Here is a 72,089-nt window from a genome sequence, read left to right on the forward strand (position 1 = left end):
CAACAACAAAAAATCGGCGTGGATTTTGTCCCAACCACTTCTACCCGGTATTAGACCTTCCCAGGAATGCGCCAAGACCCGCCAACCCACCCGCCAAAAAGCATAACACCCCCAAACAGGCCAAAAGCAACATCTCCTACTTACAATATTTCTCGGCCTTCGGTCCAAACGCGCTGTGTAGCTTGGCCATAAGTCCGGTTTGTCACAACGGATTTCCTGAAAAGCAAATGCAATCAAGATTAGAGTGTCCCAGCAGTGCTCACCGACCCCGAAACTCACCCACAAACAGACGGACCCCCCCCCTAAGAGCACCTCAAAGGCAAGCAAGTCAGCAAAAACACACAAAAAATTCCGCCTCGGATTTGGTCCAAACCACTTTTATCCGGTATTAGAGCTTCCCAGCAATGGCCCCAGAGCCGTCAACCCAGGAGAAAACGAGTAGAAGACCCCCAAACAGTCAAAGAGCAAAAGTACAAAAATGGGGACTTAGTCATTTTTTTCCAATTTCCCAAATCACTCCGCGCGCGCTCTGCAGCTAGTCCCTAACTCCCCTCTGCCACCATGGATTTGCTTCAAACCTCTTGCAAAGTAAAGTATCCATAGCCAGCAGTGCTCCCAGACCCCGAAACCCACCAACAAACACCAGGAAGCCCCCCAAACAGGCCCCCAAAAACGCTACATTGAGCAAAATGTCAGAAATAGCAACAAAAAAATCGGCGTGGATTTTGTCCCAACCACTTCTACCCGGTATTAGACCTTCCCAGGAATGCCCCAAGACCCGCCAACCCACCTGCCAAAAAGCATAACACCCCCAAACAGGCCAAAAGCAACATCTCCTACTTACAATATTTCTCGGCCTTCGGTCCAAACGCGCTGTGTAGCTAGGCCATAAGTCCGGTTTGCCACCACGGATTTCCTGAAAAGCAAATGCAATCAAGATTAGAGTGTCCCAGCAGTGCTCACAGACCCCGAAACTCACCCACAAACAGAGAGAACCCCCCTAAGAGCACCTCAAAGGCAAGCAAGTCAGCAAAAACACAAAAAAAATTCCGCCTCGGATTTGGTCCAAACCACTTTTATCCGTTATTAGAGCTTCCCAGCAATGGCCCCAGAGCCGTCAACCCAGGGGAAAACGAGTAGAAGACCCCCAAACAGCCAAAGAGCAAAAGTACAAAAACGGGAACTTAGTCATTTTTTTCCAAATTTCCCAAATCACTCCGCTCGCGCTCTGCAGCTAGGCCCTAACTCCCCTCTGCCACCATGAATTTGCTTCAAACCTCTTGCAAAGTAAAGTATCTGTAGTCATCAGTGCTCCCAGACCCCGAAACCCACCCACAAACACCAGGAAGCCCCCCAAACAGGCCCCCGAAAACGCTACATTGAGCAAAATGTCAGAAATAGCAACAACAAAAAATCGGCGTGGATTTTGTCCCAACCACTTCTACCCGGTATAAGACCTTCCCAGGAATGCGCCAAGACCCGCCAACCCACCCGCCAAAAAGCATAACACCCCCAAACAGGCCAAAAGCAACATCTCCTACTTACAATATTTCTCGGCCTTCGGTCCAAACGCGCTGTGTAGCTTGGCCATAAGTCCGGTTTGTCACAACGGATTTCCTGAAAAGCAAATGCAATCAAGATTAGAGTGTCCCAGCAGTGCTCACCGACCCCGAAACTCACCCACAAACAGACGGACCCCCCCCTAAGAGCACCTCAAAGGCAAGCAAGTCAGCAAAAACACACAAAAAATTCCGCCTCGGATTTGGTCCAAACCACTTTTATCCGATATTAGAGCTTCCCAGCAATGGCCCCAGAGCCGTCAACCCAGGAGAAAACGAGTAGAAGACCCCCAAACAGCCAAAGAGCAAAAGTACAAAAATGGGGACTTAGTCATTTTTTTCCAATTTCCCAAATCACTCCGCGCACGCTCTGCAGCTAATCCCTAACTCCCCTCTGCCACCATGGATTTGCTTCAAACCTCTTGCAAAGTAAAGTATCCATAGCCAGCAGTGCTCCCAGACCCCGAAACCCACCAACAAACACCAGGAAGCCCCCCAAACAGGCCCCCAAAAATGCTACATTGAGCAAAATGTCAGAAATAGCAACAAAAAAATCGGCGTGGATTTTGTCCCAACCACTTCTACCCGGTATTAGACCTTCCCAGGAATGCCCCAAGACCCGCCAACCCACCTGCCAAAAAGCATAACACCCCCAAACAGGCCAAAAGCAACATCTCCTACTTACAATATTTCTCGGCCTTCGGTCCAAACGCGCTGTGTAGCTAGGCCATAAGTCCGGTTTGCCACCACGGATTTCCTGAAAAGCAAATGCAATCAAGATTAGAGTGTCCCAGCAGTGCTCACAGACCCCGAAACTCACCCACAAACAGACAGAACCCCCCCTAAGAGCACCTCAAAGGCAAGCAAGTCAGCAAAAACACAAAAAAAATTCCGCCTCGGATTTGGTCCAAACCACTTTTATCCGGTATTAGAGCTTCCCAGCAATGGCCCCAGAGCCGTCAACCCAGGAGAAAACGAGTAGAAGACCCCCAAACAGCCAAAGAGCAAAAGTACAAAAATGGGGACTTAGTCAATTTTTTTCCAAATTTCCCAAATCACTCCGCGCGCGCTCTGCAGCTAGGCCCTAACTCCCCTCCGCCACCATGGATTTGCTTCAAACCTCTTGCAAAGTAAAGTATCCATAGCCAGCAGTGCTCCCAGACCCCAAAACCCACCCACAAACACCAGGAAGCCCCCCAAACAGGCCCCCGAAAACGCTACATTGAGCAAAATGTCAGAAATAGCAACAAAAAAAATCGGCGTTGATTTTGTCCCAACCAACTTCTACCCGGTATTAGACCTTCCCAGGAATGCCCCAAGACCCGCCAACCCAGCCGCCAAAAAGCATAACACCCCCAAACAGGCCAAAAGCAACATCTCCTACTTACAATATTTCTCGGCCTTCGGTCCAAACGCGCTGTGTAGCTAGGCCATAAGTCCGGTTTGCCACCACGGATTTCCTGAAAAGCAAATGCAATCAAGATTAGAGTGTCCCAGCAGTGCTCACAGACCCCGAAACTCACCCACAAACAGAGAGAACCCCCCCTAAGAGCACCTCAAAGGCAAGCAAGTCAGCAAAAACACAAAAAAAATTCCGCCTCGGATTTGGTCCAAACCACTTTTATCCGGTATTAGAGCTTCCCAGCAATGGCCCCAGAGCCGTCAACCCAGGGGAAAACGAGTAGAAGACCCCCAAACAGCCAAAGAGCAAAAGTACAAAAACGGGGACTTAGTCATTTTTTTCCAAATTTCCCAAATCACTCCGCTTGCGCTCTACAGCTGGGCCCTAACTCCCCTCTGCCACCATGAATTTGCTTCAAACCTCTTGCAAAGTAAAGTATCCATAGTCATCAGTGCTCCCAGACCCCGAAACCCACCCACAAACACCAGGAAGCCCCCCAAACAGGCCCCCGAAAACACTACATTGAGCAAAATGTCAGAAATAGCAACAACAAAAAATCGGCGTGGATTTTGTCCCAACCACTTCTACCCGGTATTAGACCTTCCCAGGAATGCGCCAAGACCTGCCAACCCACCCGCCAAAAAGCATAACACCCCCAAACAGGCCAAAAGCAACATCTCCTACCTACAATATTTCTCGGCCTTCGGTCCAAACGCGCTGTGTAGCTTGGCCATAAGTCTGGTTTGTCACAACGGATTTCCTGAAAAGCAAATGCAATCAAGATTAGAGTGTCCCAGCAGTGCTCACCGACCCCGAAACTCACCCACAAACAGACGGACCCCCCCTAAGAGCACCTCAAAGGCAAGCAAGTCAGCAAAAGCACAAAACAAATTCCGCCTCGGATTTGGTCCAAACCACTTTTATCCGGTATCAGAGCTTCCCAGCAATGGCCCCAGAGCCGTCAACCCAGGAGAAAACGAGTAGAAGACCCCCAAACAGCCAAAGAGCAAAAGTACAAAAATGGGGACTTAGTCATTTTTTCCCAAATTTCCCAAATCACTCCGCGCGCGCTCTGCAGCTAGGCCCTAACTCCCCTCTGCCACCATGGATTTGTTTCAAACCTCTTGCAAAGTAAAGTATCCATAGCCAGCAGTGCTCCCAGACCCCGAAACCCACCAACAAACACCAGGAAGCCCCCCAAACAGGCCCCCGAAAACGCTACATTGAGCAAAATGTCAGAAATAGCAACAAAAAAAATCTGCGTGGATTTTGTCCCAACCACTTCTACCCGGTATTAGACCTTCCCAGGAATGCCCCAAGACCCGCCAACCCACCTGCCAAAAAGCATAACACCCCCAAACAGGCCAAAAGCAACATCCCCTACTTACAATATTTCTCGGCCTTCGGTCCAAACGCGCTCTGTAGCTAGGCCATAAGTCCGGTTTGCCACCACAGATTTCCTGAAAAGCAAATGCAATCAAGATTAGAGTGTCCCAGCAGGGCTCACAGACCCCGAAACTCACCCACAAACAGACGGAACCCCCCCTAAGAGCACCTCAAAGGCAAGCAAGTCAGCAAAAACACACAAAAAATTCCGCCTCGGATTTGGTCCAAACCACTTTTATCCCGTATTAGAGCTTCCCAGCAATGGCCCCAGAGCCGTCAACCCAGGAGAAAACGAGTAGAAGACCCCCAAACAGCCAAAGAGCAAAAGTACAAAAATGGGGACTTTGTCATTTTTTTCCAAATTTCCCAAATCACTCCGCGCGCGCTCTGCAGCTAGGCCCTAACTCCCCTCTGCCACCATGGATTTGCTTCAAACCTCTTGCAAAGTAAAGTATACATAGCCAGCAGTGCTCCCAGACCCCGAAACCCACCCACAAACACCAGGAAGCCCCCCAAACAGGCCCCCGAAAATGCTACATTGAGCAAAATGTCAGAAATAGCAACAAAAAAATCGGCGTGGATTTTGTCCCAACCAACTTCTACCCGGTATTAGACCTTCCCAGGAATGCCCCAAGACCCGCCAACCCACCCGCCAAAAAGCATAACACCCCCAAACAGGCCAAAAGCAACATCTCCTACTTACAATATTTCTCAGCCTTCGGTCCAAACACGCTGTGTAGCTAGGCCATAAGTCCGGTTTGCCACCACGGATTTCCTGAAAAGCAAATGCAATCAAGATTAGAGTGTCCCAGCAGTGCTCACAGACCCCGAAACTCACCCACAAACAGACGGAACCCCCCCTAAGAGCTCCTCAAAGGCAAGCAAGTCAGCAAAAACACACAAAAATTCCGCCTCGGATTTGGTCCAAACCACTTTTATCCGGTATTAGAGCTTCCCAGCAATGGCCCCGGAGCCGTCAAACCAGGAGAAAACGAGTAGAAGACCCCCAAACAGCCAAAGAGCAAAAGTACAAAAATGGGGACTTAGTCATTTTTTTCCAAATTTACCAAATCACTCCACGCGCGCTCTGCAGCTAGGCCCTAACTCCCCTCTGCCACCATGGATTTGCTTCAAACCTCTTGCAAAGTAAAGTATCCATAGCCAGCAGTGCTCCCAGACCCCAAAACCCACCCACAAACACCAGGAAGCTCCCCAAACAGGCCCCCGAAAACGCTACATTGAGCAAAATGTCAGAAATAGCAAAAAAAAACGGCGTGGATTTTGTCCCAACCACTTCTACCCGGTATTAGACCTTCCCAGGAATGCCCCAAGACCGCCAACCCACCCGCCAAAAAGCATAACACCCCCAAACAGGCCAAAAGCCACATCTCCTACTTACAATATTTCTCGGCCTTCAGTCCAAACGCGCTGTGTAGCTAAGCCATAAGTCCGGTTTGCCACCACGGATTTCCTGAAAAGCAAATGCAATCAAGATTAGAGTGTCCCAGCAGTGCTCACAGACCCTGAAACTCACCCACAAACAGACGGAACCCCCCCTAAGAGCACCTCAAAGGCAAGCAAGTTAGCAAAAACACAAAAGCAATTCCGCCTCGGATTTGGTCCAAACCACTTTTATCCGGTATTAGAGCTTCCCAGCAATGGCCCCAGAGCCGTCAACCCAGGAGAAAACGAGTAGAAGACCCCCAAACAGCCAAAGAGCAAAAGTACAAAAATGGGGACGTAGTCAATTTTTTTCCAAATTTCCCAAATCACTCCGCGCGCGCTCTGCAGCTAGGCCCTAACTCCCCTCTGCCACCATGGATTTGCTTCAAACCTCTTGCAAAGTAAAGTATCCATAGCCAGCAGTGCTCCCAGACCCCAAAACCCACCCACAAACACCAGGATGCCCCCCAAACAGGCCCCCGAAAACGCTACATTGAGCAAAATGTCAGAAGTAGCAAAAAAAAAAATCGGCGTGGATTTTGTCCCAACCAACTTCTACCCGGTATTAGACCTTCCCAGGAATGCCCCAAGACCCGCCAACCCAGCCGCCAAAAAGCATAGCACCCCCAAACAGGCCAAAAGCAACATCTCCTACGTACAATATTTCTCGGCCTTCGGTCCAAACGCGCTGTGTAGCTAGGCCATAAGTCCGGTTTGCCACCACGGATTTCCTGAAAAGCAAATGCAATCAAGATTAGAGTGTCCCAGCAGTGCTCACAGACCCCGAAACTCACCCACAAACAGAGAGAACCCCCCCTAAGAGCACCTCAAAGGCAAGCAAGTCAGCAAAAACACAAAAAAAATTCTTCCTCGGATTTGGTCCAAACCACTTTTATCCGGTACTAGAGCTTCCCAGCAATGGCCCCAGAGCCGTCAACCCAGGGGAAAACGAGTAGAAGACCCCCAAACAGCCAAAGAGCAAAAGTACAAAAACGGGGACTTAGTCATTTTTTTCCAAATTTCCCAAATCACTCCGCTCGCGCTCTGCAGCTAGGCCCTAACTCCCCTCTGCCACCATGAATTTGCTTCAAACCTCTTGCAAAGTAAAGTATCCGTAGTCATCAGTGCTCCCAGACCCCGAAACCCACCCACAAACACCAGGAAGCCACCCAAACAGGCCCCCGAAAACGCTACATTGAGCAAAATGTCGGAAATAGCAACAACAAAAAATCGGCGTGGATTTTGTCCCAACCACTTCTACCCGGTATTAGACCTTCCCAGGAATGCGCCAAGACCCGCCAACCCACCCGCCAAAAAGCATAACACCCCCAAACAGGCCAAAAGCAACATCTCCTACTTACAATATTTCTCGGCCTTAGGTCCAAACGCGCTGTGTAGCTTGGCCATAAGCCCGGTTTGTCACAACGGATTTCCTGAAAAGCAAATGCAATCAAGATTAGAGTGTCCCAGCAGTGCTCACCGACCCCGAAACTCACCCACAAACAGACGGACCCCCCCCTAAGAGCACCTCAAAGGCAAGCAAGTCAGCAAAAACACACAAAAAATTCCGCCTCGGATTTGGTCCAAACCACTTTTATCCGGTATTAGAGCTTCCCAGCAATGGCCCCAGAGCCGTCAACCCAGGAGAAAACGAGTAGAAGACCCCCAAACAGCCAAAGAGCAAAAGTACAAAAATGGGGACTTAGTCATTTTTTTCCAATTTCCCAAATCACTCCGCGCGCGCTCTGCAGCTAGGCCCTAACTCCCCTCTGCCACCATGGATTTGCTTCAAACCTCTTGCAAAGTAAAGTATTCATAGCCAGCAGTGCTCCCAGACCCCGAAACCCACCAACAAACACCAGGAAGCCCCCCAAACAGGCCCCCGAAAACGCTACATTGAGCAAAATGTCAGAAATAGCAACAAAAAAATCGGCGTGGATTTTGTCCCAACCACTTCTACCCGGTATTAGACCTTCCCAGGAATGCCCCAAGACCCGCCAACCCACCTGCCAAAAAGCATAACACCCCCAAACAGGCCAAAAGCAACATCTCCTACTTACAATATTTCTCGGCCTTCGGTCCAAACGCGCTGTGTAGCTAGGCCATAAGTCCGGTTTGCCACCACGGATTTCCTGAAAAGCAAATGCAATCAAGATTAGAGTGTCCCAGCAGTGCTCACAGACCCCGAAACTCACCCACAAACAGACGGAACCCCCCCTAAGAGCACCTCAAATGCAAGCAAGTCAGCAAAAACACAAAAAAATTCCGCCTCGGATTTGGTCCAAACCACTTTTATCCGGTATTAGAGCTTCCCAGCAATGGCCCCAGAGCCGTCAACCCAGGAGAAAACGAGTAGAAGACCCCCAAACAGCCAAAGAGCAAAAGTACAAAAATGGGGACTTAGTCATTTTTTTCCAAATTTCCCAAATCACTCCGTGCGCGCTCTGCAGCTAGGCCCTAACTCCCCTCTGCCACCATGGATTTGCTTCAGACCTCTTGCAAAGTAAAGTATCCGTAGTCATCAGTGCTCCCAGACCCCGAAACCCACCCACAAACACCAGGAAGCCCCCCCAAACAGGCCCCCGAAAACGCTACATTGAGCAAAATGTCGGAAATAGCAACAAAAAAAATCGGCGTGGATTTTGTCCCAACCACTTCTACCCGGTATTAGACCTTCCCAGGAATGCGCCAAGACCCGCCAACCCAGCCACCACAAAGCATGACACCCCCAAACAGGCCAAAAGCAACATCTCCTACTTACAATATTTCTCGGCCTTCGGTCCAAACGCGCTGTGTAGCTAGGCCATAAGTCCGGTTTGCCACCACAGATTTCCTGAAAAGCAAATGCAATCAAGATTAGAGTGTCCCAGCAGTGCTCACAGACCCCGAAACTCACCCACAAACAGACGGAACCCCCCCTAAGAGCACCTCAAAGGCAAGCAAGTCAGCAAAAACACACAAAAAATTCCGCCTCGGATTTGGTCCAAACCACTTTTATCCGGTATTAGAGCTTCCCAGCAATGGCCCCAGAGCCGTCAACCCAGGAGAAAACGAGTAGAAGACCCCCAAACAGCCAAAGAGCAAAAGTACAAAAACGGGGACTTAGTCATTTTTTTCCAAATTTCCCAAATCACTCCGCGCGCGCTCTGCAGCTAGGCCCTATCTCCCCTCTGCCACCATGGATTTGCTTCAAACCTCTTGCAAAGTAAAGTATCCGTAGTCATCAGTGCTCCCAGACCCCGAAACCCACCCACAAACACCAGGAAGCCCCCCAAACAGGCCCCCGAAAACGCTACATTGAGCAAAATGTCAGAAATAGCAACAAAAAAAATCGGCGTGGATTTTGTCCCAACCACTTCTACCCGGTATTAGACCTTCCCAGGAATGCGCCAAGACCCGCCAACCCACCCGCCAAAAAGCATAACACCCCCAAACAGGCCAAAAGCAACATCTCCTACTTACAATATTTCTCGGCCTTCGGTCCAAACGCGCTGTGTAGCTTGGCCATAAGTCCGGTTTGTCACAACGGATTTCCTGAAAAGCAAATGCAATCAAGATTAGAGTGTCCCAGCAGTGCTCACCGACCCCGAAACTCACCCACAAACAGACGGACCCCCCCTAAGAGCACCTCAAAGGCAAGCAAGTCAGCAAAAGCACAAAAAAAATTCCGCCTCGGATTTGGTCCAAACCACTTTTATCCCGTATTAGAGCTTCCCAGCAATGGCCCCAGAGCCGTCAACCCAGGAGAAAACGAGTAGAAGACCCCCAAACAGCCAAAGAGCAAAAGTACAAAAATGGGGACTTAGTCATTTTTTTCAAAATTTCCCAAATCACTCCGCGCGCGCTCTGCAGCTTGGCCCTAACTCCCCTCTGCCACCATGGATTTGCTTCAAACCTCTTGCAAAGTAAAGTATACATAGCCAGCAGTGCTCCCAGACCCCGAAACCAACCCACAAACACCAGGAAGCCCCCCAAACAGGCCCCCGAAAACGCTACATTGAGCAAAATGTCAGAAATAGCAACAAAAAAATCGGCGTGGATTTTGTCCCAACCAACTTCTACCCGGTATTAGACCTTCCCAGGAATGCCCCAAGACCCGCCAACCCACCCGCCAAAAAGCATAACACCCCCAAACAGGCCAAAAGCAACATCTCCTACTTACAATATTTCTCAGCCTTCGGTCCAAACGCGCTGTGTAGCTAGGCCATAAGTCCGGTTTGCCACCACGGATTTCCTGAAAAGCAAATGCAATCAAGATTAGAGTGTCCCAGCAGTGCTCACAGACCCCGAAACTCACCCACAAACAGACGGAACCCCCCCTAAGAGCACCTCAAATGCAAGCAAGTCAGCAAAAACACAAAAAAATTCCGCCTCGGATTTGGTCCAAACCACTTTTATCCGGTATTAGAGCTTCCCAGCAATGGCCCCAGAGCCGTCAAACCAGGAGAAAACGAGTAGAAGACCCCCAAACAGCCAAAGAGCAAAAGTACAAAAATGGGGACTTAGTCATTTTTTTCCAAATTTACCAAATCACTCCGCGCGCGCTCTGCAGCTAGGCCCTAACTCCCCTCTGCCACCATGGATTTGCTTCAAACCTCTTGCAAAGTAAAGTATCCATAGCCAGCAGTGCTCCCAGACCCCAAAACCCACCCACAAACACCAGGAAGCTCCCCAAACAGGCCCCCGAAAACGCTACATTGAGCAAAATGTCAGAAATAGCAAAAAAAAACGGCGTAAATTTTGTCCCAACCACTTCTACCCGGTATTAGACCTTCCCAGGAATGCCCCAAGACCGCCAACCCACCCGCCAAAAAGCATAACACCCCCAAACAGGCCAAAAGCAACATCTCCTACTTACAATATTTCTCGGCCTTCGGTCCAAACGCGCTGTGTAGCTAAGCCATAAGTCCGGTTTGCCACCACGGATTTCCTGAAAAGCAAATGCAATCAAGATTAGAGTGTCCCAGCAGTGCTCACAGACCCTGAAACTCACCCACAAACAGACGGAACCCCCCCTAAGAGTACCTCAAAGGCAAGCAAGTTAGCAAAAACACAAAAAAAATTCCGCCTCGGATTTGGTCCAAACCACTTTTATCCGGTATTAGAGCTTCCCAGCAATGGCCCCAGAGCCGTCAACCCAGGAGAAAACGAGTAGAAGACCCCCAAACAGCCAAAGAGCAAAAGTACAAAAATGGGGACTTAGTCAATTTTTTTCCAAATTTCCCAAATCACTCCGCGCGCGCTCTGCAGCTAGGCCCTAACTCCCCTCTGCCACCATGGATTTGCTTCAAACCTCTTGCAAAGTAAAGTATCCATAGCCAGCAGTGCTCCCAGACCCCAAAACCCACCCACAAACACCAGGAAGCCCCCCAAACAGGCCCCCGAAAACGCTACATTGAGCAAAATGTCAGAGATAGCAACAAAAAAAATCGGCGTTGATTTTGTCCCAACCAACTTCTACCCGGTATTAGACCTTCCCATGAATGCCCCAAGACCCGCCAACCCAGCCGCCAAAAAGCATAACACCCCCAAACAGGCCAAAAGCAACATCTCCTACTTACAATATTTCTCGGCCTTCGGTCCAAACGCGCTGTGTAGCTAGGCCATAAGTCCGGTTTGCCACCACGGATTTCCTGAAAAGCAAATGCAATCAAGATTAGAGTGTCCCAGCAGTGCTCACAGACCCCGAAACTCACCCACAAACAGAGAGAACCCCCCCTAAGAGCACCTCAAAGGCAAGCAAGTCAGCAAAAACACAAAAAAAATTCCGCCTCGGATTTGGTCCAAACCACTTTTATCCGGTATTAGAGCTTCCCAGCAATGGCCCCAGAGCCGTCAACCCAGGGGAAAACGAGTAGAAGACCCCCAAACAGCCAAAGAGCAAAAGTACAAAAACGGGGACTTAGTCATTTTTTTCCAAATTTCCCAAATCACTCCGCTTGCACTCTACAGCTAGGCCCTAACTCCCCTCTGCCACCATGAATTTGCTTCAAACCTCTTGCAAAGTAAAGTATCCGTAGTCATCAGTGCTCCCAGACCCCGAAACCCACCCACAAACACCAGGAAGCCCCCCAAACAGGCCCCCGAAAACGCTACATTGAGCAAAATGTCAGAAATAGCAACAAAAAAAATCGGCGTGGATTTTGTCCCAACCACTTCTACCCGGTATTAGACCTTCCCAGGAATGCGCCAAGAACCGCCAACCCACCCGCCAAAAAGCATAACACCCCCAAACAGGCCAAAAGCAACATCTCCTACTTACAATATTTCTCGGCCTTCGGTCCAAACACGCTGTGTAGCTTGGCCATAAGTCCGGTTTGTCACAACGGATTTCCTGAAAAGCAAATGCAATCAAGATTAGAGTGTCCCAGCAGTGCTCACCGACCCCGAAACTCACCCACAAACAGACGGACCCCCCCTAAGAGCACCTCAAAGGCAAGCAAGTCAGCAAAAACACAAAAAAAATTCCGCCTCGGATTTGGTCCAAACCACTTTTATCCGGTATTAGAGCTTCCCAGCAATGGCCCCAGAGCCGTCAACCCAGGAGAAAACGAGTAGAAGACCCCCAAACAGCCAAAGAGCAAAAGTACAAAAATGGGGACTTAGTCATTTTTTTCAAATTTCCCAAATCACTCCGCGCGCGCTCTGCAGCTAGGCCCTAACTCCCCTCTGCCACCATGGATTTGCTTCAAACCTCTTGCAAAGTAAAGTATCCATAGCCAGCAGTGCTCCCAGACCCCGAAACCCACCAACAAACATCAGGAAGCCCCCCAAACAGGCCCCCGAAAACGCTACATTGAGCAAAATGTCAGAAATAGCAACAAAAAAATCTGCGTGGATTTTGTCCCAACCACTTCTACCCGGTATTAGACCTTCCCAGGAATGCCCCAAGACCCGCCAACCCACCTGCCAAAAAGCATAACACCCCCAAACAGGCCAAAAGCAACATCTCCTACTTACAAAATTTCTCAGCCTTCGGTCCAAACGCGCTGTGTAGCTAGGCCATAAGTCCGGTTTGCCACCACGGATTTCCTGAAAAGCAAATGCAATCAAGATTAGAGTATCCCAGCAGTGCTCACAGACCCCGAAACTCACCCACAAACAGACCGAACCCCCCCTAAGAGCACCTCAAAAGCAAGCAAGTCAGCAAAAACACAAAAAAAATTCCACCTAGGATTTGGTCCAAACCACTTTTATCCGGTATTAGAGCTTCCCAGCAATGGCCCCAGAGCCGTCAACCCAGGAGAAAACGAGTAGAAGACCCCCAAACAGCCAAAGAGCAAAAGTACAAAAATGGGGACTTAGTCATTTTTTTCCAAATTTCCCAAATCACTCCGTGCGCGCTCTGCAGCTAGGCCCTAACTCTCCTCTGCCACCATGGATTTGCTTCAAACCTCTTGCAAAGTAAAGTATCCATAGCCAGCAGTGCTCCAAGACCCCGAAACCCACCCACAAACACCAGGAAGCCCCCCAAACAGGCCCCCGAAAACACTACATTGAGCAAAATGTCAGAAATAGCAGCAAAAAAATCGGCGTGGATTTTGTCCCAACCAACTTCTACCCGGTATTAGACCTTCCCAGGAATGCCCCAAGACCCGCCAACCCACCCGCCAAAAAGCATAACACCCCCAAACAGGCCAAAAGCAACATCTCCTACTTACAATATTTCTCAGCCTTCGGTCCAAACGCGCTGTGTAGCTAGGCCATAAGTCCGGTTTGCCACCACGGATTTCCTGAAAAGCAAATGCAATCAAGATTAGAGTGTCCCAGCAGTGCTCACAGACCCCGAAACTCACCCACAAACAGACGGAACCCCCCCTAAGAGCACCTCAAAGGCAAGCAATTCAGCAAAAACACACAAAAATTCCGCCTCGGATTTGGTCCAAACCACTTTTATCCGGTATTAGAGCTTCCCAGCAATGGCCCCAGAGCCGTCAAACCAGGAGAAAACGAGTAGAAGACCCCCAAACAGCCAAAGAGCAAAAGTACAAAAATGGGGACTTAGTCATTTTTTTCCAAATTTACCAAATCACTCCGCGGGCGCTCTGCAGCTAGGCCCTAACTCCCCTCTGCCACCATGGATTTGCTTCAAACCTCTTGCAAAGTAAAGTATCCATAGCCAGCAGTGCTCCCAGACCCCAAAACCCACCCACAAACACCAGGAAGCTCCCCAAACAGGCCCCCGAAAACGCTACATTGAGCAAAATGTCAGAAATAGCAAAAAAAACGGCGTAAATTTTGTCCCAACCACTTCTACCCGGTATTAGACCTTCCCAGGAATGCCCCAAGACCGCCAACCCACCCGCCAAAAAGCATAACACCCCCAAACAGGCCAAAAGCAACATCTCCTACTTACAATATTTCTCGGCCTTCGGTCCAAACGCGCTGTGTAGCTAAGCCATAAGTCCGGTTTGCCACAACGGATTTCCTGAAAAGCAAATGCAATCAAGATTAGAGTGTCCCAGCAGTGCTCACAGACCCTGAAACTCACCCACAAACAGACGGAACCCCCCCTAAGAGCACCTCAAAGGCAAGCAAGTTAGCAAAAACACAAAAAAAATTCCGCCTCGGATTTGGTCCAAACCACTTTTATCCGGTATTAGAGCTTCCCAGCAATGGCCCCAGAGCCGTCAACCCAGGAGAAAACGAGTAGAAGACCCCCAAACAGCCAAAGAGCAAAAGTACAAAAATGGGGACTTAGTCAATTTTTTTCCAAATTTCCCAAATCACTCCGCGCGCGCTCTGCAGCTAGGCCCTAACTCCCCTCTGCCACCATGGATTTGCTTCAAACCTCTTGCAAAGTAAAGTATCCATAGCCAGCAGTGCTCCCAGACCCCAAAACCCACCCACAAACACCAGGAAGCCCCCCAAACAGGCCCCCGAAAACGCTACATTGAGCAAAATGTCAGAAATAGCAACAAAAAAAATCGGCGTTGATTTTGTCCCAACCAACTTCTACCCGGTATTAGACCTTCCCAGGAATGCCCCAAGACCCGCCAACCCAGCCGCCAAAAAGCATAACACCCCCAAACAGGCCAAAAGCAACATCTCCTACTTACAATATTTCTCGGCCTTCGGTCCAAACGCGCTGTGTAGCTTGGCCATAAGTCCGGTTTGTCACAACGGATTTCCTGAAAAGCAAATGCAATCAAGATTAGAGTGTCCCAGCAGTGCTCACCAACCCCGAAACTCACCCACAAACAGACGGACCCCCCCTAAGAGCACCTCAAAGGCAAGCAAGTCAGCAAAAACACAAAAAGAATTCCGCCTCGGATTTGGTCCAAACCACTTTTATCCGGTATTAGAGCTTCCCGGCAATGGCCCCAGAGCCGTCAACCCAGGAGAAAACGAGTAGAAGACCCCCAAACAGCCAAAGAGCAAAAGTACAAAAATGGGGACTTAGTCATTTTTTTACAATTTCCCAAATCACTCCGCGCGCGCTCTGCAGCTAGGCCCTAACTCCCCTCTGCCACCATGGATTTGCTTCAAACCTCTTGCAAAGTAAAGTATCCATAGCCAGCAGTGCTCCCAGACCCCGAAACCCACCAACAAACACCAGGAAGCCCCCCAAACAGGCCCCCGAAAACGCTACATTGAGCAAAATGTCAGAAATAGCAACAAAAAAATCTGCGTGGATTTTGTCCCAACCACTTCTACCCGGTATTAGACCTTCCCAGGAATGCCCCAAGACCCGCCAACCCACCTGCCAAAAAGCATAACACCCCCAAACAGGCCAAAAGCAACATCTCCTACTTACAATATTTCTCAGCCTTCGGTCCAAACGCGCTGTGTAGCTAGGCCATAAGTCCGGTTTGCCACCACGGATTTCCTGAAAAGCAAATGCAATCAAGATTAGAGTGTCCCAGCAGTGCTCACAGACCCCGAAACTCACCCACAAACAGACCGAACCCCCCCTAAGAGCACCTCAAAAGCAAGCAAGTCAGCAAAAACACAAAAAAAATTCCGCCTCGGATTTGGTCCAAACCACTTTTATCCGGTATTAGAGCTTCCCAGCAATGGCCCCAGAGCCGTCAACCCAGGAGAAAACGAGTAGAAGACCCCCAAACAGCCAAAGAGCAAAAGTACAAAAATGGGGACTTAGTCATTTTTTTCCAAATTTCCCAAATCACTCCGTGCGCGCTCTGCAGCTAGGCCCTAACTCCCCTCTGCCACCATGGATTTGCTTCAAACCTCTTGCAAAGTAAAGTATCCATAGCCAGCAGTGCTCCAAGACCCCGAAACCCACCCACAAACACCAGGAAGCCCCCCAAACAGGCCCCCGAAAACGCTACATTGAGCAAAATGTCAGAAATAGCAACAAAAAAAATCGCCGTGGATTTTGTCCCAACCAACTTCTACCCGGTATTAGACCTTCCCAGGAATGCCCCAAGACCCGCCAACCCAGCCGCCACAAAGCATGACACCCCCAAACAGGCCAAAAGCAACATCTCCTACTTACAATATTTCTCGGCCTTCGGTCCAAACGCGCTGTGTAGCTAGGCCATAAGTCCGGTTTGCCACCACGGATTTCCTGAAAAGCAAATGCAATCAAGATTAGAGTGTCCCAGCAGTGCTCACAGACCCCGAAACTCACCCACAAACAGAGAGAACCCCCCCTAAGAGCACCTCAAAGGCAAGCAAGTCAGCAAAAACACAAAAAAAATTCCGCCTCGGATTTGGTCCAAACCACTTTTATCCGGTATTAGAGCTTCCCAGCAATGGCCCCAGAGCCGTCAACCCAGGGGAAAACGAGTAGAAGACCCCCAAACAGCCAAAGAGCAAAAGTACAAAAACGGGGACTTAGTCATTTTTTTCCAAATTTCCCAAATCACTCCGCTTGCACTCTACAGCTAGGCCCTAACTCCCCTCTGCCACCATGAATTTGCTTCAAACCTCTTGCAAAGTAAAGTATCCGTAGTCATCAGTGCTCCCAGACCCCGAAACCCACCCACAAACACCAGGAAGCCCCCCAAACAGGCCCCCGAAAACGCTACATTGAGCAAAATGTCAGAAATAGCAACAAAAAAAATCGGCGTGGATTTTGTCCCAACCACTTCTACCCGGTATTAGACCTTCCCAGGAATGCGCCAAGAACCGCCAACCCACCCGCCAAAAAGCATAACACCCCCAAACAGGCCAAAAGCAACATCTCCTACTTACAATATTTCTCGGCCTTCGGTCCAAACACGCTGTGTAGCTTGGCCATAAGTCCGGTTTGTCACAACGGATTTCCTGAAAAGCAAATGCAATCAAGATTAGAGTGTCCCAGCAGTGCTCACCGACCCCGAAACTCACCCACAAACAGACGGACCCCCCCTAAGAGCACCTCAAAGGCAAGCAAGTCAGCAAAAACACAAAAAAAATTCCGCCTCGGATTTGGTCCAAACCACTTTTATCCGGTATTAGAGCTTCCCAGCAATGGCCCCAGAGCCGTCAACCCAGGAGAAAACGAGTAGAAGACCCCCAAACAGCCAAAGAGCAAAAGTACAAAAATGGGGACTTAGTCATTTTTTTCCAATTTCCCAAATCACTCCGCGCGCGCTCTGCAGCTAGGCCCTAACTCCCCTCTGCCACCATGGATTTGCTTCAAACCTCTTGCAAAGTAAAGTATCCATAGCCAGCAGTGCTCCCAGACCCCGAAACCCACCAACAAACATCAGGAAGCCCCCCAAACAGGCCCCCGAAAACGCTACATTGAGCAAAATGTCAGAAATAGCAACAAAAAAATCTGCGTGGATTTTGTCCCAACCACTTCTACCCGGTATTAGACCTTCCCAGGAATGCCCCAAGACCCGCCAACCCACCTGCCAAAAAGCATAACACCCCCAAACAGGCCAAAAGCAACATCTCCTACTTACAAAATTTCTCAGCCTTCGGTCCAAACGCGCTGTGTAGCTAGGCCATAAGTCCGGTTTGCCACCACGGATTTCCTGAAAAGCAAATGCAATCAAGATTAGAGTATCCCAGCAGTGCTCACAGACCCCGAAACTCACCCACAAACAGACCGAACCCCCCCTAAGAGCACCTCAAAAGCAAGCAAGTCAGCAAAAACACAAAAAAAATTCCACCTAGGATTTGGTCCAAACCACTTTTATCCGGTATTAGAGCTTCCCAGCAATGGCCCCAGAGCCGTCAACCCAGGAGAAAACGAGTAGAAGACCCCCAAACAGCCAAAGAGCAAAAGTACAAAAATGGGGACTTAGTCATTTTTTTCCAAATTTCCCAAATCACTCCGTGCGCGCTCTGCAGCTAGGCCCTAACTCTCCTCTGCCACCATGGATTTGCTTCAAACCTCTTGCAAAGTAAAGTATCCATAGCCAGCAGTGCTCCAAGACCCCGAAACCCACCCACAAACACCAGGAAGCCCCCCAAACAGGCCCCCGAAAACACTACATTGAGCAAAATGTCAGAAATAGCAGCAAAAAAATCGGCGTGGATTTTGTCCCAACCAACTTCTACCCGGTATTAGACCTTCCCAGGAATGCCCCAAGACCCGCCAACCCACCCGCCAAAAAGCATAACACCCCCAAACAGGCCAAAAGCAACATCTCCTACTTACAATATTTCTCAGCCTTCGGTCCAAACGCGCTGTGTAGCTAGGCCATAAGTCCGGTTTGCCACCACGGATTTCCTGAAAAGCAAATGCAATCAAGATTAGAGTGTCCCAGCAGTGCTCACAGACCCCGAAACTCACCCACAAACAGACGGAACCCCCCCTAAGAGCACCTCAAAGGCAAGCAAGTCAGCAAAAACACACAAAAATTCCGCCTCGGATTTGGTCCAAACCACTTTTATCCGGCATTAGAGCTTCCCAGCAATGGCCCCAGAGCCGTCAAACCAGGAGAAAACGAGTAGAAGACCCCCAAACAGCCAAAGAGCAAAAGTACAAAAATGGGGACTTAGTCATTTTTTTCCAAATTTACCAAATCACTCCGCGGGCGCTCTGCAGCTAGGCCCTAACTCCCCTCTGCCACCATGGATTTGCTTCAAACCTCTTGCAAAGTAAAGTATCCATAGCCAGCAGTGCTCCCAGACCCCAAAACCCACCCACAAACACCAGGAAGCTCCCCAAACAGGCCCCCGAAAACGCTACATTGAGCAAAATGTCAGAAATAGCAAAAAAAACGGCGTAAATTTTGTCCCAACCACTTCTACCCGGTATTAGACCTTCCCAGGAATGCCCCAAGACCGCCAACCCACCCGCCAAAAAGCATAACACCCCCAAACAGGCCAAAAGCAACATCTCCTACTTACAATATTTCTCGGCCTTCGGTCCAAACGCGCTGTGTAGCTAAGCCATAAGTCCGGTTTGCCACAACGGATTTCCTGAAAAGCAAATGCAATCAAGATTAGAGTGTCCCAGCAGTGCTCACAGACCCTGAAACTCACCCACAAACAGACGGAACCCCCCCTAAGAGCACCTCAAAGGCAAGCAAGTTAGCAAAAACACGAAAAAAATTCCGCCTCGGATTTGGTCCAAACCACTTTTATCCGGTATTAGAGCTTCCCAGCAATGGCCCCAGAGCCGTCAACCCAGGAGAAAACGAGTAGAAGACCCCCAAACAGCCAAAGAGCAAAAGTACAAAAATGGGGACTTAGTCAATTTTTTTCCAAATTTCCCAAATCACTCCGCGCGCGCTCTGCAGCTAGGCCCTAACTCCCCTCTGCCACCATGGATTTGCTTCAAACCTCTTGCAAAGTAAAGTATCCATAGCCAGCAGTGCTCCCAGACCCCAAAACCCACCCACAAACACCAGGAAGCCCCCCAAACAGGCCCCCGAAAACGCTACATTGAGCAAAATGTCAGAAATAGCAACAACAAAAAATCGGCGTTGATTTTGTCCCAACCAACTTCTACCCGGTATTAGACCTTCCCAGGAATGCCCCAAGACCCGCCAACCCAGCCGCCAAAAAGCATAACACCCCCAAACAGGCCAAAAGCAACATCTCCTACTTACAATATTTCTCGGCCTTCGGTCCAAACGCGCTGTGTAGCTTGGCCATAAGTCCGGTTTGTCACAACGGATTTCCTGAAAAGCAAATGCAATCAAGATTAGAGTGTCCCAGCAGTGCTCACCGACCCCGAAACTCACCCACAAACAGACGGACCCCCCCTAAGAGCACCTCAAAGGCAAGCAAGTCAGCAAAAACACAAAAAAAATTCCGCCTCGGATTTGGTCCAAACCACTTTTATCCGGTATTAGAGCTTCCCAGCAGTGGCCCCAGAGCCGTCAACCCAGGAGAAAACGAGTAGAAGACCCCCAAACAGCCAAAGAGCAAAAGTACAAAAATGGGGACTTAGTCATTTTTTTACAATTTCCCAAATCACTCCGCGCGCGCTCTGCAGCTAGGCCCTAACTCCCCTCTGCCACCATGGATTTGCTTCAAACCTCTTGCAAAGTAAAGTATCCATAGCCAGCAGTGCTCCCAGACCCCGAAACCCACCAACAAACACCAGGAAGCCCCCCAAACAGGCCCCCGAAAACGCTACATTGAGCAAAATGTCAGAAATAGCAACAAAAAAATCTGCGTGGATTTTGTCCCAACCACTTCTACCCGGTATTAGACCTTCCCAGGAATGCCCCAAGACCCGCCAACCCACCTGCCAAAAAGCATAACACCCCCAAACAGGCCAAAAGCAACATCTCCTACTTACAATATTTCTCAGCCTTCGGTCCAAACGCGCTGTGTAGCTAGGCCATAAGTCCGGTTTGCCACCACGGATTTCCTGAAAAGCAAATGCAATCAAGATTAGAGTGTCCCAGCAGTGCTCACAGACCCCGAAACTCACCCACAAACAGACCGAACCCCCCCTAAGAGCACCTCAAAAGCAAGCAAGTCAGCAAAAACACAAAAAAAATTCCGCCTCGGATTTGGTCCAAACCACTTTTATCCGGTATTAGAGCTTCCCAGCAATGGCCCCAGAGCCGTCAACCCAGGAGAAAACGAGTAGAAGACCCCCAAACAGCCAAAGAGCAAAAGTACAAAAATGGGGACTTAGTCATTTTTTTCCAAATTTCCCAAATCACTCCGTGCGCGCTCTGCAGCTAGGCCCTAACTCCCCTCTGCCACCATGGATTTGCTTCAAACCTCTTGCAAAGTAAAGTATCCATAGCCAGCAGTGCTCCAAGACCCCGAAACCCACCCACAAACACCAGGAAGCCCCCCAAACAGGCCCCCGAAAACGCTACATTGAGCAAAATGTCAGAAATAGCAACAAAAAAAATCGCCGTGGATTTTGTCCCAACCAACTTCTACCCGGTATTAGACCTTCCCAGGAATGCCCCAAGACCCGCCAACCCAGCCGCCACAAAGCATGACACCCCCAAACAGGCCAAAAGCAACATCTCCTACTTACAATATTTCTCGGCCTTCGGTCCAAACGCGCTGTGTAGCTAGGCCATAAGTCCGGTTTGCCACCACGGATTTCCTGAAAAGCAAATGCAATCAAGATTAGAGTGTCCCAGCAGTGCTCACAGACCCCGAAACTCACCCACAAACAGAGAGAACCCCCCCTAAGAGCACCTCAAAGGCAAGCAAGTCAGCAAAAACACAAAAAAAATTCCGCCTCGGATTTGGTCCAAACCACTTTTATCCGGTATTAGAGCTTCCCAGCAATGGCCCCAGAGCCGTCAACCCAGGGGAAAACGAGTAGAAGACCCCCAAACAGCCAAAGAGCAAAAGTACAAAAACGGGGACTTAGTCATTTTTTTCCAAATTTCCCAAATCACTCCGCTTGCGCTCTACAGCTAGGCCCTAACTCCCCTCTGCCACCATGAATTTGCTTCAAACCTCTTGCAAAGTAAAGTATCCATAGTCATCAGTGCTCCCAGACCCCGAAACCCACCCACAAACACCAGGAAGCCCCCCAAACAGGCCCCCGAAAACACTACATTGAGCAAAATGTCAGAAATAGCAACAACAAAAAATCGGCGTGGATTTTGTCCCAACCACTTCTACCCGGTATTAGACCTTCCCAGGAATGCGCCAAGACCCGCCAACCCACCCGCCAAAAAGCATAACACCCCCAAACAGGCCAAAAGCAACATCTCCTACTTACAATATTTCTCGGCCTTCAGTCCAAACGCGCTGTGTAGCTTGGCCATAAGTCCGGTTTGTCACAACGGATTTCCTGAAAAGCAAATGCAATCAAGATTAGAGTGTCCCAGCAGTGCTCACCGACCCCGAAACTCACCCACAAACAGACGGACCCCCCCTAAGAGCACCTCAAAGGCAAGCAAGTCAGCAAAAACACAAAAAAAATTCCGCCTCGGATTTGGTCCAAACCACTTTTATCCGGTATTAGAGCTTCCCAGCAATGGCCCCAGAGCCGTCAACCCAGGAGAAAACGAGTAGAAGACCCCCAAACAGCCAAAGAGCAAAAGTACAAAAATGGGGACTTAGTCATTTTTTTACAATTTCCCAAATCACTCCGCGCGCGCTCTGCAGCTAGGCCCTAACTCCCCTCTGCCACCATGGATTTGCTTCAAACCTCTTGCAAAGTAAAGTATCCATAGCCAGCAGTGCTCCCAGACCCCGAAACCCACCAACAAACACCAGGAAGCCCCCCAAACAGGCCCCCGAAAACGCTACATTGAGCAAAATGTCAGAAATAGCAACAAAAAAATCTGCGTGGATTTTGTCCCAACCACTTCTACCCGGTATTAGACCTTCCCAGGAATGCCCCAAGACCCGCCAACCCACCTGCCAAAAAGCATAACACCCCCAAACAGGCCAAAAGCAACATCTCCTACTTACAATATTTCTCAGCCTTCGGTCCAAACGCGCTGTGTAGCTAGGCCATAAGTCCGGTTTGCCACCACGGATTTCCTGAAAAGCAAATGCAATCAAGATTAGAGTGTCCCAGCAGTGCTCACAGACCCCGAAACTCACCCACAAACAGACCGAACCCCCCCTAAGAGCACCTCAAAAGCAAGCAAGTCAGCAAAAACACAAAAAAAATTCCGCCTCGGATTTGGTCCAAACCACTTTTATCCGGTATTAGAGCTTCCCAGCAATGGCCCCAGAGCCGTCAACCCAGGAGAAAACGAGTAGAAGACCCCCAAACAGCCAAAGAGCAAAAGTACAAAAATGGGGACTTAGTCATTTTTTTCCAAATTTCCCAAATCACTCCGTGCGCGCTCTGCAGCTAGGCCCTAACTCCCCTCTGCCACCATGGATTTGCTTCAAACCTCTTGCAAAGTAAAGTATCCATAGCCAGCAGTGCTCCAAGACCCCGAAACCCACCCACAAACACCGGGAAGCCCCCCAAACAGGCCCCCGAAAACGCTACATTGAGCAAAATGTCAGAAATAGCAACAACAAAAAATCGCCGTGGATTTTGTCCCAACCAACTTCTACCCGGTATTAGACCTTCCCAGGAATGCCCCAAGACCCGCCAACCCAGCCGCCACAAAGCATGACACCCCCAAACAGGCCAAAAGCAACATCTCCTACTTACAATATTTCTCGGCCTTCGGTCCAAACGCGCTGTGTAGCTAGGCCATAAGTCCGGTTTGCCACCACGGATTTCCTGAAAAGCAAATGCAATCAAGATTAGAGTGTCCCAGCAGTGGTCACAGACCCCGAAACTCACCCACAAACAGACGGAACCCCCCCTAAGAGCACCTCAAAGGCAAGCAAGTCAGCAAAAACACACAAAAAATTCCGCCTCGGATTTGGTCCAAACCACTTTTATCCGGTATTAGAGCTTCCCAGCAATGGCCCCAGAGCCGTCAACCCAGGAGAAAACGAGTAGAAGACCCCCAAACAGCCAAAGAGCAAAAGTACAAAAACGGGGACTTAGTCATTTTTTTCCAAATTTCCCAAATCACTCCGCGCGTGCTCTGCAGCTAGGCCCTAACTCCCCTCTGCCACCATGGATTTGCTTCAAACCTCTTGCAAAGTAAAGTATCCGTAGTCATCAGTGCTCCCAGACCCCGAAACCCACCCACAAACACCAGGAAGCCCCCCAAACAGGCCCACGAAAACGCTACATTGAGCAAAATGTCAGAAATAGCAACAAAAAAAATCGGCGTGGATTTTGTCCCAACCACTTCTACCCGGTATTAGACCTTCCCAGGAATGCGCCAAGACCCGCCAACCCACCCGCCAAAAAGCATAACACCCCCAAACAGGCCAAAAGCAACATCTCCTACTTACAATATTTCTCTGCCTTCGGTCCAAACGCGCTGTGTAGCTTGGCCATAAGTCCGGTTTGTCACAACGGATTTCCTGAAAAGCAAATGCAATCAAGATTAGAGTGTCCCAGCAGTGCTCACCGACCCCGAAACTCACCCACAAACAGACGGACCCCCCCTAAGAGCACCTCAAAGGCAATCAAGTCAGCAAAAGCACAAAAAAAATTCAGCCTCGGATTTGGTCCAAACCACTTTTATCCGGTATTAGAGCTTCCCAGCAATGGCCCCAGAGCCGTCAACCCAGGAGAAAACGAGTAGAAGACCCCCAAACAGCCAAAGAGCAAAAGTACAAAAATGGGGACTTAGTCATTTTTTTCCAAATTTCCCAAATCACTCCGCGCGCGCTCTGCAGCTAGGCCCTAACTCCCCTCTGCCACCATGGATTTGCTTCAAACCTCTTGCAAAGTAAAGTATCCATAGCCAGCAGTGCTCCCAGACCCCGATACCCACCAACAAACACCAGGAAGCCCCCCAAACAGGCCCCCGAAAACGCTACATTGAGCAAAATGTCAGAAATAGCAACAAAAAAAATCTGCGTGGATTTTGTCCCAACCACTTCTACCCGGTATTAGACCTTCCCAGGAATGCCCCAAGACCCGCCAACCCACCTGCCAAAAAGAATAACACCCCCAAACAGGCCAAAAGCAACATCCCCTACTTACAATATTTCTCGGCCTTCGGTCCAAACGCGCTGTGTAGCTAGGCCATAAGTCCGGTTTGCCACCACAGATTTCCTGAAAAGCAAATGCAATCAAGATTAGAGTGTCCCAGCAGTGCTCACAGACCCCGAAACTCACCCACAAACAGACGGAACCCCCCCTAGGAGCACCTCAAAGGCAAGCAAGTCAGCAAAAACACAAAAAAAATTCCGCCTCGGATTTGGTCCAAACCACTTTTATCCCGTATTAGAGCTTCCCAGCAATGGCCCCAGAGCCGTCAACCCAGGAGAAAACGAGTAGAAGACCCCCAAACAGCCAAAGAGCAAAAGTACAAAAATGGGGACTTAGTCATTTTTTTCCAAATTTCCCAAATCACTCCGCGCGCGCTCTGCAGCTAGGCCCTAACTCCCCTCTGCCACCATGGATCTGCTTCAAACCTCTTGCAAAGTAAAGTATACATAGCCAGCAGTGCTCCCAGACCCCGAAACCCACCCACAAACACCAGGAAGCCCCCCAAACAGGCCCCCGAAAACGCTACATTGAGCAAAATGTCAGAAATAGCAACAAAAAAATCGGCGTGGATTTTGTCCCAACCAACTTCTACCCGGTATTAGACCTTCCCAGGAATGCCCCAAGACCCGCCAACCCACCCGCCAAAAAGCATAACACCCCAAAACAGGCTAAAAGCAACATCTCCTACTTACAATATTTCTCAGCCTTCGGTCCAAACGCGCTGTGTAGCTAGGCCATAGGTCCGGTTTGCCACCACGGATTTCCTGAAAAGCAAATGCAATCAAGATTAGAGTGTCCCAGCAGTGCTCACAGACCCCGAAACTCACCCACAAACAGACGGAACCCCCCCTAAGAGCACCTCAAAGGCAAGCAAGTCAGCAAAAACACACAAAAATTCCGCCTCGGATTTGGTCCAAACCACTTTTATCCGGTATTAGAGCTTCCCGGCAATGGCCCCAGAGCCGTCAAACCAGGAGAAAACGAGTAGAAGACCCCCAAACAGCCAAAGAGCAAAAGTACAAAAATGGGGACTTAGTCATTTTTTTCCAAATTTACCAAATCACTCCGCGCGCGCTCTGCAGCTAGGCCCTAACTCCCCTCTGCCACCATGGATTTGCTTCAAACCTCTTGCAAAGTAAAGTATCCATAGCCAGCAGTGCTCCCAGACCCCAACACCCACCCACAAACACCAGGAAGCTCCCCAAACAGGCCCCCGAAAACGCTACATTGAGCAAAATGTCAGAAATAGCAAAAAAAAAACGGCGTGGATTTTGTCCCAACCACTTCTACCCGGTATTAGACCTTCCCAGGAATGCCCCAAGACCCGCCAACCCACCCACCAAAAAGCATAACACCCCCAAACAGGCCAAAAGCAACATCTCCTACTTACAATATTTCTCGGCCTTCGGTCCAAACGCGCTGTGTAGCTAGGCCATAAGTCTGGTTTGCCACCACGGATTTCCTGAAAAGCAAATGCAATCAAGATTAGAGTGTCCCAGCAGTGCTCACAGACCCCGAAACTCACCCACAAACAGACGGAACCCCCCCTAAGAGCACCTCAAAGCAAGCAAGTCAGCAAAAACACCAAAAAATTTCTGCCTCGGATTTGGTCCAAACCACTTTTATCCGGTATTAGAGCTTCCCAGCAATGGCCCCAGAGCCGTCAACCCAGGAGAAAACGAGTAGAAGACCCCCAAACAGCCAAAGAGCAAAAGTACAAAAACGGGGACTTAGTCATTTTTTTCCAAATTTCCCAAATCACTCCGCGCGTGCTCTGCAGCTAGGCCCTAACTCCCCTCTGCCACCATGGATTTGCTTCAAACCTCTTGCAAAGTAAAGTATCCGTAGTCATCAGTGCTCCCAGACCCCGAAACCCACCCACAAACACCAGGAAGCCCCCCAAACAGGCCCACGAAAACGCTACATTGAGCAAAATGTCAGAAATAGCAACAAAAAAAATCGGCGTGGATTTTGTCCTAACCACTTCTACCCGGTATTAGACCTTCCCAGGAATGCGCCAAGACCCGCCAACCCACCCGCCAAAAAGCATAACACCCCCAAACAGGCCAAAAGCAACATCTCCTACTTACAATATTTCTCGGCCTTCGGTCCAAACGCGCTGTGTAGCTTGGCCATAAGTCTGGTTTGTCACAACGGATTTCCTGAAAAGCAAATGCAATCAAGATTAGAGTGTCCCAGCAGTGCTCACCGACCCCGAAACTCACCCACAAACAGACGGACCCCCCCTAAGAGCACCTCAAAGGCAAGCAAGTCAGCAAAAGCACAAAAAAAATTCAGCCTCGGATTTGGTCCAAACCACTTTTATCCGGTATTAGAGCTTCCCAGCAATGGCCCCAGAGCCGTCAACCCAGGAGAAAACGAGTAGAAGACCCCCAAACAGCCAAAGAGCAAAAGTACAAAAATGGGGACTTAGTCATTTTTTTCCAAATTTCCCAAATCACTCCGCGCGCGCTCTGCAGCTAGGCCCTAACTCCCCTCTGCCACCATGGATTTGCTTCAAACCTCTTGCAAAGTAAAGTATCCATAGCCAGCAGTGCTCCCAGACCCCGAAACCCACCAACAAACACCAGGAAGCCCCCCAAACAGGCCCCCGAAAATGCTACATTGAGCAAAATGTCAGAAATAGCAACAAAAAAAATCTGCGTGGATTTTGTCCCAACCACTTCTACCCGGTATTAGACCTTCCCAGGAATGCCCCAAGACCCGCCAACCCACCTGCCAAAAAGAATAACACCCCCAAACAGGCCAAAAGCAACATCCCCTACTTACAATATTTCTCGGCCTTCGGTCCAAACGCGCTGTGTAGCTAGGCCATAAGTCCGGTTTGCCGCCACAGATTTCCTGAAAAGCAAATGCAATCAAGATTAGAGTGTCCCAGCAGTGCTCACAGACCCTGAAACTCACCCACAAACAGACGGAACCCCCCCTAAGAGCACCTCAAAGGCAAGCAAGTCAGCAAAAGCACAAAAAAAATTCCGCCTCGGATTTGGTCCAAACCACTTTTATCCCGTATTAGAGCTTCCCAGCAATGGCCCCAGAGCCGTCAACCCAGGAGAAAACGAGTAGAAGACCCCCAAACAGCCAAAGAGCAAAAGTACAAAAATGGGGACTTAGTCATTTTTTTCCAAATTTCCCAAATCACTCCGCGCGCGCTCTGCAACTAGGCCCTAACTCCCCTCTGCCACCATGGATTTGCTTCAAACCTCTTGCAAAGTAAAGTATCCATAGCCAGCAGTGCTCCCAGACCCCGAAACCCACCCACAAACACCAGGAAGCCCCCCAAACAGGCCCCCGAAAACGCTACATTGAGCAAAATGTCAGAAATAGCAACAAAAAAATCGGCGTGGATTTTGTCCTAACCAACTTCTACCCGGTATTAGACCTTCCCAGGAATGCCCCAAGACCCGCCAACCCACCCGCCAAAAAGCATAACACCCCCAAACAGGCTAAAAGCAACATCTCCTACTTACAATATTTCTCAGCCTTCGGTCCAAACGCGCTGTGTAGCTAGGCCATAGGTCCGGTTTGCCACCACGGATTTCCTGAAAAGCAAATGCAATCAAGATTAGAGTGTCCCAGCAGTGCTCACAGACCCCGAAACTCACCCACAAACAGACGGAACCCCCCCTAAGAGCACCTCAAAGGCAAGCAAGTCAGCAAAAACACACAAAAATTCCGCCTCGGATTTGGTCCAAACCACTTTTATCCGGTATTAGAGCTTCCCAGCAATGGCCCCAGAGCCGTCAAACCAGGAGAAAACGAGTAGAAGACCCCCAAACAGCCAAAGAGCAAAAGTACAAAAATGGGGACTTAGTCATTTTTTTCCAAATTTACCAAATCACTCCGCGCGCGCTCTGCAGCTAGGCCCTAACTCCCCTCTGCCACCATGGATTTGCTTCAAACCTCTTGCAAAGTAAAGTATCCATAGCCAGCAGTGCTCCCAGCCCCCAAAACCCACCCACAAACACCAGGAAGCTCCCCAAACAGGCCCCCGAAAACGCTACATTGAGCAAAATGTCAGAAATAGCAAAAAAAAACCGGCGTGGATTTTGTCCCAACCACTTCTACCCGGTATTAGACCTTCCCAGGAATGCCCCAAGACCCGCCAACCCACCCGCCAAAAAGCATAACACCCCCAAACAGGCCAAAAGCAACATCTCCTACTTACAATATTTCTCGGCCTTCGGTCCAAACGCGCTGTGTAGCTAGGCCATAAGTCTGGTTTGCCACCACGGATTTCCTGAAAAGCAAATGCAATCAAGATTAGAGTGTCCCAGCAGTGCTCACAGACCCCGAAACTCACCCACAAACAGACGGAACCCCCCCTAAGAGCACCTCAAAGCAAGCAAGTCAGCAAAAACACCAAAAAATGTCTGCCTCGGATTTGGTCCAAACCACTTTTATCCGGTATTAGAGCTTCCCAGCAATGGCCCCAGAGCCGTCAACCCAGGAGAAAACGAGTAGAAGACCCCCAAACAGCCAAAGAGCAAAAGTACAAAAATGGGGACTTAGTCATTTTTTTCCAAATTTCCCAAATCACTCCGCGCGCGCTCTGCAGCTAGGCCCTAACTCCCCTCTGCCACCATGGATTTGCTTCAAACCTCTTGCAAAGTAAAGTATCCATAGCCAGCAGTGCTCCCAGACCCCGAAACCCACCAACAAACACCAGGAAGCCCCCCAAACAGGCCCCCGAAAACGCTACATTGAGCAAAATGTCAGAAATAGCAACAAAAAAAATCTGCGTGGATTTTGTCCCAACCACTTCTACCCGGTATTAGACCTTCCCAGGAATGCCCCAAGACCCGCCAACCCACCTGCCAAAAAGAATAACACCCCCAAACAGGCCAAAAGCAACATCCCCTACTTACAATATTTCTCGGCCTTCGGTCCAAACGCGCTGTGTAGCTAGGCCATAAGTCCGGTTTGCCACCACAGATTTCCTGAAAAGCAAATGCAATCAAGATTAGAGTGTCCCAGCAGTGCTCACAGACCCCGAAACTCACCCACAAACAGACGGAACCCCCCCTAAGAGCACCTCAAAGGCAAGCAAGTCAGCAAAAACACAAAAAAAATTCCGCTTTGGATTTGGTCCAAACCACTTTTATCCCGTATTAGAGCTTTCCAGCAATGGCCCCAGAGCCGTCAACCCAGGAGAAAACGAGTAGAAGACCCCCAAACAGCCAAAGAGCAAAAGTACAAAAATGGGGACTTAGTCATTTTTTTCCAAATTTCCCAAATCACTCCGCGCCCGCTCTGCAGCTAGGCCCTAACTCCCCTCTGCCACCATGGATTTGCTTCAAACCTCTTGCAAAGTAAAGTATACATAGCCAGCAGTGCTCCCAGACCCCGAAACCCACCCACAAACACCAGGAAGCCCCCCAAACAGGCCCCCGAAAACGCTACATTGAGCAAAATGTCAGAAATAGCAACAAAAAAATCGGCGTGGATTTTGTCCCAACCAACTTCTACCCGGTATTAGACCTTCCCAGGAATGCCCCAAGACCCGCCAACCCACCCGCCAAAAAGCATAACACCCCCAAACAGGCTAAAAGCAACATCTCCTACTTACAATATTTCTCAGCCTTCGGTCCAAACGCGCTGTGTAGCTAGGCCATAGGTCCGGTTTGCCACCACGGATTTCCTGAAAAGCAAATGCAATCAAGATTAGAGTGTCCCAGCAGTGCTCACAGACCCCGAAACTCACCCACAAACAGACGGAACCCCCCCTAAGAGCACCTCAAAGGCAAGCAAGTCAGCAAAAACACACAAAAATTCCGCCTCGGATTTGGTCCAAACCACTTTTATCCGGTATTAGAGCTTCCCGACAATGGCCCCAGAGCCGTCAAACCAGGAGAAAACGAGTAGAAGACCCCCAAACAGCCAAAGAGCAAAAGTACAAAAATGGGGACTTAGTCATTTTTTTACAATTTCCCAAATCACTCCGCGCGCGCTCTGCAGCTAGGCCCTAACTCCCCTCTGCCACCATGGATTTGCTTCAAACCTCTTGCAAAGTAAAGTATCCATAGCCAGCAGTGCTCCCAGACCCCGAAACCCACCAACAAACACCAGGAAGCCCCCCAAACAGGCCCCCGAAAACGCTACATTGAGCAAAATGTCAGAAATAGCAACAAAAAAATCTGCGTGGATTTTGTCCCAACCACTTCTACCCGGTATTAGACCTTCCCAGGAATGCCCCAAGACCCGCCAACCCACCTGCCAAAAAGCATAACACCCCCAAACAGGCCAAAAGCAACATCTCCTACTTACAATATTTCTCAGCCTTCGGTCCAAACGCGCTGTGTAGCTAGGCCATAAGTCCGGTTTGCCACCACGGATTTCCTGAAAAGCAAATGCAATCAAGATTAGAGTGTCCCAGCAGTGCTCACAGACCCCGAAACTCACCCACAAACAGACCGAACCCCCCCTAAGAGCACCTCAAAAGCAAGCAAGTCAGCAAAAACACAAAAAAAATTCCGCCTCGGATTTGGTCCAAACCACTTTTATCCGGTATTAGAGCTTCCCAGCAATGGCCCCAGAGCCGTCAACCCAGGAGAAAACGAGTAGAAGACCCCCAAACAGCCAAAGAGCAAAAGTACAAAAATGGGGACTTAGTCATTTTTTTCCAAATTTCCCAAATCACTCCGTGCGCGCTCTGCTGCTAGGCCCTAACTCCCCTCTGCCACCATGGATTTGCTTCAAACCTCTTGCAAAGTAAAGTATCTATAGCCAGCAGTGCTCCAAGACCCCGAAACCCACCCACAAACACCAGGAAGCCCCCCAAACAGGCCCCCGAAAACGCTACATTGAGCAAAATGTCAGAAATAGCAACAAAAAAAATCGCCGTGGATTTTGTCCCAACCAACTTCTACCCGGTATTAGACCTTCCCAGGAATGCCCCAAGACCCGCCAACCCAGCCGCCACAAAGCATGACACCCCCAAACAGGCCAAAAGCAACATCTCCTACTTACAATATTTCTCGGCCTTCGGTCCAAACGCGCTGTGTAGCTAGGCCATAAGTCCGGTTTGCCACCACGGATTTCCTGAAAAGCAAATGCAATCAAGATTAGAGTGTCCCAGCAGTGGTCACAGACCCCGAAACTCACCCACAAACAGACGGAACCCCCCCTAAGAGCACCTCAAAGGCAAGCAAGTCAGCAAAAACACACAAAAAATTCCGCCTCGGATTTGGTCCAAACCACTTTTATCCGGTATTAGAGCTTCCCAGCAATGGCCCCAGAGCCGTCAACCCAGGAGAAAACGAGTAGAAGACCCCCAAACAGCCAAAGAGCAAAAGTACAAAAACGGGGACTTAGTCATTTTTTTCCAAATTTCCCAAATCACTCCGCGCGTGCTCTGCAGCTAGGCCCTAACTCCCCTCTGCCACCATGGATTTGCTTCAAACCTCTTGCAAAGTAAAGTATCCGTAGTCATCAGTGCTCCCAGACCCCGAAACCCACCCACAAACACCAGGAAGCCCCCCAAACAGGCCCCCGAAAACACTACATTGAGCAAAATGTCAGAAATAGCAACAAAAAAAATCTGCGTGGATTTTGTCCCAGCCACTTCTACCCGGTATTAGACCTTCCCAGGAATGCCCCAAGACCCGCCAACCCACCTGCCAAAAAGAATAACACCCCCAAACAGGCCAAAAGCAACATCCCCTACTTACAATATTTCTCGGCCTTCGGTCCAAACGCGCTGTGTAGCTAGGCCATAAGTCCGGTTTGCCACCACAGATTTCCTGAAAAGCAAATGCAATCAAGATTAGAGTGTCCCAGCAGTGCTCACAGACCCCGAAACTCACCCACAAACAGACGGAACCCCCCCTAAGAGCACCTCAAAGGCAAGCAAGTCAGCAAAAACACAAAAAAAATTCCGCCTCGGATTTGGTCCAAACCACTTTTATCCCGTATTAGAGCTTCCCAGCAATGGCCCCAGAGCCGTCAACCCAGGAGAAAACGAGTAGAAGACCCCCAAACAGCCAAAGAGCAAAAGTACAAAAATGGGGACTTAGTCATTTTTTTCCAAATTTCCCAAATCACTCCGCGCGCGCTCTGCAGCTAGGCCCTAACTCCCCTCTGCCACCATGGATTTGCTTCAAACCTCTTGCAAAGTAAAGTATACATAGCCAGCAGTGCTCCCAGACCCCGAAACCCACCCACAAACACCAGGAAGCCCCCCAAACGGGCCCCCGAAAACGCTACATTGAGCAAAATGTCAGAAATAGCAACAAAAAAATCGGCGTGGATTTTGTCCCAACCAACTTCTACCCGGTATTAGACCTTCCCAGGAATGCCCCAAGACCCGCCAACCCACCCGCCAAAAAGCATAACACCCCCAAACAGGCTAAAAGCAACATCTCCTACTTACAATATTTCTCAGCCTTCGGTCCAAACGCGCTGTGTAGCTAGGCCATAGGTCCGGTTTGCCACCACGGATTTCCTGAAAAGCAAATGCAATCAAGATTAGAGTGTCCCAGCAGTGCTCACAGACCCCGAAACTCACCCACAAGTAGACGGAACCCCCCCTAAGAGCACCTCAAAGGCAAGCAAGTCAGCAAAAACACACAAAAATTCCGCCTCGGATTTGGTCCAAACCACTTTTATCCGGTATTAGAGCTTCCCAGCAATGGCCCCAGAGCCGTCAAACCAGGAGAAAACGAGTAGAAGACCCCCAAACAGCCAAAGAGCAAAAGTACAAAAATGGGGACTTAGTCATTTTTTTCCAAATTTACCAAATCACTCCGCGCGCGCTCTGCAGCTAGGCCCTAACTCCCCTCTGCCACCATGGATTTGCTTCAAACCTCTTGCAAAGTAAAGTATCCATAGCCAGCAGTGCTCCCAGACCCCAAAACCCACCCACAAACACCAGGAAGCTCCCCAAACAGGCCCCCGAAAACGCTACATTGAGCAAAATGTCAGAAATAGCACAAAAAAACGGCGTGGATTTTGTCCCAACCACTTCTACCCGGTATTAGACCTTCCCAGGAATGCCCCAAGACCCGCCAACCCACCCGCCAAAAAGCATAACACCCCCAAACAGGCCAAAAGCAACATCTCCTACTTACAATATTTCTCGGCCTTCGGTCCAAACGCGCTGTGTAGCTAGGCCATAAGTCTGGTTTGCCACCACGGATTTCCTGAAAAGCAAATGCAATCAAGATTAGAGTGTCCCAGCAGTGCTCACAGACCCCGAAACTCACCCACAAACAGACGGAACCCCCCCCTAGGAGCACCTCAAAGCAAGCAAGTCAGCAAAAACACCAAAAAATTTCTGCCTCGGATTTGGTCCAAACCACTTTTATCCGGTATTAGAGCTTCCCAGCAATGGCCCCAGAGCCGTCAACCCAGGAGAAAACAAGTAGAAGACCCCCAAACAGCCAAAGAGCAAAAGTACAAAAACGGGGACTTAGTCATTTTTTTCCAAATTTCCCAAATCACTCCGCGCGTGCTCTGCAGCTAGGCCCTAACTCCCCTCTGCCACCATGGATTTGCTTCAAACCTCTTGCAAAGTAAAGTATCCGTAGTCATCAGTGCTCCCAGACCCCGAAACCCACCCACAAACACCAGGAAGCCCCCCAAACAGGCCCACGAAAACGCTACATTGAGCAAAATGTCAGAAATAGCAACAAAAAAAATCGGCGTGGATTTTGTCCTAACCACTTCTACCCGGTATTAGACCTTCCCAGGAATGCGCCAAGACCCGCCAACCCACCCGCCAAAAAGCATAACACCCCCAAACAGGCCAAAAGCAACATCTCCTACTTACAATATTTCTCGGCCTTCGGTCCAAACGCGCTGTGTAGCTTGGCCATAAGTCTGGTTTGTCACAACGGATTTCCTGAAAAGCAAATGCAATCAAGATTAGAGTGTCCCAGCAGTGCTCACCGACCCCGAAACTCACCCACAAACAGACGGACCCCCCCTAAGAGCACCTCAAAGGCAAGCAAGTCAGCAAAAGCACAAAAAAAATTCAGCCTCGGATTTGGTCCAAACCACTTTTATCCGGTATTAGAGCTTCCCAGCAATGGCCCCAGAGCCGTCAACCCAGGAGAAAACGAGTAGAAGACCCCCAAACAGCCAAAGAGCAAAAGTACAAAAATGGGGACTTAGTCATTTTTTTCCAAATTTCCCAAATCACTCCGCGCGCGCTCTGCAGCTAGGCCCTAACTCCCCTCTGCCACCATGGATTTGCTTCAAACCTCTTGCAAAGTAAAGTATACATAGCCAGCAGTGCTCCCAGACCCCGAAACCCACCCACAAACACCAGGAAGCCCCCCAAACGGGCCCCCGAAAACGCTACATTGAGCAAAATGTCAGAAATAGCAACAAAAAAATCGGCGTGGATTTTGTCCCAACCAACTTCTACCCGGTATTAGACCTTCCCAGGAATGCCCCAAGACCCGCCAACCCACCCGCCAAAAAGCATAACACCCCCAAACAGGCTAAAAGCAACATCTCCTACTTACAATATTTCTCAGCCTTCGGTCCAAACGCGCTGTGTAGCTAGGCCATAGGTCCGGTTTGCCACCACGGATTTCCTGAAAAGCAAATGCAATCAAGATTAGAGTGTCCCAGCAGTGCTCACAGACCCCGAAACTCACCCACAAGTAGACGGAACCCCCCCTAAGAGCACCTCAAAGGCAAGCAAGTCAGCAAAAACACACAAAAATTCCGCCTCGGATTTGGTCCAAACCACTTTTATCCGGTATTAGAGCTTCCCAGCAATGGCCCCAGAGCCGTCAAACCAGGAGAAAACGAGTAGAAGACCCCCAAACAGCCAAAGAGCAAAAGTACAAAAATGGGGACTTAGTCATTTTTTTCCAAATTTACCAAATCACTCCGCGCGCGCTCTGCAGCTAGGCCCTAACTCCCCTCTGCCACCATGGATTTGCTTCAAACCTCTTGCAAAGTAAAGTATCCATAGCCAGCAGTGCTCCCAGACCCCAAAACCCACCCACAAACACCAGGAAGCTCCCCAAACAGGCCCCCGAAAACGCTACATTGAGCAAAATGTCAGAAATAGCACAAAAAAACGGCGTGGATTTTGTCCCAACCACTTCTACCCGGTATTAGACCTTCCCAGGAATGCCCCAAGACCCGCCAACCCACCCGCCAAAAAGCATAACACCCCCAAACAGGCCAAAAGCAACATCTCCTACTTACAATATTTCTCGGCCTTCGGTCCAAACGCGCTGTGTAGCTAGGCCATAAGTCTGGTTTGCCACCACGGATTTCCTGAAAAGCAAATGCAATCAAGATTAGAGTGTCCCAGCAGTGCTCACAGACCCCGAAACTCACCCACAAACAGACGGAACCCCCCCCTAGGAGCACCTCAAAGCAAGCAAGTCAGCAAAAACACCAAAAAATTTCTGCCTCGGATTTGGTCCAAACCACTTTTATCCGGTATTAGAGCTTCCCAGCAATGGCCCCAGAGCCGTCAACCCAGGAGAAAACAAGTAGAAGACCCCCAAACAGCCAAAGAGCAAAAGTACAAAAACGGGGACTTAGTCATTTTTTTCCAAATTTCCCAAATCACTCCGCGCGTGCTCTGCAGCTAGGCCCTAACTCCCCTCTGCCACCATGGATTTGCTTCAAACCTCTTGCAAAGTAAAGTATCCGTAGTCATCAGTGCTCCCAGACCCCGAAACCCACCCACAAACACCAGGAAGCCCCCCAAACAGGCCCACGAAAACGCTACATTGAGCAAAATGTCAGAAATAGCAACAAAAAAAATCGGCGTGGATTTTGTCCTAACCACTTCTACCCGGTATTAGACCTTCCCAGGAATGCGCCAAGACCCGCCAACCCACCCGCCAAAAAGCATAACACCCCCAAACAGGCCAAAAGCAACATCTCCTACTTACAATATTTCTCGGCCTTCGGTCCAAACGCGCTGTGTAGCTTGGCCATAAGTCTGGTTTGTCACAACGGATTTCCTGAAAAGCAAATGCAATCAAGATTAGAGTGTCCCAGCAGTGCTCACCGACCCCGAAACTCACCCACAAACAGACGGACCCCCCCTAAGAGCACCTCAAAGGCAAGCAAGTCAGCAAAAGCACAAAAAAAATTCAGCCTCGGATTTGGTCCAAACCACTTTTATCCGGTATTAGAGCTTCCCAGCAATGGCCCCAGAGCCGTCAACCCAGGAGAAAACGAGTAGAAGACCCCCAAACAGCCAAAGAGCAAAAGTACAAAAATGGGGACTTAGTCATTTTTTTCCAAATTTACCAAATCACTCCGCGCGCGCTCTGCAGCTAGGCCCTAACTCCCCTCTGCCACCATGGATTTGCTTCAAACCTCTTGCAAAGTAAAGTATCCATAGCCAGCAGTGCTCCCAGACCCCGAAACCCACCAACAAACACCAGGAAGCCCCCCAAACAGGCCCCCGAAAATGCTACATTGAGCAAAATGTCAGAAATAGCAACAAAAAAAATCTGCGTGGATTTTGTCCCAACCACTTCTACCCGGTATTAGACCTTCCCAGGAATGCCCCAAGACCCGCCAACCCACCTGCCAAAAAGAATAACACCCCCAAACAGGCCAAAAGCAACATCCCCTACTTACAATATTTCTCGGCCTTCGGTCCAAACGCGCTGTGTAGCTAGGCCATAAGTCCGGTTTGCCGCCACAGATTTCCTGAAAAGCAAATGCAATCAAGATTAGAGTGTCCCAGCAGTGCTCACAGACCCTGAAACTCACCCACAAACAGACGGAACCCCCCCTAAGAGCACCTCAAAGGCAAGCAAGTCAGCAAAAGCACAAAAAAAATTCCGCCTCGGATTTGGTCCAAACCACTTTTATCCCGTATTAGAGCTTCCCAGCAATGGCCCCAGAGCCGTCAACCCAGGAGAAAACGAGTAGAAGACCCCCAAACAGCCAAAGAGCAAAAGTACAAAAATGGGGACTTAGTCATTTTTTTCCAAATTTCCCAAATCACTCCGCGCGCGCTCTGCAACTAGGCCCTAACTCCCCTCTGCCACCATGGATTTGCTTCAAACCTCTTGCAAAGTAAAGTATCCATAGCCAGCAGTGCTCCCAGACCCCGAAACCCACCCACAAACACCAGGAAGCCCCCCAAACAGGCCCCCGAAAACGCTACATTGAGCAAAATGTCAGAAATAGCAACAAAAAAATCGGCGTGGATTTTGTCCTAACCAACTTCTACCCGGTATTAGACCTTCCCAGGAATGCCCCAAGACCCGCCAACCCACCCGCCAAAAAGCATAACACCCCCAAACAGGCTAAAAGCAACATCTCCTACTTACAATATTTCTCAGCCTTCGGTCCAAACGCGCTGTGTAGCTAGGCCATAGGTCCGGTTTGCCACCACGGATTTCCTGAAAAGCAAATGCAATCAAGATTAGAGTGTCCCAGCAGTGCTCACAGACCCCGAAACTCACCCACAAACAGACGGAACCCCCCCTAAGAGCACCTCAAAGGCAAGCAAGTCAGCAAAAACACACAAAAATTCCGCCTCGGATTTGGTCCAAACCACTTTTATCCGGTATTAGAGCTTCCCAGCAATGGCCCCAGAGCCGTCAAACCAGGAGAAAACGAGTAGAAGACCCCCAAACAGCCAAAGAGCAAAAGTACAAAAATGGGGACTTAGTCATTTTTTTCCAAATTTACCAAATCACTCCGCGCGCGCTCTGCAGCTAGGCCCTAACTCCCCTCTGCCACCATGGATTTGCTTCAAACCTCTTGCAAAGTAAAGTATCCATAGCCAGCAGTGCTCCCAGCCCCCAAAACCCACCCACAAACACCAGGAAGCTCCCCAAACAGGCCCCCGAAAACGCTACATTGAGCAAAATGTCAGAAATAGCAAAAAAAAACCGGCGTGGATTTTGTCCCAACCACTTCTACCCGGTATTAGACCTTCCCAGGAATGCCCCAAGACCCGCCAACCCACCCGCCAAAAAGCATAACACCCCCAAACAGGCCAAAAGCAACATCTCCTACTTACAATATTTCTCGGCCTTCGGTCCAAACGCGCTGTGTAGCTAGGCCATAAGTCTGGTTTGCCACCACGGATTTCCTGAAAAGCAAATGCAATCAAGATTAGAGTGTCCCAGCAGTGCTCACAGACCCCGAAACTCACCCACAAACAGACGGAACCCCCCCTAAGAGCACCTCAAAGCAAGCAAGTCAGCAAAAACACCAAAAAATGTCTGCCTCGGATTTGGTCCAAACCACTTTTATCCGGTATTAGAGCTTCCCAGCAATGGCCCCAGAGCCGTCAACCCAGGAGAAAACGAGTAGAAGACCCCCAAACAGCCAAAGAGCAAAAGTACAAAAATGGGGACTTAGTCATTTTTTTCCAAATTTCCCAAATCACTCCGCGCGCGCTCTGCAGCTAGGCCCTAACTCCCCTCTGCCACCATGGATTTGCTTCAAACCTCTTGCAAAGTAAAGTATCCATAGCCAGCAGTGCTCCCAGACCCCGAAACCCACCAACAAACACCAGGAAGCCCCCCAAACAGGCCCCCGAAAACGCTACATTGAGCAAAATGTCAGAAATAGCAACAAAAAAAATCTGCGTGGATTTTGTCCCAACCACTTCTACCCGGTATTAGACCTTCCCAGGAATGCCCCAAGACCCGCCAACCCACCTGCCAAAAAGAATAACACCCCCAAACAGGCCAAAAGCAACATCCCCTACTTACAATATTTCTCGGCCTTCGGTCCAAACGCGCTGTGTAGCTAGGCCATAAGTCCGGTTTGCCACCACAGATTTCCTGAAAAGCAAATGCAATCAAGATTAGAGTGTCCCAGCAGTGCTCACAGACCCCGAAACTCACCCACAAACAGACGGAACCCCCCCTAAGAGCACCTCAAAGGCAAGCAAGTCAGCAAAAACACAAAAAAAATTCCGCTTTGGATTTGGTCCAAACCACTTTTATCCCGTATTAGAGCTTTCCAGCAATGGCCCCAGAGCCGTCAACCCAGGAGAAAACGAGTAGAAGACCCCCAAACAGCCAAAGAGCAAAAGTACAAAAATGGGGACTTAGTCATTTTTTTCCAAATTTCCCAAATCACTCCGCGCCCGCTCTGCAGCTAGGCCCTAACTCCCCTCTGCCACCATGGATTTGCTTCAAACCTCTTGCAAAGTAAAGTATACATAGCCAGCAGTGCTCCCAGACCCCGAAACCCACCCACAAACACCAGGAAGCCCCCCAAACAGGCCCCCGAAAACGCTACATTGAGCAAAATGTCAGAAATAGCAACAAAAAAATCGGCGTGGATTTTGTCCCAACCAACTTCTACCCGGTATTAGACCTTCCCAGGAATGCCCCAAGACCCGCCAACCCACCCGCCAAAAAGCATAACACCCCCAAACAGGCTAAAAGCAACATCTCCTACTTACAATATTTCTCAGCCTTCGGTCCAAACGCGCTGTGTAGCTAGGCCATAGGTCCGGTTTGCCACCACGGATTTCCTGAAAAGCAAATGCAATCAAGATTAGAGTGTCCCAGCAGTGCTCACAGACCCCGAAACTCACCCACAAACAGACGGAACCCCCCCTAAGAGCACCTCAAAGGCAAGCAAGTCAGCAAAAACACACAAAAATTCCGCCTCGGATTTGGTCCAAACCACTTTTATCCGGTATTAGAGCTTCCCGACAATGGCCCCAGAGCCGTCAAACCAGGAGAAAACGAGTAGAAGACCCCCAAACAGCCAAAGAGCAAAAGTACAAAAATGGGGACTTAGTCATTTTTTTACAATTTCCCAAATCACTCCGCGCGCGCTCTGCAGCTAGGCCCTAACTCCCCTCTGCCACCATGGATTTGCTTCAAACCTCTTGCAAAGTAAAGTATCCATAGCCAGCAGTGCTCCCAGACCCCGAAACCCACCAACAAACACCAGGAAGCCCCCCAAACAGGCCCCCGAAAACGCTACATTGAGCAAAATGTCAGAAATAGCAACAAAAAAATCTGCGTGGATTTTGTCCCAACCACTTCTACCCGGTATTAGACCTTCCCAGGAATGCCCCAAGACCCGCCAACCCACCTGCCAAAAAGCATAACACCCCCAAACAGGCCAAAAGCAACATCTCCTACTTACAATATTTCTCAGCCTTCGGTCCAAACGCGCTGTGTAGCTAGGCCATAAGTCCGGTTTGCCACCACGGATTTCCTGAAAAGCAAATGCAATCAAGATTAGAGTGTCCCAGCAGTGCTCACAGACCCCGAAACTCACCCACAAACAGACCGAACCCCCCCTAAGAGCACCTCAAAAGCAAGCAAGTCAGCAAAAACACAAAAAAAATTCCGCCTCGGATTTGGTCCAAACCACTTTTATCCGGTATTAGAGCTTCCCAGCAATGGCCCCAGAGCCGTCAACCCAGGAGAAAACGAGTAGAAGACCCCCAAACAGCCAAAGAGCAAAAGTACAAAAATGGGGACTTAGTCATTTTTTTCCAAATTTCCCAAATCACTCCGTGCGCGCTCTGCTGCTAGGCCCTAACTCCCCTCTGCCACCATGGATTTGCTTCAAACCTCTTGCAAAGTAAAGTATCTATAGCCAGCAGTGCTCCAAGACCCCGAAACCCACCCACAAACACCAGGAAGCCCCCCAAACAGGCCCCCGAAAACGCTACATTGAGCAAAATGTCAGAAATAGCAACAAAAAAAATCGCCGTGGATTTTGTCCCAACCAACTTCTACCCGGTATTAGACCTTCCCAGGAATGCCCCAAGACCCGCCAACCCAGCCGCCACAAAGCATGACACCCCCAAACAGGCCAAAAGCAACATCTCCTACTTACAATATTTCTCGGCCTTCGGTCCAAACGCGCTGTGTAGCTAGGCCATAAGTCCGGTTTGCCACCACGGATTTCCTGAAAAGCAAATGCAATCAAGATTAGAGTGTCCCAGCAGTGGTCACAGACCCCGAAACTCACCCACAAACAGACGGAACCCCCCCTAAGAGCACCTCAAAGGCAAGCAAGTCAGCAAAAACACACAAAAAATTCCGCCTCGGATTTGGTCCAAACCACTTTTATCCGGTATTAGAGCTTCCCAGCAATGGCCCCAGAGCCGTCAACCCAGGAGAAAACGAGTAGAAGACCCCCAAACAGCCAAAGAGCAAAAGTACAAAAACGGGGACTTAGTCATTTTTTTCCAAATTTCCCAAATCACTCCGCGCGTGCTCTGCAGCTAGGCCCTAACTCCCCTCTGCCACCATGGATTTGCTTCAAACCTCTTGCAAAGTAAAGTATCCGTAGTCATCAGTGCTCCCAGACCCCGAAACCCACCCACAAACACCAGGAAGCCCCCCAAACAGGCCCCCGAAAACACTACATTGAGCAAAATGTCAGAAATAGCAACAAAAAAAATCTGCGTGGATTTTGTCCCAGCCACTTCTACCCGGTATTAGACCTTCCCAGGAATGCCCCAAGACCCGCCAACCCACCTGCCAAAAAGAATAACACCCCCAAACAGGCCAAAAGCAACATCCCCTACTTACAATATTTCTCGGCCTTCGGTCCAAACGCGCTGTGTAGCTAGGCCATAAGTCCGGTTTGCCACCACAGATTTCCTGAAAAGCAAATGCAATCAAGATTAGAGTGTCCCAGCAGTGCTCACAGACCCCGAAACTCACCCACAAACAGACGGAACCCCCCCTAAGAGCACCTCAAAGGCAAGCAAGTCAGCAAAAACACAAAAAAAATTCCGCCTCGGATTTGGTCCAAACCACTTTTATCCCGTATTAGAGCTTCCCAGCAATGGCCCCAGAGCCGTCAACCCAGGAGAAAACGAGTAGAAGACCCCCAAACAGCCAAAGAGCAAAAGTACAAAAATGGGGACTTAGTCATTTTTTTCCAAATTTCCCAAATCACTCCGCGCGCGCTCTGCAGCTAGGCCCTAACTCCCCTCTGCCACCATGGATTTGCTTCAAACCTCTTGCAAAGTAAAGTATACATAGCCAGCAGTGCTCCCAGACCCCGAAACCCACCCACAAACACCAGGAAGCCCCCCAAACGGGCCCCCGAAAACGCTACATTGAGCAAAATGTCAGAAATAGCAACAAAAAAATCGGCGTGGATTTTGTCCCAACCAACTTCTACCCGGTATTAGACCTTCCCAGGAATGCCCCAAGACCCGCCAACCCACCCGCCAAAAAGCATAACACCCCCAAACAGGCTAAAAGCAACATCTCCTACTTACAATATTTCTCAGCCTTCGGTCCAAACGCGCTGTGTAGCTAGGCCATAGGTCCGGTTTGCCACCACGGATTTCCTGAAAAGCAAATGCAATCAAGATTAGAGTGTCCCAGCAGTGCTCACAGACCCCGAAACTCACCCACAAGTAGACGGAACCCCCCCTAAGAGCACCTCAAAGGCAAGCAAGTCAGCAAAAACACACAAAAATTCCGCCTCGGATTTGGTCCAAACCACTTTTATCCGGTATTAGAGCTTCCCAGCAATGGCCCCAGAGCCGTCAAACCAGGAGAAAACGAGTAGAAGACCCCCAAACAGCCAAAGAGCAAAAGTACAAAAATGGGGACTTAGTCATTTTTTTCCAAATTTACCAAATCACTCCGCGCGCGCTCTGCAGCTAGGCCCTAACTCCCCTCTGCCACCATGGATTTGCTTCAAACCTCTTGCAAAGTAAAGTATCCATAGCCAGCAGTGCTCCCAGACCCCAAAACCCACCCACAAACACCAGGAAGCTCCCCAAACAGGCCCCCGAAAACGCTACATTGAGCAAAATGTCAGAAATAGCACAAAAAAACGGCGTGGATTTTGTCCCAACCACTTCTACCCGGTATTAGACCTTCCCAGGAATGCCCCAAGACCCGCCAACCCACCCGCCAAAAAGCATAACACCCCCAAACAGGCCAAAAGCAACATCTCCTACTTACAATATTTCTCGGCCTTCGGTCCAAACGCGCTGTGTAGCTAGGCCATAAGTCTGGTTTGCCACCACGGATTTCCTGAAAAGCAAATGCAATCAAGATTAGAGTGTCCCAGCAGTGCTCACAGACCCCGAAACTCACCCACAAACAGACGGAACCCCCCCCTAGGAGCACCTCAAAGCAAGCAAGTCAGCAAAAACACCAAAAAATTTCTGCCTCGGATTTGGTCCAAACCACTTTTATCCGGTATTAGAGCTTCCCAGCAATGGCCCCAGAGCCGTCAACCCAGGAGAAAACAAGTAGAAGACCCCCAAACAGCCAAAGAGCAAAAGTACAAAAACGGGGACTTAGTCATTTTTTTCCAAATTTCCCAAATCACTCCGCGCGTGCTCTGCAGCTAGGCCCTAACTCCCCTCTGCCACCATGGATTTGCTTCAAACCTCTTGCAAAGTAAAGTATCCGTAGTCATCAGTGCTCCCAGACCCCGAAACCCACCCACAAACACCAGGAAGCCCCCCAAACAGGCCCACGAAAACGCTACATTGAGCAAAATGTCAGAAATAGCAACAACAAAAAATCGGCGTGGATTTTGTCCTAACCACTTCTACCCGGTATTAGACCTTCCCAGGAATGCGCCAAGACCCGCCAACCCACCCGCCAAAAAGCATAACACCCCCAAACAGGCCAAAAGCAACATCTCCTACTTACAATATTTCTCGGCCTTCGGTCCAAACGCGCTGTGTAGCCTGGCCATAAGTCCGGTTTGTCACAACGGATTTCCTGAAAAGCAAATGCAATCAAGATTAGAGTGTCCCAGCAGTGCTCACCGACCCCGAAACTCACCCACAAACAGACGGACCCCCCCTAAGAGCACCTCAAAGGCAAGCAAGTCAGCAAAAGCACAAAAAAAATTCAGCCTCGGATTTGGTCCAAACCACTTTTATCCGGTATTAGAGCTTCCCAGCAATGGCCCCAGAGCCGTCAACCCAGGAGAAAACGAGTAGAAGACCCCCAAACAGCCAAAGAGCAAAAGTACAAAAATGGGGACTTAGTCATTTTTTTCCAAATTTCCCAAATCACTCCGCGCGTGCTCTGCAGCTAGGCCCTAACTCCCCTCTGCCACCATGGATTTGCTTCAAACCTCTTGCAAAGTAAAGTATCCATAGCCAGCAGTGCTCCCAGACCCCGAAACCCACCAACAAACACCAGGAAGCCCCCCAAACAGGCCCCCGAAAATGCTACATTGAGCAAAATGTCAGAAATAGCAACAAAAAAAATCTGCGTGGATTTTGTCCCAACCACTTCTACCCGGTATTAGACCTTCCCAGGAATGCCCCAAGACCCGCCAACCCACCTGCCAAAAAGAATAACACCCCCAAACAGGCCAAAAGCAACATCCCCTACTTATAATATTTCTCGGCCTTCGGTCCAAACGCGCTGTGTAGCTAGGCCATAAGTCCGGTTTGCCACCACAGATTTCCTGAAAAGCAAATGCAATCAAGATTAGAGTGTCCCAGCAGTGCTCACAGACCCCGAAACTCACCCACAAACAGACGGAACCCCCCCTAAGAGCACCTCAAAGGCAAGCAAGTCAGCAAAAACACAAAAAAAATTCCGCCTCGGATTTGGTCCAAACCACTTTTATCCCGTATTAGAGCTTCCCAGCAATGGCCCCAGAGCCGTCAACCCAGGAGAAAACGAGTAGAAGACCCCCAAACAGCCAAAGAGCAAAAGTACAAAAATGGGGACTTAGTCATTTTTTTCCAAATTTCCCAAATCACTCCGCGCGCGCTCTGCAGCTAGGCCCTAACTCCCCTCTGCCACCATGGATTTGCTTCAAACCTCTTGCAAAGTAAAGTATACATAGCCAGCAGTGCTCCCAGACCCCGAAACCCACCCACAAACACCAGGAAGCCCCCCAAACAGGCCCCCGAAAATGCTACATTGAGCAAAATGTCAGAAATAGCAACAAAAAAATCGGCGTGGATTTTGTCCCAACCAACTTCTACCCGGTATTAGACCTTCCCAGGAATGCCCCAAGACCCGCCAACCCACCCGCCAAAAAGCATAACACCCCCAAACAGGCTAAAAGCAACATCTCCTACTTACAATATTTCTCAGCCTTCGGTCCAAACGCGCTGTGTAGCTAGGCCATAGGTCCGGTTTGCCACCACGGATTTCCTGAAAAGCAAATGCAATCAAGATTAGAGTGTCCCAGCAGTGCTCACAGACCCCGAAACTCACCCACAAACAGACGGAACCCCCCCTAAGAGCACCTCAAAGGCAAGCAAGTCAGCAAAAACACACAAAAATTCCGCCTCGGATTTGGTCCAAACCACTTTTATCCGGTATTAGAGCTTCCCAGCAATGGCCCCAGAGCCGTCAAACCAGGAGAAAACGAGTAGAAGACCCCCAAACAGCCAAAGAGCAAAAGTACAAAAATGGGGACTTAGTCATTTTTTTCCAAATTTACCAAATCACTCGCGCGCGCTCTGCAGCTAGGCCCTAACTCCCCTCTGCCACCATGGATTTGCTTCAAACCTCTTGCAAAGTAAAGTATCCATAGCCAGCAGTGCTCCCAGACCCCAAAACCCACCCACAAACACCAGGAAGCTCCCCAAACAGGCCCCCAAAAACGCTACATTGAGCAAAATGTCAGAAATAGCAAAAAAAAACGGCGTGGATTTTGTCCCAACCACTTCTACCCGGTATTAGACCTTCCCAGGAATGCCCCAAGACCCGCCAACCCACCCGCCAAAAAGCATAACACCCCCAAACAGGCCAAAAGCAACATCTCCTACTTACAATATTTCTCGGCCTTCGGTCCAAACGCGCTGTGTAGCTAGGCCATAAGTCTGGTTTGCCACCACGGATTTCCTGAAAAGCAAATGCAATCAAGATTAGAGTGTCCCAGCAGTGCTCACAGACCCCGAAACTCACCCACAAACAGACGGAACCCCCCCTAAGAGCACCTCAAAGCAAGCAAGTCAGCAAAAACACCAAAAAATGTCTGCCTCGGATTTGGTCCAAACTACTTTTATCCGGTATTAGAGCTTCCCAGCAATGGCCCCAGAGCCGTCAACCCAGGAGAAAATGAGTAGAAGACCCCCAAACAGCCAAAGAGCAAAAGTACAAAAACGGGGACTTAGTCATTTTTTTCCAAATTTCCCAAATCACTCCGCGCGCGCTCTGCAGCTAGGCCCTAACTCCCCTCTGCCACCATGGATTTGCTTCAAACCTCTTACAAAGTAAAGTATCCGTAGTCATCAGTGCTCCCAGACCCCGAAACCCACCCACAAACACCAGGAAGCCCCCCAAACAGGCCCACGAAAACGCTACATTGAGCAAAATGTCAGAAATAGCAACAAAAAAAATCGGCGTGGATTTTGTCCCAACCACTTCTACCCGGTATTAGACCTTCCCAGGAATGCGCCAAGACCCGCCAACCCACCCGCCAAAAAGCATAACACCCCCAAACAGGCCAAAAGCAACATCTCCTACTTACAATATTTCTCGGCCTTCGGTCCAAACGCGCTGTGTAGCTTGGCCATAAGTCCGGTTTGTCACAACGGATTTCCTGAAAAGCAAATGCAATCAAGATTAGAGTGTCCCAGCAGTGCTCACCGACCCCGAAACTCACCCACAAACAGACGGACCCCCCCTAAGAGCACCTCAAAGGCAAGCAAGTCAGCAAAAGCACAAAAAAATTCAGCCTCGGATTTGGTCCAAACCACTTTTATCCGGTATTAGAGCTTCCCAGCAATGGCCCCAGAGCCGTCAACCCAGGAGAAAACGAGTAGAAGACCCCCAAACAGCCAAAGAGCAAAAGTACAAAAATGGGGACTTAGTCATTTTTTTCCAAATTTCCCAAATCACTCCGCGCGCGCTCTGCAGCTAGGCCCTAACTCCCCTCTGCCACCATGGATTTGCTTCAAACCTCTTGCAAAGTAAAGTATCCTTAGCCAGCAGTGCTCCCAGACCCCGAAACCCACCAACAAACACCAGGAAGCCCCCCAAACAGGCCCCCGAAAACGCTACATTGAGCAAAATGTCAGAAATAGCAACAAAAAAAATCTGCGTGGATTTTGTCCCAACCACTTCTACCCGGTATTAGACCTTCCCAGGAATGCCCCAAGACCCGCCAACCCACCTGCCAAAAAGAATAACACCCCCAAACAGGCCAAAAGCAACATCCCCTACTTACAATATTTCTCGGCCTTCGGTCCAAACGCGCTGTGTAGCTAGGCCATAAGTCCGGTTTGCCACCACAGATTTCCTGAAAAGCAAATGCAATCAAGATTAGAGTGTCCCAGCAGTGCTCACAGACCCCGAAACTCACCCACAAACAGACGGAACCCCCCCTAAGAGCACCTCAAAGGCAAGCAAGTCAGCAAAAACACAAAAAAAATTCCGCCTCGGATTTGGTCCAAACCACTTTTATCCCGTATTAGAGCTTCCCAGCAATGGCCCCAGAGCCGTCAACCCAGGAGAAAACGAGTAGAAGACCCCCAAACAGCCAAAGAGCAAAAGTACAAAAATGGGGACTTAGTCATTTTTTTCCAAATTTCCCAAATCACTCCGCGCCCGCTCTGCAGCTAGGCCCTAACTCCCCTCTGCCACCATGGATTTGCTTCAAACCTCTTGCAAAGTAAAGTATACATAGCCAGCAGTGCTCCCAGACCCCGAAACCCACCCACAAACACCAGGAAGCCCCCCAAACAGGCCCCCGAAAACGCTACATTGAGCAAAATGTCAGAAATAGCAACAAAAAAATCGGCGTGGATTTTGTCCCAACCAACTTCTACCCGGTATTAAACCTTCCCAGGAATGCCCCAAGACCCGCCAACCCACCCGCCAAAAAGCATAACACCCCCAAACAGGCTAAAAGCAACATCTCCTACTTACAATATTTCTCAGCCTTCGGTCCAAACGCGCTGTGTAGCTAGGCCATAGGTCCGGTTTGCCACCACGGATTTCCTGAAAAGCAAATGCAATCAAGATTAGAGTGTCCCAGCAGTGCTCACAGACCCCGAAACTCACCCACAAACAGACGGAATCCCCCCTAAGAGCACCTCAAAGGCAAGCAAGTCAGCAAAAACACACAAAAATTCCGCCTCGGATTTGGTCCAAACCACTTTTATCCGGTATTAGAGCTTCCCGACAATGGCCCCAGAGCCGTCAAACCAGGAGAAAACGAGTAGAAGACCCCCAAACAGCCAAAGAGCAAAAGTACAAAAATGGGGACTTAGTCATTTTTTTCCAAATTTACCAAATCACTCCGCGCGCGCTCTGCAGCTAGGCCCTAACTCCCCTCTGCCACCATGGATTTGCTTCAAACCTCTTGCAAAGTAAAGTATCCATAGCCAGCAGTGCTCCCAGACCCCAAAACCCACCCACAAACACCAGGAAGCTCCCCAAACAGGCCCCCGAAAACGCTACATTGAGCAAAATGTCAGAAATAGCAAAAAAAAACGACGTGGATTTTGTCCCAACCACTTCTACCCGGTATTAGACCTTCCCAAGAATGCCCCAAGACCCGCCAACCCACCCGCCAAAAAGCATAACACCCCCAAACAGGCCAAAAGCAACATCTCCTACTTACAATATTTCTCGGCCTTCGGTCCAAACGCGCTGTGTAGCTAGGCCATAAGTCTGGTTTGCCACCACGGATTTCCTGAAAAGCAAATGCAATCAAGATTAGAGTGTCCCAGCAGTGCTCACAGACCCCGAAACTCACCCACAAACAGACGGAACCCCCCCTAAGAGCACCTCAAAGCAAGCAAGTCAGCAAAAACACCAAAAAATTTCCGCCTCGGATTTGGTCCAAACCACTTTTATCCGTTATTAGAACTTTCCAGCAATGGCCCCAGAGCCGTCAACTCACCCGCAAAGAGGTAGAACAACACCCCCATAAGTGCTGAGTCTTTCTTCATTGGGCGTAAACCAGCCCTCTGCTTTGATGGAAATAGGAGTCTGGAGGAGGAGGATAGAGGAGCATGTTCTTCTGAACTTGTGAACCTGAGGAATGCAGACTGCGGCACCTTCAAATTAATAAGCAAACAAGTGAAGACAGTTCTGCTGATGGGCTTGTTTTTGTGATTAGGTGATTAAAGTTTGAATTATATTAACTGTGCACAACAAAGAAAGACAGACACACAGGAATAAAAGTGAATAAGGACGAACAAGAAAGTTATTGATTCATTGTCTCATTTTCAGGGCTCGGTATCACGGTCCATGAATAAGAATAAGGCTTCGTCATCATACTCTGCGAATTCAGGCAGGGTGAGCTCAGTGTCACCTGACAGAGAAGAAATTCCCTCATCTATGTTGCTGTCCACCTCGTCTTCATCCGGCGCGCTTTCTCGTACTCTGTAATCTGGTGGTATGAGGTGCTGATTCATCTTGATCATTGTTAACCTCTCCACATTTTTGGGCGAGAGGCGGCTCCGTTTGGGAGTTACAATGCCACCAGCTGCACTGAAAACACGTTCAGAAGACACGCTTGCGAGTGGGCAAGACAAGTAGTTTAAAGCCAGGTTGGAGAGCTGTGGCCACAATTCTTTTTTCCCATGCCAATACGCCAATGGGTCAGCATTAACATAGACCTCTGATGAGTCATTCAGATAGTTCTTCACCATCGAATCAAGGTTCTCTTCCAAGGTTCCTCCACTTTGCTTAGCTGTTGCTGTGACCTTTTGAGAACCAAACCCAAGCCGAGCTAGCCAATCCTCTTCAGCCTCCAATGTTACTGTTGTGTCTGGTGGTGCAGATGATCCGGTTGCCGGTCTCTTTAACGGCTGAGAGGTCACTTGTGCCGCAGCCACAGGTGCAGAAGTGGAATGTTGTGACTGGGGATGGCCTGCTGATGCTGATGTACTGCCTTTTCCTTCAATTTGCTGCCGTTCTCTTTCAAACCTCTTGGCTGAGGAGGCTATCCACTGTTTGTACTTTGCAACATCTTCATCAGCAAAAGGAAAGAATGCTTGGCCTGCCAGCGCCTTTTTGTAGCGTGGATCCAGAATAGTAGCACAAATGTAATGCTGGTTTGAGTGGATCATTTTAAGACGTTAATCACCTTGTAGGTGCTCTAATAATTTCTCAGCCAGAACAAAAGGGTCTTGGTTTTTTTCATCTTTTTCAAACACAGAACACACCTCCTTCAGTTGGTGCTCCAGCATGTACAACAATGGGATAGCTTTTCCCAAATTACAGTCCTCCTTGCTGACTGCACGCGTGAAGAACTCAAAAGGACAAAGCATGCGTGTCAGGCTTTTAACTATGTTCCATTGCGCAGCACCCATCCTCAGGTCCTCCTTCTGAGCTGTACCCTGTGTTAAGAAATAGTGATCCAGTACTGTATACTGCTCATACAGACGCTCAAGCATGTAGAAGGTTGAGTTCTAACGTGTTACAACCTCCTGGATGAGTGCTTTCACTGGCATTTGACGTTCATATAGCAGGCTCCTCAGATGCTTCCGGGCCTTAAAAGAATGGCTGAAATGGTTGAACATTTTTCGGCAGGTGTCCACTACTCTGTACGCTGCACTGTCTTTATCACCCAAGAATTTTTTGACAACCAGGTTTATACAGTGCGCCAAACACGGCACTCTGAAATAGTCACCCAGCTGCATGGCCTTAACTATATTGGTGCCATTGTCCGTGGAAACATAACCAACCTGGCGTTTTTTTGGGGACAGCCAGTCAAGGACCTTTGTGTTAAAGACATCCAAAATGTTTTGTGCTGTGTGACGTTTCTCCAAACCAAACATGGCTAGTGTTGCATGTTTCCGAGCAGCTTTAAAAACAATGTCCGGGTCAACACCTGCGTTTAGCTTTGCTTTAGCCCCTGAAAAAGAGACCAAGTGTGCAGTGATGCACATGTAATCAGCGCCTGCGCCACTGGTCCACATGTCTGTTGTCAGATGTATAGTGTGAACAGCACTCTTCTGCAAAGATGCCCGAATCACCTCCAGAACATCTTCATGTAGTGCTGGAACCGCAACTCGGGCAAAATAGAACCGGCTAGGAACCTTCCATTTAGGGCAGAGCACTGCCACTAATTCTAGAAAACCAACCCCTTCTACAAAAGAAAAAGGGAGAAGGTCCAGAGCTAGCATTTTAGCCAGCTTAGTGTTATACAGACGCGTCAGTGGGTGGTTGCGTTCATAATGCGCTTCTGTAAACAACATCTTTTTAATGTTGCCCTGGACCAAGGATTTACGGGAGGATGATGATGATATCTTCGACCCAGTTACGCTCGCTGATGAACTTTTTCACATTGGTGTCTCACTCTCTCCCACACTCTTAGTGTGGCTTACATGGGGTGTGCTGCTGAGAGGGGTACTGGGTGTAAGTGAAGTGTTTGAATCGTCTTCTTCCTCCTCGTCATCATCAGATGAAAAATCAACGTTTTCATTACGTGCAATTCTGGCTTCCTTGATCGCCTCTAGGTGCGCAAACCATTGGACAGTGTGCGTTCTCCTAAGATGACCTCTCTGGCCTCCGGTACCATAGTTGGTACCAAACCTACCACGACTAACTCGAAGCTTACAAATGCTACAAATGGCTACGTTTTCCACTTTTGGGCAAACACTAAAGAAGTCCCAAACTGGAGACTTGAAATGTCTTTGGGGGCCGGAGGAGGCGGCAATACTGATGGTGGTGGTCCTGCTGCTAATGCCAGATGAAGTGGAGGATGTGGATTGCCGAATTTCAGTACGTTTTGCACTTTCACCACCACTAATTGAGGTCGAGGTGGATGGAGGTCCCTTCTTGCGAGGAAGAAATATGGAAGCGGTAGGTGTTGGTGTACTAGTTAACTCCAAATCTAATGATTGTTGTGTTTCCATTTCCATTGTCTTCTCGTCGACATCATCATCACGCTCAGCAGCTTCTCGGGATAGGGTCAAAATGTCTCTTTGCTGCATGCCCGCTGGGGCTGCAGTGACCTTTATGATGACTGGCTCGTCGTCATCATGAGAGGCTTCATCAGCAGCAGTATCCGTCACTTCTTGTTGAGCCTCATCACACTCCATAGCTATGAGTTTTTTGACGACCTTCCTTTTACGCTTAGGTACCTTTGTCAGATCATGGTGTGCCTCACTCTCAGACGGCAGTGGTGCTGGTTCCCAATTGGGATCCGTATCATCAGAAGGAGGTGGGCTTGAAGAAGATGTAGACACCAACATTGATCTTTTCCTTGCTAGGGATGTGGAAGACAATGAATGATCATCAGGAGGAGTGGCTTCCAATGATACCTCGGCTTGATTGTCGATTTCCTGATGTGCCCCTACTTCGGGAGGAACAACTATTGTGGGCACTTGTGACCCTCCATGCACCTCTGCTTGCGCATCTCCTTTCGCTGCCTCTCCTTCCACATGTACTTGGGCTTGTACTTGCACATGGTGTTGTTGTTGCGGCTGTGGTTGTTCAACACTTGTCAGATGAGTTAGAACAACCTGTGTTGATTCAGGGACATTGCTGCTACTTTCTTGCGATGAGCCAACATCACTGGTCGATGGTGATTGGAGAAGTACACTGACTGCCTCTGAAGCACTCAAGGGCTTTGACTTAAGTTGGCGTGGTGGTGGAGGCACTGAACCCAATGGAGCGGGGGTGCTGCTCCCAGCTTGGTCCCCAGCAGGTCCCCAGCTTGGTGCTGCTGCTCCAGGCGTACTTTTTTTTTTGCTCCCAAAAAACGCGGCGGCCGGCACACCAGCCTCCTTGGTAACTTGCTTCTTCTGCTCCTTACTAGCAACTTTCTTGCTAGAGGAGCTACGGAGACCTTTTTTTGTGGCCATCTTCTTCAGAGCAGGTCAGACAGCAGGCCGCAGTTGCACGAATTGTAGAGTTGTCTGAGGCCAGATGTGACGTTGCGTGACGTTATGCTGCACACACACACCGCTGCAGGACTTCTTCCTGGCACTGGTGGTTCTCTTGAGTCTTGTGCACCTAAAAGCAATGGAAGACAGAGGAACATCAGTTCAGTTATACACCCCAAAAAAATCGAAAAAAACCAGAAAAATCAGCACAATCCCATGCCCTCCATGATGCTTAAATTCAAGACACCTCACAGAAAGACTAGGCACATGCAACACTCACTAGTCACTACCCCTGGTGAAAAGGCCACAACAACAGGCCAAAAAAACGAAAATCACAGAAAAATCAGCACAATCCCAAGCCATCCAGCCCCTCCATGATGTTTAAATTCAAGACAACCCACAGAAAGACTAGGCACATGCACCACTCACTACCCCCTGGTGAAAAGGCCACAACAGTCCAAAAAAACAAAAATCGCAGACAAATCAGCACAATCCCAAGCCATCCAGCCCCTCCATGATGTTTAAAATTCAAGACACTCCACAGAAAGACTAGGCCCATGCACCACCCACTACCCCTGGGCATAATGGATGAAAGCTAGGCAAAATGGGTGCAGGTCTGAGAACACTGCCTGCATTCAAAATGGCCCACTCCATCACAGCACATGGCCAGGGCCTGTAGCAGCACTCAAAATGGCCCCCAACCACATGGCCTGTCCACAACAGGCCCAAAAACGAAAATCACAGAAAAATCAGCACAATCCCATGCCATCCAGCCCCTCCATGATGTTTAAATTCAAGACAACCCACAGAAAGACTAGGCCCATGCACCACTCACTACCCCTGGGCATAATGGATGAAAGCTAGGCAAAATGGGTGCAGGCCTGAGAACACTGCCTGCATTCAAAATGGCCCCCTCCATCACAGCACATGGCCAGGGCCTGTAGCAGCACTCAAAATGGCCCCCAACCACATGGCCTGTCCACAACAGGCCAAAAAACGAAAATCACAGAAAAATCAGCACAATCCCATGCCATCCAGCCCCTCCATGATGTTTAAATTCAAGACAACCCACAGAAAGACTAGGCACATGCACCACTCACTACCCCTGGGCATAATGGATGAAAGCTAGGCAAAATGGGTGCAGGCCTGAGAACACTGCCTGCATTCAAAATGGCCCCCTCCATCACAGCACATGGCCAGGGCCTGTAGCAGCACTCAAAATGGCCCCCAACCACATGGCCTGTCCACAACAGGCCAAAAAAACGAAAATCACAGAAAAATCAACACAATCCCATGCCATCCAGCCCCTCCATGATGTTTAAATTCAAGACAACCCACAGAAAGACTAGGCCCATGCACCACTCACTACCCCTGGGCATAATGGATGAAAGCTAGGCAAAATGGGTGCAGGCCTGAGAACACTGCCTGCATTCAAAATGGCCCCCTCCATCACAGCACATGGCCAGGGCCTGTAGCAGCACTCAAAATGGCCCCCAACCACATGGCCTGTCCACAACAGGCCCAAAAAACGAAAATCACAGAACAATCAGCACAATCCCATGCCATCCAGCCCCTCCATGATGTTTAAATTCAAGACAACCCACAGAAAGACTAGGCCCATGCACCACTCACTACCCCTGGGCATAATGGATGAAAGCTAGGCAAAATGGGTGCAGGCCTGAGAACACTGCCTGCATTCAAAATGGCCCCCTCCATCACAGCACATGGCCAGGGCCTGTACCAGCACTCAAAATGGCCCCCAACCACATGGCCTGTCCACAACCGGCCCAAAAAACGAAAATCACCGAAAAATCAGCACAATCCCATGCCATCCAGCCCCTCCATGATGTTTAAATTCAAGACAACCCACATAAAGACTAGGCACATGCACCACTCACTACCCCTGGGCATAATGGATGAAAGCTAGGCAAAATGGGTGCAGGCCTGAGAACACTGCCTGCATTCAAAATGGCCCCCTCCATCACAGCACATGGCCAGGGCCTGTAGCAGCACTCAAAATGGCCCCCAACCACATGGCCTGTCCACAACAGGCCAAAAAAACGAAAATCACAAAAAAATCAACACAATCCCATGCCATCCAGCCCCTCCATGATGTTTAAATTCAAGACAACCCACAGAAAGACTAGGCCCATGCACCACTCACTACCCCTGGGCATAATGGATGAAAGCTAGGCAAAATGGGTGCAGGCCTGAGAACACTGCCTGCATTCAAAATGGCCCCCTCCATCACAGCACATGGCCAGGGCCTGTAGCAGCACTCAAAATGGCCCCCAACCACATGGCCTGTCCACAACAGGCCCAAAAAACGAAAATCACAGAACAATCAGCACAATCCCATGCCATCCAGCCCCTCCATGATGTTTAAATTCAAGACAACCCACAGAAAGACTAGGCCCATGCACCACTCACTACCCCTGGGCATAATGGATGAAAGCTAGGCAAAATGGGTGCAGGCCTGAGAACACTGCCTGCATTCAAAATGGCCCCCTCCATCACAGCACATGGCCAGGGCCTGTACCAGCACTCAAAATGGCCCCCAACCACATGGCCTGTCCACAACCGGCCCAAAAAACGAAAATCACCGAAAAATCAGCACAATCCCATGCCATCCAGCCCCTCCATGATGTTTAAATTCAAGACAACCCACATAAAGACTAGGCACATGCACCACTCACTACCCCTGGGCATAATGGATGAAAGCTAGGCAAAATGGGTGCAGGCCTGAGAACACTGCCTGCATTCAAAATGGCCCCCTCCATCACAGCACATGGCCAGGGCCTGTAGCAGCACTCAAAATGGCCCCCAACCACATGGCCTGTCCACAACAGGCCAAAAAAATGAAAATCACAGAAAAATCAGCACAATCTCAAGCCATCCAGCCCCTCCATGATGTTTAAATTTAAGACAACCCACAGAAAGACTAGGCACATGCACCACTCACTACCCCGGGTGAAAAGGCCACAACAGGCCAAAAAAACGAAAATCACAGAAAAATCAGCACAATCTCAAGCCATCCAGCCCCTCCATGATGTTTAAATTCAAAACACCCCACAAAAAGACACAGTGCACCCACCACTGAGTAGCCCTGGGCAAAAGGCCCCAAAACAGCCCAAAAATCGAAAATTCCAAAATTGTAGTTGCAGCAACTGTAATGCCCCAAACAAACTTACTTGTGAAATTTCTAATCCAAAAGTGATCCAAAGAAAGTCAAAAAGGCCTCAAATCCAAATATCCAGCAGCATCCACAAAAAGTAATCCTTCCAGCTCCAGATCCAAATGAAAAGTGACCAGGAGATGGACAAAGCACTGGGAGGAGCCTGCTGGACAGGAACAGGAAGTTGAAGACTTTGGGGCACTCCCTTCCTCCCACCCCCCCCTCCCCAAAATGGACTCCTCGCAAAAAAAGTGCAGACAAATGTCAACCTGAGGAGTTATTCAGATAAAAATCATCAATTCCAGAAGGTTTATGCTGCTTTCTGGTGGATTTCTTGTGCAGAATTGCAAATTTTATATTTTCGCGAGTGCGAGATTGTTGCTGCTCGCCGCATCTCAAAGCTCGCAATTGCGAAGTACCGCGATACGTGATCACGGCGTACTCGCGTTGACAAACTCTCGCTGTAAAAGTTGGCAAGCCGCGATTACGTAATCACGCTTGCCAAATTCCCGCGGGATCCCGCAGCAAGATCCAAAATGGCGCAGCACTCGCAAAATATCAAGAAAAATAACTCGGCAAACGATGAATGACGGGAAGTAAACGCCGCGCGCCGCAAAATTGTATCACCAAGAAAAAAAAAATCCGCTGCGTGCGAATTTGCGGATTTTGCGGGAAATCCGCAAATCTCGCGGATTGCGAATTTACCGAAAATCCGCAAAATCCGCGAGCGGAACGGATTTTACGCCCATACTTACTTATGACTGGAAGCTATATCCTACTCTCACCCACTCCCAATTAACCTCTGAACTATACCTGTGACCAATTAATCTAGCAGATGCTCAGAATGCCTTCATGGTGTTTCTGCGTGTTACACTCTGTTTATACCAGCCAATAATCCCAGTGCCACTTCCTCCAGGTGAGGTAACCAGTAGTGTAGCAAGGATGCCACGGAAAAAGTCCCCTTTTACTGCTGTTGGGGTGATAAAATGCAGCAATTATCATTATTTAATGTGCCCCTTGGGTTTCTGGACCCTGGTACACTGCACCTATGGTACCAACGTATTTATGATACTAGAACACAAAGTGAATTTAATATCATTTAATTGCGTAATTCCAAGTCCCACACCTGCATTTTCTTAGTAGTATCAAAATACTGGGTGCAGTATTCTTGCAGAAGGATACCAGCTGACTTAAAAGAAGGGCATAGCACTTCACCATCCCCCATTGCTTACTTTTTCTTCTCTCACCATAATAATGAGTAAGTCTATCCTAAATAAGTGTTGCATTGACTATCTCTAAAGGCTGAGGAAAATGGAATCCATGCTAAGGTACTCCAACCTATAGGCAGAGCCACTGGAATTATGCAGCTGAGGAGATCTAAATTATGCGACAGGGCTTACTAATTTATGCAGAAGAAAAACATAAATTATGCAGTATAATGGGGCTCATTCTGTGATGGTATTACTTCACCATTGTGTTTTTACATGTTAACACAGTCTGGACAATGATTTCACTGCATCAGTGCCGATTTAACACCCAAATACAACATATGGAACATATAGGTGCCCAGCCAACCTTTATTAAGGGCCTTCCACTGTGCTGCAACACGTTTTGCTACATTTTTTGTAACTTTTGTGCATTTGAGCTAGAAACATTTTTTTGTTAAAATGTGCAGATATTGCTGTAGATGACTTGTTGGATGCCACATGCGGCAAATTCACAATTATTTAGAAAGTGGTGGAGCCGTAACATCACATAATTTCAGTTGCCCTGCTTATAGGTGATAGGTTATTGCATCTAAAAATAGGGTTTAATGCAATACGTCTTATATGGCTGTTCCCAAATATATGCTCGAGAAGTGCCCTGTGTAGACAAACCATTCACATTTTGCAGCTGCAAAACAGCCCTGATCACTATAAAAATTGAGAAAAATAGCATGCCCTTCCATTATGCGTTGTGGCGCTAAATAGCACGTCACTGTAAATTAGCACTAGTCATACATTTTATTTAATCTGGCCACCGGTCCTAAAAATGTGTAAATATAAATCAGTCTTTCATAATATTACAAATACAGTTTCTATCTCGATTTCTAATTTCCCAGAGCGATGATCATTTGGAAGATGGAGTATCCCTATAATCTTTCAATTTATCACCGTTACATTTTTTTTTTTCTGCGGCCAGACAAACGGAAGCATATTTTACCGCTTGGAACAAAGGTGCAGAGGATCAATAAAGGCGCTCCTTCCCAGACGTAACTCAAATGGGAAGATTGATGTGATTCGGTGTCGAGGATATGCATTACTTAATTGACTAGCCATCAATAGCCGGCAGATATATATGTGTGCATGTGTATTTGGCTATGTATGAGGTGACTTTCTCTATTACTGGAAAATAATCAGGATCGCCTGCTTCACAGAGATTAACAGTTATACCACCTTCGATCCAAGGCAACCGTCTCTGCACAGATCAATATTTTTTATGCTATTTTAACAGTAATTACACATACTTATGAGCCTGCTTTTGCAAACGGCAAAAGCAGCATGTAGGACTCTCAAGAAGTTTTCTTTAAAGCTATGTATTTTTTTCTGCTGCTGTAAGATATTTTAACTCAACGCTGCGTTTCACAGACAAGTAGCAGAAAATAAAAGCTTCAGTTATTTCATTAGTAATGCATTTTGATCCAATTCTGCGGAAGACCCTTCATCATCAATGTAAACCTATCGTCCACAAATAGACATGTTTATAGGGACTAACAAATGTGTTGCTGATTAAATTGATATTTTAAATGACTTTGCATGTCAAAGTCAAATCAATTTTATTTGATTTCAACACAAATCATAAAAACATAAATTTTATCAAAATCACAGCAATAAACAATGCTCATCATCATAAAAAACACACTGTAAAATCAATGTTTTCCTTTACTGCAACATCTTACACAAATAGCAACAGAATTATAAACTTTGCAGGGAAGTTAACATTTGCAAGTATAAAAAAACAGGGCGACATGGTTTTAAATCAAGGAAGGGTAAAATCGGTATAATGTAACGTTTCTTTAAATCTTTAAAAAAGATATAGAAGAACAAAGTGTGTATAGTGCTTTGAGTAGAAATATCATTGCGAGGACAATTAGATACTTCTTTGGACCAATCATTGCGAAATAGAAATCTTACCAAATGATTAAATTTATCCAATGTGAAGCGGGTAAAATCAAACTTATGTTGGATATTTTGAACAAACTTTAAATACAGCTACAAGGAGGAATTAGTCAGAATCAGTTGGTTTATAAGAACACTTGGTTTAGCTAACTCAGTCAACAACCTACCTTCTTCAAACAACGACAGACATATCCTATTTAGCTCATTACCTGAGACAGACTGCAAGGTTTCGACTCCTGATGTCCCAAATCACGGCAAATCTGTCTCACATTTTTTAACCAAGGAATTTGAGAAAATGCTGACAATTTAAGACAATCCTCACTTATCCTTCCATTGACCAAAATATTAGTCCATGTCCGTATTTTGTGCCACAACAGTATAGGACGTGTACATGCAATGTCGGATGAAAATTGTATATCCAATTCTGAATGACAAACTTGAGATGAACAGCTCTGGGTTACTGCCAATAAGGATCTTGAAAAGGTATTTTCCATGAGTTGGAGGGGATTAGTATCCCAAAGACCCCAAAGCTCTGCCCTATACAATGCTGTAATAACAGACTTGGGGCCATATGTGGGAGGAAGTGGCGGAGTGAGGTGTTAGCCGTCATGGCTTAACGCGTTACTCTGCCACTCCTGAAACGCAAGGCTGTACCATTTTACAAGGATATGGTGCAGCGTTCTTTGCGTTTCCTCCTAAGCTGGCGCTACACTTAGCAGTGTAGCGCCAATGCAGGCTCCCTTGCACCATAGGGCAAGGGTGTCTGCGTGCAGAGGAGGATTGTTTATGTGTAGGAAGGTGTCCCTTCCTGCACATAAAGAATCCTAAAATGCCATTTTGTCACTTATATGTGTGCTGATTCCTGCAGCACACATGAAAGTCACAAAATTTCACTTTTTACAGATTGTTTATGTACAGGAAAGGGAACCTTCCTGTACTTAAAAAATCCATAGCAGTTTGCTTTTTCCATGTGTGCTCCACAAGGCAGCACATATGGAAAAAGCAAAACAAGGAGAAATAATGCATTTCTCCTCGTTTCGCCAAGTTAAGATCAGGTTTTCCCTGGTCCTAATATTGGTTCTGCCTCCTTTGTACGCTGCACTTGTACATAGGGGGCAGTGTCAAAATCAATGGGTGTTGTGGTGGAACGCCCACCGCAACACCCACTGCCCACCCCTTTCACGCTAACCATAGCGTAAAATGGGGCCTTATTTACAAGGCCACATTAAGTGACTTAACGCTGCCTTGTAAATAAGGCTAAGCCCCTATCACCACCACAGTGCTGGAAAAAGTGATGTTGTGGTGATGATATGGACTTGTACATATGCCCCTTGGTCTTATATATCATTAACATTTCATTGACTGATTTATTACCGAGTTTGTGTGCAAAATTAAGCAAAGCAGCATTAGGTTTAATAAAATGTATCTTCCTTGACCCGCTCTGCTAGAACATGACCCCAAGCATGAAAAAGAGGGTGTAAATCTCAATGTTGTATTATTGACCAATAGATCTCAACATTTCACAGTACCTTTCCCACACTTCATTACAAATGTCTACCTCAAATTCGTTGCTTAACCCAGGTCCTACATAAACGCTGAAAAAGATGCCATAAGATTCCACAGGGTCACAGGGGTGAGGGCCATGAGCACGGCAATGTCTGCATAGAGGAGGGCTGGAACCAGATGCAATTGGGGGAGGTCCTTGCGCCCTTTAAGCAACACATTTCACAAGTTGTTAATATGTAGGGTAATTAAAAAGGGAGCAAGGAAACATCTCTGTCTCAACCCCCTCTCCACTGCGAACAATGACGCACATTCGCCCTACATACGAAACCGGACCATAGGTCTGCTTCATGAGTAGAGACCCTGAAACAAATCTTCTCAAATTTACCTCAACTTGGCATGGATGACACAGTCAAATGAAATGTGATTGATAGGTTCTTACATGCCAGGAACAGGTGATTGTCCTTACCCAGTGTATAATTGTCAATTAGGAAGTTCAAATTTAGACACTACACAATTATTCCGAATCCTTTGTGGAAACCATATTGCACATCGGAGAGTATCTCTTTACTTTCCACCCACTTCTTCAACCTGTACAATATTATCCTGCCTACAACTTTTGCCAGGGAGTTAAGTAAGTAGATCGGGTGGTGACAGGACGGATTATCAGAAGCACTTTTTTGTAGATCAGAAAGATAATAGAATCCAACCAAGAGCTCACGGGTCTCACACTTCCACATGCATCAAGCACCATGGTTAAAATAGGCCCCCATAATGAAACATTCTCTTTATACAGATCAACCAGAATTCCATCAAGGCCCGGAGCCTTGCCGCCCTTGCTACACATCAAAGCCCTGTTTATCTCATCAAGGGTGAGCCCAAGATTAATGACAGGTTCTGTCAAAGGAATTGGTGGGGAGCCATTGACTGAGCAGAAGTGGGCTGGGGTTAGTATATATTTTTTCAAAGTGTGCCACCCACTCTGCTTCAGTAATAACTATCTTCAATCGCAGTGACCCCTCATCTCTCAGAAAAGGGGAAATTACAACACATGATAAAGTTGTGGCATCTATAACTGAGCTGGCTTAAATTAGGGCCTCCCACGTTTCAGCCTTTAAAGATTTTTTCCTTTTCTTGAAGGCCAATCTATATTCTTGCCTGCGAAACTGCCACTCCTTTGTACAGCTATAGGAATTATGAAGGGCAGCTTTAAGATTTCTTTTTGCCTTGGAGCAGCCGCCCCATACTATTAGCGTAAAAATATAAGATCGTTATCAACTGACCGATTACAGTCAGGATTTTCCTGATAAAAACCTAATTAGAACATTGGAATGTGGAGCACTCTATTGAATACAATGGAGTGCTCCAAGCTTCGACAGGCCGGTAAAATCCCGCAAAGCAATATTCCAATATTGCTTTACAAAGGTCTCTCGGCCCGAGGGGATTTTAAGCCCGAGGCCTTTGTTTTATTTGTTAGAACATTCTGCCCTCTAGTGGCAGAGTGTTCTAATAGCCTTATAGCCCTTCGTATCTGGGCTATACCAGCTATTAAAGTCCCACTCCCTTGTTAAAGGCCCTCGCCTTCGGCTCTGCCTTTAAAGCTGGAGCGGGGCTTTAATAGTCGGTATAGCCCGCTACGGTGGGTTATAAGGCTATATTATAAAATTAACTAAGACTCATTTGATTTTGTGAAAAAGGTCCATCACAATTATTTTATAAAAACTAGTAGTGGACCAAATAGATATGTTCGAATGCAGCCTATAATTGGATATATAAATACATAGCCACCCTTTTGCCCTACCAGCACTAGATGCCAATGCTGGTTGGTGTAAAGTCCTAAATCCGTTGACATGGAGAGGCTCGACTACTCAGATCTCCTGAACACATAAAATATTAAACTTGGAGACAAAACCGAGCCATTCTGAGTTGGTAACTCGTCCACGTGACCCTGTAACGTTCCAAAATAGTACACGATAGTTTGTATGATCAAAAGAGGCTGCACTATCCAAAGTGTCTAAGAAACAGCTTCTCAAACTATCACAAGAAAGCGTTTCAGCCTCTGGGTGGTGTATAGAGACTTTGCATGTCAATTCAGGGACTTCTCAGTTTCTTTCTCAGCATGATTTAAAGCGATTCTAAGATAAATACACGTTCGACAATTATGTTTTAGGTTAATATTTCTGCTTATAAAATTTGGAAACCAATCCTTTAACATTTTTAACATCAAATGTGATATTTTCAAAATCCAGGCTTTAAAATAACGGAAAAATTAAAATTCCAAGAACATATCTTTTTTTTTTTTTTTTAAATATATTTTTATTGCAGAATTATAAACCACAGGATACAATTAATCAGCCAGTTCACTCGTGATATCCCCCCGTCCAATAAGAAATCCAAATCGTACACAGCCATTCAGCCCGCATCCCGGAGGCCGGGCGGCATATTACTTCATTCAATAGGAAAACATCACGGTGCACGTTCCATAGGGACCATGGTTGAAATGTCGTTTTGCGTATCTGCTTTTACCCCCCCACCCACAACATCACTCCCGTCAGCCATCCCAGTGAGAATCAGTGATACCGCCCTTGTCGGATGTATGACGTTACAACGCATACTTTTACTCCGCATACCATTACAACGCGGTATTCACAACGCATACCACTACAACGCATAGCGCTTTGGGGTGCTGGATAGTGGTAAGTATAATTTACTATTCTAACTCCAGTCCCCGTGGACCCTAGGGAAGGTGTTGGATAGTAAATTAAACTTACCTCTTATCCTAGAGCGCCCCCCAGCGCCATGCGTTGTAATGGTATGCGTTGTAATGCCTGCGTTGTAGTGGTAGTGCGTTGTAAAAAATGCGTTGTAACAGGTGAATACCGCCCTTGTCGGGAACTGCCCTAGGCGCTATGAGTTGTCACACCTGGCCGCTCTCCCCAGCCATTCCACGCTCCACACAGTGCCCACCATCCTAGTAGGTCCAAGGTGCCCTAATGGGCTACAATCTAACGGCTTCCGGCCCACCCCAAACTCCCATTAACCAGCCCCCCCAAAGCCCCCCTCCCCTGGCAACTGCTAAGGTGTATTCCTCGTCCTGTCGAATTGGATGGATCCACTACAGTGCGTGGTACAATACTTTGTGTTCGCCCCGCGGTGTCCACCGGCTTAGTTTTCACCATCCTCATCCTCTACCAAAGAATCACGCAACGCTTGTACCACTAACTCCCATGCACGCGCCGCATCCAATGCTTTCTCATTCCCCATCTTGACAGCCTGCTTCATCCGGAGCACACTCTCGCAGTCAGACCACCGCAGCAATTCATTCTTCCATCTACGCAGTGAGGGTCCCCCCCTGGACTTCCAATGCCACAATATTTCCCTCTGCGCCAATATCAGACCCAGGTCAATGAATTTGCTTGTCACCTTGGTGTGTTTAGTATGCGGGAACCAGAGCAGCAGGCACGCCGCCATATCAAATTCCACCTCCCTGTCAGTTACTTCGTTCAGGAGTTCCCCTACCTCCGCCCAATAGGTCCCCTGGTGTGAGCACCCCCAAAACAAATGGTCCATGTCCGCGCCCAGAGACGAACACCGTGGGCATCGGGCATCCGGCACCTGAAAGTACCGCTGTAATTTCTCAGGAGTTAAATAAGCCCTATGAAGCACATAGAAATGTACTTGCTGAAAGCGCGCATTTCTCGTGCCCTTCCACGTGCGCCGCAGGATATGGCCCCATGCCGTATCCGGTATGGGCCGGCCCACGCTCTCCTCCCATTTAGCCTTGAGCCCTTGGAGTGGTTCCAGTCCCTCATTCAGCATCCTATTATGGAGGCACGTCACAGCTTTGAATGTACCTGCCGCCATCACCACATATTGGCACGCCATAGTCGTTGTTGGTTCCATGAGCCCCCCTTTCCAGTGCTTCTGTATGGCAGCCACCACCGCCGCGTGTAGGAGGAACCCCCCATCTGTCAGCCCAAACTGGTCCCGGAGCGCTTCGAACGGCGCCAAAGCCCCGTCTATGTATAAGTCGCCTACCACCTGCAGTCCCGCCTCTTCCCAATCCAACAACGGGGACCAATCTCCCCCGTGCAGCAAAGCCGTCAGCATTCCGATCGGGATCTCCGGTGCATAAGGCCGCGATGCCTTCGCTCTCCGAAGGCTCCTCTGCCAGCACAGCCGGAGCGTCCGCTCCTCCATGGTGAGGGCCCGCAACTCGAGCCTCTGTTGCATGATGATGTAGGACAGCACGTGGCGTTGTATCCCCCGATCTCGGTCCTCCTCTGGACCCCGAAACACCCTAGCTACGTTCTGAGTAAGGACCTGCAACTGCGCCGCAAGATAATACAGCTCGAAGTCGGGCACAGCCATGCCCCCTTCTAGCTTGGGGCGAAGTAGCGTGCTCAGGGCCACTCTACGGCGGCCATGCCCCCATAGGAAGCCAATGATCATTGACCGCAGGTCTCTAAAGACCCCTTGGGGAATCCAGACAGGCAGCGTTCGGAAATAATAGAGGAAGCGGGGGAGCACCACCATTTTCAAAAGTGCAATCCTACCCAGAACCGTCAGCGGGAGGGTCGACCAGAAAGACAAGCTGCCCCTCAGCGCCCGGACACAGCGACCAATGTTGCCCTCCAATAAGTCCGCTGTCGCGTGGTAGATGCGAACACCCAGATAGGTGAAGCAAGAGGGCTCCCATACCATGCCCAAATCGTTGCCAGGGACTGGTGATCCCGCTCGCAGCGGGAACACACAAGTCTTCGCCCAATTGACCTTAAGGCCCGACAGCCGGCCGAACTCAGACAACAGATCCATCGCTCCGACCAATGCCCCCGAGGTGTCAGCTAGGTACAGGAGCAAGTCATCCGCGTATAGCGATATATAATGCCAATGCCCGCCGCTGGCTACCCCCACGTACCTGTCACCTGACCTCGCATGGACCGCCAAGGGTTCCATCGCCAGAGCAAACAATAGGGGGGAGAGAGAACATCCCTGTCGTGTGCCCCTGCCCACCGGGTACGCCGCAGACACCAGACCGCCCAAACGCACTCTCGCCGTTGCCGAGGTATATAAGACCCTCGTCCACCTGCGGAACCCTTCACCCATGCCAAACCTCTCTAATACTCCATCCAGGAAAGACCATTCCAAACTATCAAAGGCCTTCTCGATGTCCACGGACAAGACCGCCGGAGCTCCCTCCCCGTCCAAGATGGCGTCCATTATCCCCACCAGGCGGCGGATATTCAGCGCCGTGCTCCTCGTGGGTATAAACCCGGCCTGGTCCCTGTGTACCAGGCCCGTCATATGTGGGGCCAGCCTGGTGGCTAGGATTCGGCTCAGAATCTTATAATCTACCGTCAGCATGGATAGCGGGCGATAAGACCTCACATCCGCGGCATCCCGGCCAGGCTTTAGGAGCGGTACAATCAAGGCCTCCCGCATGGACCCAGGCAACCCCCCAGCCTCGAAGGCTTCCGTATACACCACCAGCAGCCTGGGAGCCAAGCTGTCCACATACTGTTGATAAAATTCAATCGGCAGTCCGTCCACCCCGGGCGTCTTGTTGCGGGCCATATGTCTGATGGCCACCCGTATTTCTGTGAGCGTGATCGGGCTACCCAGCTCCTTCGCGTCCTCCTCGTCCAGGACCGGAAGCTGCCTCTCCCCCAGGTATTCCGCAATGTCCTGAACCCCCACTCCCAGCTGACTCTGGTACAATTCCTCATAATACCCCCTAAAACGTTCCAATACCGCTGCCTGGGAGTACACCATTTCTCCCTGCGCATTATTAATGCTGAGGATCGGGCATCCCCTAAGTTCCGGGTTAGCTAGTCTGGCCAAGAGGGTACCCACCTTGTCCCTTTCAGCATGTGCCCTGATGATGTACTGCCTGTAGTCATAACACCTTAAACATTCCGTCTCGGTGGCAACCACTTCCTTCGCTTCCAATAACTGGGCCTGTAAATCTGGCCTAGCCGGCCTGCGGCGCTCCAAGTCCCTCAAAGTTTCTTCCGCTTTCATGAGGTCGTTCAACACAGTCGTGCGAGCATTCGAGAACCTACCCAAACACACCCCTCTCACCACCACTTTCATTGCATCCCATTCAGTGGACCTGCTCGTGGCCGTGCCCTCATTCACTCCGAAATAGCTATCAATGCCTTGCCGAACCGCGTCGCTGAACACAGAATCCTCAAGCGTCTCCGGCCGAAGCCGCCATGTTGGTATTACTGAGCGCTCTCTCTGCCACTGAATGTGTACCAATAGGGGGTTATGATCGGAGATAGTCCTAGCCAGGTACTCCGCATGGGAAATCAATGGGGCTAGGGATCCACCGCAGAGCACCGAATCAATCCTGACATGCAGATCATGGAGAGCAGAGTAAAAGGAATAATCCCTGGCTCCCCTGTGCCGCTCCCTCCAGACATCCAGCAACCCCCATCTATCCTGCCAATCCTTCCTGTGCGCGGCCAGCCTGCGCACCGGGGAGTCCACCAGGGGGGGATGGGACCTATCCAGAGCCACATCCGTGATCGAATTGAAGTCCCCCCCTAACACTATCGGGCCCGCCAGGAAAGAGGCCAAGGACCCCGAGAGGCTATCAAAGTATCGAGCTTGTTCTGTGTTATGTTATGTTATGTTATGTTATTAAATCATTTATTGAGCGCACTAACACTGATTAGTTTCTTGGCGCTAAATTGACAGTAACACAATCAGAGGTAGAAAAGGTAGATTAAAAAGCTTGTCTAAAGAGCCAGGTCTTCAATGCTTTCCGGAAAGATAAAAGGTCTTGGCAGGACCGAATTTCCAGGGGAAAGGTGTTCCATAAGCAGGGGGCTAATGTAGCAAATCTTCGTCCACCAGAACGTTTGAGTTTGAAAAAAGGGGTCTGGAGAAGGCCTAGATGGAGTGACCGAAGGTTACGAGAGGGAACGTATCTGGTGATCAGTTGATTAATGAATTTAGGGCTTTTGCAATGTAGTGACTTAAAGATCATACAACCTGCTTTGAAGGAACAGCGTTGCATGACCGGAAGCCAATGAAGCTTAATAAGAAGAGGAGTTGCCGCCTGCCATCTTGGTTGCTTCAGGATCAACCTAGCAGCATAGTTCTGAACCATCTGGAGGCGCTTAAGTAAATAGTTTGGGAGACCCAGATAGATGGCGTTTGCGTAATCCAGATGAGACAGAACAGTGGCGATCACAACCTGAGTAATAGCTTCTGGTGTTAATAGTCGCCTGACCTTCCTTATTTTTTTTAGCTGGTAAAAGCATTTGGAGACCACTTGTCCCACTTGTGCTTTTAGTGAAAGATCACTATCCACGATGACTCCGAGCGTTTTAGCCGAAGGCGATGGTTGCGGTACTTGACCTAGATCTGAAGGCCAGTAGTGGGGACCCCAATACTTAGCACTGTCCCCAGTCAATACCAGTTCGGTTTTACCTGGATTTAGTTTTAACTGATTTTGATCCATCCAGGATTTAATAAACCTCATGGTTGACTGGAAATGACTTATAGATTCTTCAGAATTATCAATGGTGAAGAGTAACTGCAGATCATCTGCATAATCAAAAACTCTCACCTGTTTGTCCCTCAAGGTTTGAATAAGGGGGAGGATATATATGTTAAAAAGATGGGGTGACAGGGAGGAGCCCTGTGGCACTCCACATGGGATGGACTGTTTAACACCAGTCAAATCCCCCAGACGCACCGCTTGGGATCGTTCCTCCAGGAAGGACCTCAACCAGCAGGCCGCCACGCCGTGAATGCCTGTCTGTCCCTGCATATACACAGCAGAAAACCACATCCCTTCCATATAACCTCCCCTCCACCGCCACAAACCGGCCTTCCGGATCCACTACTTGATTCAGCACTTGAAAGGGTATCGAGCCTTTCCTGTGGTCGTTCCCTCGGCGAATTCATCTTCTAAGCCACCACCATCTGAGGGACTATGTTCTCTACCTTTGTTAAACTCTGATAGCCTAGGCACTTTGGCCCGCAGAGTGAAGTCTGGGTCCCCTGAGGATCCACTTTGCCCTGAAGTGTTCAAGGACCTGGCGGCAAATGACATCTCGCCGCTTTGTTCCTTGGTCAATGCGTCACTTACAGCTGGCGTAGTTCCACTGAAGTGGAAGCGAGCCATGGTTCGTCCGATCCTGAAGAAACCTAGCCTGGATGGGAGCAAGCCGGAGAGCTATCGGCCTATTTCACTCTTGCCGTGGCCGGCTAAGGTGATGGAGGCACACGTAAATGCCACTCTCTCGGAACATCTCCGTCGAGCTGATATACTCGACGCCACGCAGAATGGGTTTAGGGCAGGTCATAGCACGGAGACAGCTCTGCTTTATATGGTGGAGCACCTTCGCTCCGTGCTTGACGCGGGACAAACGGCAGCGCTGGTGCTATTAGATCTAAGCGCTGCCTTTGACACCGTCTCGCACCCTATCCTTCTGCAACGGTTAGAGGAGGCTGGTGTTACCGGCACTGCTCTCGACTGGTTCCGGTCGTTCTTAACCAACCGGGCCTTTAGCGTCACCGTCCCACCTTATCAGTCAAAATTCCATCCGTTGAACCTGGGCGTCCCCCAAGGCTCCTCGCTGAGTCCTACGCTGTTCAATCTTTACGTAAGGCCGCTGGCTGAGGTTGTCAAACAATGGGGTATGACCATGGTGTCATATGCCGATGACACCCAGCTAGCGGTCACGATCAGCGGGGATGCTGAAGTCGACGCTCCCAGGTTTCAACAAGGACTGAGGGCAGTCGCTAGCTGGATGACGCTCAATTGTCTCCAGCTAAACGCTAGTAAGACCGAGGTGATGGTATTTGGTAGGCAACCGGAATTGTGGGGAGAGAGATGGTGGCCGGAGGAGTTGGGGTCTGCTCCCATCCCAGTCGCCGAGCTTAAGAACCTCGGGGTCTGGCTGGACCCTTCCCTTACGTTTGCATGCCACACTAAACGCACGGCTGCATGTTGCTTCGGCATCCTGCGTGGGCTCCGTCCTGTGCTAAAGTTCTTCGACGCCCCTACTCGGCAACTCATGATCCAAGCTACCGTCATCTCCAGGCTGGATTATGCCAGCTCTTTGCTGGCCGGGTTGAACGTAGCTGAGATCGGGCGCCTGCAACGGATCCAGAACGCCGCAGCGAGAGCGGTGGTAGGCCTTCCAAGATTCTGTCCTACCTCCAGCACCATACGAGCGCTGCATTGGCTTCCGGTGGCGCAGCGGATTCAGTTTAAGGTCCTCTGCGTCGCCTATAAGATCTTGAAGGGGTCCCCGGCAACGATCCTTACGACCCTCATGGCCAATTATATCCCAGCACGACCCTTAAGATCGGCAGACCTCGAATTGGCCGTGGTACCACGCTTTAAGCGAAGCAGGGCCGGCGGACGCTCATTTCGAGTGCGGGCCGCTGCTTTGTGGAACTCCTTACCCCCGGCAATTCGCGCTATGAGCGATTTGCTTTCTTTTCGTCGCGCTGTGAAAACATTTTTATTCCCTTAGTCATCTGCTTGTGCTGTTTTATTTAGTTGTGTTGTGTAGCTGCCTTGTCGGGCGCCAGGACGCTCCTTAGCTGGAGCATCTGTGCGCCAAATAAAAACCACATAACATAACATAACATAACACCGCCACAAACCGGCCTTCCGGATCCACTACTTGATTCAGCACTTGAAAGGGTATCCCCGCCCTCACCCAAATCAGCACCCCCCTGGCATACGCTGAGTAAGTGGTGCCAAACACCTGGCCCGCCATCTTTTCTGCAAGGCAGCGCACTCTTTTTTGGTGAGATGAGTCTCCTGGAGCATAGCAATCTGAACACCCCTGCGTACTAGATATGCATGGACTTTGTGACGTTTCACCATAGTTCGTAGCCCCCGGACATTCCACGTCAGGCATTTCAAATTAGGTAATGTCCCCATTCCAGCTTCGTACAGTCCGATTCAAATAACGAAGGTTCATAACCCCCCCAATGCAGTTGCCCCCCCCGAACATACCCAAAACAGTAAAACTTCCCAAACCCCACTCCCCAGGACAGAGCACACGAACCCAATGGCCGCCCCCATCCAAACCTTGAACCAACTTCTCGCACTCTTACCCTGTGGTCTCCACCACAGTCGGCCTTAAGGGCCCAAGGGGGGTGAGTCACCGCCGACCCCGGCAAGCGGAGCCCGCGCCCTGCACCTTCATCCCCTCCGAAGCACACAACTCCCCCTCCCGGCATCCCGACCTCCATCAACAGGATACCACCCTACCATGAAGTCTAGATCTGGTCCCAATTCAATCTCAGCCGCAGAAGATACCATCCGATGTCTGTGGGGTCACTATTGGTCCCTTCGAGCTTTCCGCCTCTGAGAGTTCCTCTCCCGTCCTGCTGCCTTCCCCTCCCGAGTCCGTCTCTGCCCGTTCCCTGTTCTGTTGCGACCCTGTAATGGCCGCCGTCGCTGCGAGCGCATCCCTCTTCTCCGCCGCCATTTGAGCCTCCCGTTTCTCCCGCTGGCGCCTGTTGCGGGATCTGATGCGTTGTGATTGCCTCACCCGGGGCTGCTTGGGTTGGTCTCGCCTACTTTTATGCGATCTGTCCGTCCCCGCTCTATACGACTCCAGCCATTGCCAAACTTCATCCGGAGTCTGAAAAAAGTGCGTGGAGCCATCCATAATGATCCGCAGCTTAGCCGGGTAGAGCAAGGAGTACTGGATGCCTTCCTCCCTGAGCTCCTTCTTCACCGCGAGGAACGATGCCCTGTTCTTCTGGACCGCTTGAGTGTAGTCCGGGAAGATCGTAACCTTACTGTTCTCCACCTCATACGGGCCCGACATCCTGGCCCGCTGGATGAGGAGATCCCGGTCCTTGTAGTGGAGGAGCCGCACCACCATCGGTCGGGGGGGGCGGCCG

The sequence above is a fragment of the Lissotriton vulgaris genome, chromosome 9, assembly GCF_964263255.1.
Source record: "Lissotriton vulgaris chromosome 9, aLisVul1.2, whole genome shotgun sequence".
NCBI classification, from domain to species: domain Eukaryota; kingdom Metazoa; phylum Chordata; class Amphibia; order Caudata; family Salamandridae; genus Lissotriton; species Lissotriton vulgaris.